The sequence below is a fragment of the Lethenteron reissneri genome, chromosome 19 (assembly GCF_015708825.2).
Source record: "Lethenteron reissneri isolate LAM-NWPU_2019-01 chromosome 19, ASM1570882v1, whole genome shotgun sequence".
Taxonomy (NCBI): Eukaryota; Metazoa; Chordata; class Hyperoartia; order Petromyzontiformes; family Petromyzontidae; genus Lethenteron; species Lethenteron reissneri.
The window spans coordinates 14,602,831-14,655,943 of NC_083797.1; the positions used below are offsets into that span (position 1 = coordinate 14,602,831).

Sequence of the window (53,113 nt, forward strand, 5' to 3'; positions counted from 1 at the left end):
CCGTACATTCAACCATCAACCGAACAATTGATTAATTCCACGGAGTAACGAGAGCATATACGGCGATAGGGAAAGTCCTTAAAACATGCATGCGACGATATTCATACGAAAGGCAATAAAAAGCAAATTATTATATCCCGAAGGCAAAAGTATACGTCAATGGATTCATCGGCAAGATTATATAATTAACGAAATTTCTTGGGACAATGTGTGCGTCCGTGTACGCCTGCTTATGCAAGATGCTTATCCTTTGGCTAAGCTTCAATTAATTCGTGGGCAAGATTCTGTGATCCAACAAAAGGTTTAACACAATATTCTCCCTGTGAGCGTGTAGATTCGTAACGAAGGTTTCAAACGTTTAGTTTACCTTGATGAATCTATTGGTAATTTTGATGCGATTAAAAGAAAAGTAACGACTAATGTACTTATAGACGACCATGTTCATATCACTCGATGAGCAGTGATGCTTTCATGACCAGCTAATGGTTCATGTGTGTGTGTATATTGTCTCCTTGATAAATGATTTGTATTAAGCAGACGCCGGGCGCTGCGTCGTGGGCTTGTGAGGGTGGGGGAGGGGCATACAAACAGCTGCTTGCTCTTTCTCTCGCTCGTGTCCGCTGCTGGATGACGAGTCGGCACGACACTCGCCATCGGCGGTGCGCGATGATTCCGTCGTCAGATAGCGCGCATAGCTCGTCCGCTGCTGGATGTCTTAGTTCCCAGCTGGTGCCGGATGGTGTGTGTGGTCGAACACACGGCGTTCTCGCTGGCGCTGACACCCTTGCTCACAGGCGGCTGGAGCTGTGATGCTGGCTTGGTCGAGATTTGGCGCTTTCCGCCCTTTCTCGAGGAGGATTGCTGGAATTCTCGTCAGTTCAACTCGAACTACAGTGGCTCGCGGGAGTGGGCACTCAGGGCAGAATGGCTTTCGAGCGATACTTCAGTCAGCGCTGAATTCGCACTGGATAGCACATCGCTACTCAACGAGCCTCACCATCCTGGTTGATTGCTGGCCCTTCTTCTGTTGCTGGAGTCTTCTTCTGCTGGCAAGCTTCTTCTCTCTCAAGACTTCTGTGTTGGTGGTGTGTGTGGTCGAACCCACGGTGCTCTCGCTGGCGCTGCTTGTGTGCTGGCACTCAATCTCAAAATTTGTGAATTGTATTCGCACATCTCTTAAACAACTGTGAAAGCTTAGTACAATACAACTTGTCGCAATCCTTGACTTTGCGAGCGACTCAACACATCAGGATAAATGTAGAATAAAACTTTCAGCGATACTCTGTCGGCTAATGCCGAACTCAGCTCTTAACAACACATCGGCCCTTCTCTCTGCGAGACACGACACCCATGGTTGATGTTGGGGCCTGCTCCCTCGCAAGCCTCCCTCGCAAGCCTCCATAGCAAGAATACTGCCCCTGCTCCCTCGCGAGACTGAGTCCGCACGATCTGTGTTCGTGCTTAAAAATGTATAATTCCCTCCCCTCTTTCTTTCTCTTCTCACAAAGGACCCGAATATCCTTTGATGTCGCTTCGCTGTGGGGGGGGTGGGGGGGTTGGACGTGTGTCCGTGTGTGTGTGTGTTCTGATTCATTAAGCCATCTGTTAAGTCTCCATCCCCAAGTCATCTTTTCATCCGTGTGTAATGCGAGCGTATGCTGGGTTTCGCCACCCCAGCCCCTAAGCCAACCAGGCGCCACGCGGAGCCCACGGGCGTTAGGGGGTGGTATTATCTGGAAAGTTCTTAAGGGGTGTGGCGAAGGGTGGAGTCTGGGTGACGTGGGAAGAGGATATAAGTGGAAGGGGCTCGGGGTCAGTTGGTGGAAGCTGGAAGCTGGGCCACATCAAGGGTCTCCGCGAGCCATCGGCCACGTGGCGACGCGGAGACGGCTCCCAGCGCGCCGTCTGCCAGCGGTGCACGGGAGCGGGGAAGCGAGAGAGCGGCACGTGAGCGGGACGTCAGTTCCCGCGATGTGCCGCAGAATGACCGGGAGAGCGGAACGTGAGCTATCCAAATAACGAAAAAATAAAGAGACGGAGACACAGTCGCTTGTCGTCGACCTGCTTTATTATAATTGGGGTCAGAAGTGATTCTTGACATATCCAAGCATCTCAGGAAAAAAATTGCATCGTTGGGCGCAGATGGCCGCTTGGACGGGTGACCCTGCCATGGACGGCAACCCTACGGGACCGGCGACCTCGCGGCCGCTGCGGGCCACTGGATTCCGAGGAAGGGGACCGTGGCGCGTTCGGGCGCTTCGTCGGCGCCGCTCCGGGACGTCGGGGGGGCCGACCGGCGAGCCGGAATGGCGTGCTTTCGATGTGGCCGGCTGGGCCACTTCGCGCGGGACTGCGGCCGGCAACGGTCCTGGCTCATGCCACTACCGTGTTTATGGTCCACGATGAGGATTGGCAGCAAGGGTTGGCGGCGGCGGTTGAGCCTCGGGGAACGGCCGACGATCGCTGGATCGCCGAGTTGTGTCCTTGGACCACGCAGCAAAGGAGCGCGCTTCGGGCGCTTTTGTCCAATTACTCCGATGTTTTTAGCAAAAGCGATTTCGACCTGGGGCGCACTTCACTGTTGTCCCATCACATTGATACTGGGGGGGCGAGCCCTATACGGATGAATCCACACCGGCTGAGTCCCTCAGAGAGGGACCATGTGCGCGGCGCGGTGGATGACATGCTAGCCGCTGACATCATCTCCCCGTCGAATAGCCCATGGGGTGCTCCCATTGTCCTTGTAAAGAAAAAGGATGGCAGCCTCTGCGTTGATTTCCGAAAGCTTAATAAGGTTTCGGTGGCGGACGCGTACACTCTGCCGCAAATGGATGACTCCCTTGATGCCTTGTCGGGAGCGCAATACTTTTCTACTCTCGATCTCTCCTCTGGGTTTTGGCAACTTCCCCTCGACGAGTTGTTGAGGGAAAAGACAGCGTTTCGTACGCCTCAGGGGCCGTTCCAATTTAACTGTCTTCCCATGGGACTGAACGCCGCTCCCGCCACGTTCCAGCGGTTGATGAAGCTGGTGTTGACCGGGTTACAATGGGACGCGTGCCTGATATACTTAGACGATGTCATTGTGTTCAGTCGTACGTTTGAGGAACACCTTCGGAGATTGAGGGCTGTTTTCGGCCGGATGCGTTCCGTGATTCTCAAATTCAAACCTAAAAAGTGCCACCTCTTGCAACGCTCCGTGCACTATTTGGGACATATTGTCAGCTCGGACGGTGTAGCCACGGACCCGGACAAGACGTTGTGCGTCCGGGACTGGCCGACCCACACCTCAGTGGGGGAGGTACGTCGGTTTGTCGGGTTTGCGTCCTACTACCGTCGATTCGTACCTAATTTCGCCACTATCGCGAGACCGCTGCACCTCCTCACGGCGAAAAATCAGAGGTTCAAGTGGGGACCGGAGGAGAAGGCGTTCCGTGACCTTCGCGATCGATTGGCGACCGCGCCGACACTTGATTACCCCGATTTCTCATTGCCCTTTATTCTGGACACGGACGCCAGTGATACGGGTATTGGCGCCGTCCTGTCCCAGTGTAAAAATGGCGTCGAGCACGTGGTGGCGAATGGGAGCCGCGTTCTCTCGTCGGCGGAAACCCGCTATTGTGTAACCCGTCGGGAATTATTGGCGATTGTTCATTTCGTTTGCCAATATCGGCCGTACTTATAGGGCAAGAAATTCCTGGTGCGCACGGACCATGCCGCCTAGCAATATTCCTTGAAAATCGAACAGCCTTCTGGCCAGCTGTCGCGGTGGTTGGAGACGCTGCAGAAATTCTCGTTTGACATACAGTACCTACAAAGGTTCTCGTCATGGTAACGCGGACGCCCTCTCCCGCTTACCGCAGGGATCCTCTTACGCGTGCACCTCGGGCACTAATCGGTGCACGCGCCCCCCTCAGCCCCTTCGGCCAGTCATGTCCGCGATGGCGGATCCCACGGACCCGACCTGTCCGGAGTTTGACAAACGTAATCATTGAGGGTTAAATGTACGGATCAATGAGGAGAACATCTCCAGGAGTACTGTGTTGAAATATACATACACCTCCATAATTAGTGTACATTATGTGCACAATTACATAAATTAACATAAATTCGGATAATTACACATTTTTCCATTTTCATTTCTTTCTATTTTTAATACCCGACAAATACAACATACCTACCCACACTAACCAACCCACTCACTCACCCACCCACCTAATCATGCACTCAGCCACTCACTCACTCACCCACCCTCCCACCCACCCAATCACCTACTCACTCAATTACCGACTCACAGACACTCACCCGTCCACTCACTCACCTGCCCACTCACCAACCCAGACACCCACTCACCAAAAGTACAAAAAACAACCCAGAGCCCTGGCATATTGACGATATCATAGGCCTTGATCAGGTCAATAAAGTAGAGATGTAGGTCCTTTTGGAATTTCCTGCTGTAGCAGACGTACAAAGGCTATGGCGTCTGTGCAGGACTGCCCTGGCCTGAAAACCCCATTGGGGCTCCGCAAGCCTCTCCTCAGCATGCTTGGCAAGACAATGTTGAATAATCCTTGCCAGGACCTTTCCCAGCTCACTGAGGAGGATGCCCTGTAGTTAGTCTGTGCGGTTCACCTTCAAGATGGGGACCACCAGGACATCCTTCTATTCTTGTAAAACTCGTCCAGTAGTTCGGACAGTTGTGATGATGTCGTATAAAAGTCCACACAGACGTTACCCTCCCTCTGCATTTCACTTGGGAGATCGTCTCTGACCAGCACTTTTCCTGTTCTCAGACTCTGGATCACCTATGAAACTTTCTCAACAGATAACACAATACCGCAGCCTCAGCAGGGTCATCCCCACCTCACCTCTCCCAAGACCTGACAGAAATGCTCAGCACATTAGCAAACCTGTTCCAGCAGGTGAGAGATCGGATCACCGTTCTTTACCCGAAGGATAGTAATAGGTGTGGTTCTGCAGGTAAAGTTTTTTTTAACGTAATTAATGAGTGAATTGTGATCACGGGATACTTTGGCAGATTCCATCTCTTCAGCAACCCGGTACCACCACTCATCCTTGCAGCACCGCACAGCTCTCCAAACCTCCGAGCGAAGGCTGCGGTAAGCCTCATTTCCCAGCGTGGGATGCAACTTAGCACCAACACCATCAAATGGCCAAAAATACCTGGATATTGATGTGCTATTGATGCCGTTTCTAAAACCAGTTGCTTATCTCTGCAACACAACATATGAAGAATTGACGAATGTGTTGAGCCTTTTGAAAACATCGTAACCACAAATAGGAATTGTCACTTGCTCTTTATTCGTAACAATACATTTTTTAACTGCACAGTTCGAGTTGGTTTTACTTTACATTTTTCAAAAATAACTATTGTGCACTCGCAACGACAAAAAGCTATTGTGCACTAGCAAAAACAAAGCCAGCTGCTCGATTTCATTTTCAGAACAAGTCCCTGTTCTAAGCACTGATCGAATAAAGTAAATGGTCCCACGGTCTATGTACAAAATAAAATGATAGTCTTTGTGGCAACTGTTCCACCGAAAAAGGTGTGGCTATAGAAATCGAGGGGGGGGGGTAGATAAGAGAGGAGAGGGCCTAATGATAGAAAGGGAGGGCGATATGAAAAGGCCCTCAAGAAGCATCGGCTGGCGCTTGTGTTAGAACCACACAATATAAACTGTTAAACTGTATTCAAGTATTTTCAAATATTAAATAATTTATGTTTACCAGTCAAACGTGCCAGTTTTGTATTCATGGTCCTTTGTTCAAATACATTTACAGATTGATATCCGTATACACTCTGCACCAACAGCACGCTGGCATTGCAGCAATCGCCTGCTTTCGCGTGTGCTCTCTACACCACGATGAACAAGCAGCAGGGCGCTGTGCAAATGCTCACTGGGACCCGCGTGCCTATTGGTAGGAATAGGAATAAACTGCTCAGAAAAATACCTGATCAGCACAGAGGGCTGACCTCCAAATCAAACGGCCGACACTTGCTTCTCAGTACAAATACCAAACGAAGCAAAGGAACGTGAGCATTGCTTTTCTCTGTGGCCTGGGAATTATTGTTGTTATGATTATTGTTATATCGTAGATATTGTATCCAGTAATTTAGGATTTATGGAATAATTCATGTGTTATCTTTAAAATATCTATGACTTTTTTGAAACCTTGAACACATCCTATTTTAAGGCTGTCTATGTTTCCAACATAAGAACATTGTAACAATTTCAAGATATACAATTATTCTAAAGATGTAAACCTGCGTGTATTTTGTACACACCAAAATGAAAACTCCCGAAACGCCAAAACATAAAAAACACCTTGTTCTATTTTTGCTCTTTGTATCAAGTAGGAAGTAGCTGTATGTTGATACACTGACCTAAGCCCACTCCAGCGGTTTTCTTCTGGTGGTGGAAAATGCTTACAATAAATAAAATAAATAAAAAGGGAATATTTTGTTATGCTCATCTGCATTGTGGATGTGCAAAATATAACAAGGTCATATTACTCGTTATGTTTGGGTTTGGCCACAAACATCTGGCCAAATTTCTGCTGCTAGAGCCTCCACCACCCGACATAGCCAAACGAATTAAATTATATAAAGCGTTTACGTGTTTAACAATAAGCCAATTCTTCACGTTTCAGTTCGCCAGTGGAAACAATTCTTACAATTGCACCATATCAAATCATTTGCTGCAAAAACCTACAGGCCAAGGTATTTTAAATTTTTAATTCCATTGCCTTGATTAAAATTGAAATTTTATTCGGGTGTGCATTAGCTCTGCACTCAACTGGTAACATTTACGATCTCAGTGAATTCCCACTCCTAATTCGCCAATTTAATTTCTGGTCTACGAAGGAGGTGACTTAAGCAACAACCGGTGACGCTGTCGAGGTGTCGTTGGCATCTTTGTCGTCGTTGTGAATCGGCGAGAGGGCGGCATGGCACCAGCTAGAGCACGGACTCACGGCTGGGCTCCACGATATCGCCATTGCCTGGCATGAGTGGCCGGTCTTCGTGCCACGTCTTCCCATTGGGCACTGGCTCGCACTTCACCTCCTGCAGCTCCTCTTCTCTGCCACGTTTCTTCTGGTCGCGTTGGCTCAGCACGTGCAGGATCCCCGCCCCGATCGCGTCGCCCTCCACGTTAATCACGGTGCACGTCCGGTCCCTGGCACAACCAACAATGGCCTCGTTAGTGTGAACCCCCTCGCAATGGAGGATATGTTACCAGGGAGAAAACGTACCATTTTTATTTATAAACTCAATGCAATAAAACAACAAATCATTATCACCAGACTTGCTCAATACACTTCTGGGTAAAGGTCTCCCCAAGCCATCTCGCACAGTTTTGCGATGTAACAATCTGTCCGGCACCTGCAAACGAGCCAATCTCATCCCTCTGGACGTCCTCTCGAGCGTGTTCACTCAGTGGGCTGCCATTCCATCGTTAGTCTCAACCACTGGCCAAAACCCTTTCTAGTGCTGTGGATTTACCCAAGACCATTTACTTTTATCAAGCTTTTTCCATTCCGATGACATAAGGGTATGTCATCAGTTTTTCAATTCCGTTCTTGAATCAGAAGGCGATGCGGGAGGGTGTGTGGCACAGTTTGGTGCCAGCTATCATAGAGTGTGTTCGTGTGGCTACAGTTCTCTGCGGCGAGTACAGTACGTCTCTAAAAACTACGGCATTATGCCTCAAAATAAAATGTACGCAAACTACTTGCGCGTTCCGAGATTCAGCAGTGAACGGGACCCACCCTGCAACTTGCAGACGTCTCGGAACAGGAAAGGGTTAATCAGACAATGATGTCACTAACAGGACATAATTAACATTCAAAATATAAATTCAGAAGTCTAATTGTTTTCGTGCACATTCTTATGACCCAGAAGGTGATACTCATTTTATTGAGCTCAAAGGGATGAAACGCTGAGTCGACTTCCAACCAGGATTTGAATTCTCAACCTCTGGATTGCGAGCCACTCGCTTGAGGGCTGAGCCACCTCGCTGGATAGATGCAACACAGAGATGTACTGTGACCACAATAGGCAAATAACAACGTCTAGATTTATAGCATGTTTAACCTTTCAGGGCGTCCTAAATTCGAGTGACAACCAGTTTGAATTGTCTATGCCAGCGGTTGCCAGCCTGTGCTCCATGGAACTGTTGCAGACACAACTTATGTCATCAAACATCACAATTTGGATGGGTGGGTGGGTTGGTAATTGAGCGAGTGGTTGAGTTGGTTAGTGAGCGAGTTTGTGAGTGAGTGGATTGGTTAGTTGGTGAGTGGGTGGGTGGGTGTACTGGTGTGTTAGTGGTAGAGCCCAACCGATGCCAGATTATCGGGTCCAATGCTGATACTGATTTTGGAGTACTAGTTCACCGACTGCCGATATAGACCGATATCGTAAAAAAATGCTACATTTTCTAATACATTTTTTAATCTTCTACTTTATTAACTTTAAATATTTGAGAACATTGAACTGAAATTATACTATGAACAAGCAAACAAAAAAAAACACACATCAATACGTTTTTTAATGGATTCAACATAAAACTAATAGTAAAAAATACTTTCAAATTTAACGTCAGCTATTTTGGCCAAGTCTGGCAGTGCTCGCACATCAGAGTTCATGTCTCTAGTCATGCCACTCGAGCAGTTGCAGATTGTAGTGAAGATAACAGCACCTTTGCATTCTCACCACTGCATGTTGAAGTGCACATTAATCAACACCTTTTTTTGTAGCAAAATTGAAGAGGCCACGTGCAGAGACTGATGGCGGAGAGAAGAGTCGGTGAGGTAATGATGGGTCATGCACTGCAAGCATCGTACGACCCCGAATATGCTAGCGACTTAAGTGCACGCCTCAGCTGCGCCACCTCACGCTTGTAGTATCAGAGCTCCCTCTACCAGATCATTTAACAAATAGCAATACCAACTGCCAAACGTAACATTTACAGGTACAAGAATCGATTTATTTTTGGTTCATTATATATGTAATCGTGGCACATCAGACTGTCGACCGATACCTCGGTTAAGCCAATAACATCGGTTAAATCTATGTATCAGTCGGGCTCTAATTCGTGGGCGAGTGGGGACTATGATAGGTCAGACACCACAGGCACAGGTGTGGGGAATGCAAGTGCACTGGAGAACTCACACGAGCCAGTCGACTGCCAGGATGAGGGAAATGTCGTTGGTGGGCAGGCTCACTGCTTCCAAAATGATGGCCAGTGTAAGTACGCCACCTGCCGGAATCCCAGCAGCTCCCACACTCGACGCCGTTGCTGTAACGCTGTCAGTAAGACACACAGCACAGCTTGTGTTAACACAGGGGACGGGGGGGGGGGGGGGGGGCAACACCACGCCTGGCCGCCTTTATCTCCCCAGTGGAGATGTTTACACGTCACACCAGGTACTCATTTAAGGCGGAGTCGACCTAGGGGAAACCCATGACCAGTGCAGATAATTGTTACTGGTGTTTGCCATTAGCAGGAATCTAACTCGGGTCGCTGGGTTCGTAGCGCAGGGTGCTAACCGCTACACTACCACTCCCTACACTCCAACACAAACAGCTGTCAAAATTCAGGCATTGGCTCCATATTGCATTCGCCGCTTGTTGCAGGAGATGAGTGGTTCAAATCCGGCAGGCCGTCCTGGTTAATACTGAAGTGCATGTTGCGAGTTACTCTGGCAGCAACATCACGAGGAAGAGATGGTGTAATAAGAACAGCTCATATGCGGGAGAAAGATGGATAATGGATTCTAGATTTGAAGCTTTCGTGACTGCAAGGATTCATACTCTTAGTTCTTTCGGTAAAGTCACGTAGGTAAAAAATGAAAGTAATATTATTTTTTATTTTATTTTTATTAATTTTAATTTCATTTTTTACGTACGTCACTTTACCGAATGAACTAAGAATATGGATAATGACATCGTAGGGCTAAAGGATGACAATGGCATGAGGAGGTCTTCATGCAATAGTGGTTAAATAATGGTTGACAATGATGGCACACAATCCAAAGCATTATTTTGTTGGGTGGAGTTAAAACTTAATTAAACCGGTTTTACTTTATCGAGACCATAAACCCACGTACAGGTTCCTGCGAGTGACTCTGGGTCATTGTCCCCCCCGCTGATGGCACAGCATCGTGATGAGTGGAGGCATTCAACTGTTCAATGCGTCAGCACCACGGACTACTCCTCACCACTGTACAGGCAACAGGCGACTCACAGGATGGTGAAGATCTGTCCGGCGTCCAGCGTCACGTTGTTCATGTACGCGATGAAGACGGCCGCCACGCACTGGAAGAGGGCTGCTCCGTCCATGTTCACCGTGGCGCCAATCGGGAGGATGAAGCGGCTGATCTTCTTGTCCACGCCATTGTTCTCCTCGATGCATTTGATCATCAGCGGCAACGTTGCCGAGCTGCACCCCAATGGCGAGTGAAGAAACCGAACCTCCTTTTAGCACGGTTGGCTACGTACGATGTGAAAGAAATTCAACTTACATGTACGTGGAAGAAGATAAATACACCCCCCCCCTCCTATACCCGTCCCTCCACGTGGGAGAGAAAATGGCAGCATGGTTACGTCTCTTCAAACATCTGGAGGCAACACAGGTCGCCCTTGCTCTTAAAGAGAGGCAATGGTGGCACAAAGGAGAGCGGCCGATGTGCGGTGCGCCATGTAGACCGTTTAACATGTACACGGTGACGGCGTTGTGTAATACGTAGTGGTAATGTCCTGTTGCCTTGTATGTTGTGGGTACAGTGTACGATATTGCATTTGGTTCTTTCGGTAAAGTCACGTAGAAGGGAAATAATAAAAATTTAACATAATAAAATGAAATTCTCACGACGTTTCGGCCACAACGCAAGCAGCCGTCCTCCAGTGAAGAAACAGAGCTGTCGGAAAGACAGCGTCTTAATGACCACTGCTAAGCTTGGCAGCATATTTTAAGCTGGGTGGGAGGAGGAGAGAGCATTGACAAAGGAGTTTACATATCAACAGAGGAATTTAGCATATTGATGACAAATGCAGATATGGGGTTAGTCACTCCTTGTGGAATGTGTAGGCGGTGGGGGGTTTCTAAGTCATTATGCTCGTGTATTATGTAGGATTAGCAGTAATAAAGGGAGGGAAATTTTAATAATAAATAACTGCAGCAGTCAAACCACCGCGTATCAAGCTAGTGCATTATGTGAAAAACGAAAAAGGAGTTTCTAAAGAACTACAAATTCCTACCATACAATAAACCGATGTGAAAAAACTAAATATAAACTACATCAATATAATCAATGTACTCAATATACTCTCCAATAAGCTGAACTATTAACATTAAGTAACTGGGTATACACTACACTATTGAGTACATTGATTATATTCATGTAGTTTATATTTAGTTTTTTCACATCGGTTTATTGTATGGTAGTAGGGTATTTGTAGTTCTTTAGAAACTCCTTTTCTGTTTTCCACATGATGCACTAGCTTGATACGCAGTAGTTTGGCTGCTGCAGTTCTTTATTATTAAAATTTCCCTCCCTTTATTACTGCTAATCCTACATAATACACTACTAGCATAATATGACTTTGAGACCCCCCCACCGCCTACACATTCCACAAGGAGTGACTAACCCCATATCTGCATTTGTCATCAATATGCTAAATTTCTCCATTTATATGTAAACTCCTTTGTCAAGCCTCTCTCCTCCCACCCAGCTTAAAATACGCTGCCAAGCTTAGCAGTGTTCATTAAGACGCTGTCTTTCTGACAGCTCTGTTTCTTCACCGGAGGACGGCTGCTTGCGTTGTGGCCGAAACGTCGTGAGAATTTCATTTTATTATGTTTTATTCTTTTATTATTTCCCTTCTACGTGACTTTACCGAAAGAACCAATAATATGAATCCCTGCAGTCACGAAAGCTTTAAATGGAAAGGTATTGCATGTATGCTTAAGTGTTTGCCATGCTGTGTACGCAGCATTCATTGTGAAACATCCCGCACCTCCGATTAACACGGTTGGCTACGTACGGTGCGAAAAAAAGTTGGACACGCATACATGCATAGCGAGTATTGTTGGCGTAATACGCCATCACCACTACCGACCTGGTGTAGCGCCAGCCATGGGTCAAGAGGGGGCAACAGCGAGTCCGGCCTGCATGAAGTAACGCCGTTAGGCCAGGGAACCCAGAGGGTGGTTGGGAACCGGAGGTACACACCCCCAGTGGGGGCTGGGGGATTACGCAATAATCCAGGTACCTCCAGAAGGTTCTAGAGAGTAGGTGTGGCCAGGGGCGGAGTGATCCTGGGCACCGTAAATAAGTCGGACCTCTGAATGGGTTTTCCAGTTGTCGTCAAGCAGAAGACCAAAGAGCCAGCCCAGAATAGAACCCTGGGAACCCCCGGACCCGAAGTCCTTGTCAGGGCCGGGACCGAGTGGGCCAGTGGTCGGGACCCGAGGACCTTGGCTAGGTCGGGTCAGGCTAACCTCCCCTGGGTTCCCCCGAGCCGGAGGGCTGTGATATAGAGAGTGATTAGGGCATGTTAGCCCGGAGGCTATACCTCCTGTTGTATATGAGCCTTTTTCCAAAATTCATACTAAGAATAATTCGGCCAATATATATATTTTTTAATAATATATAATGAAACCAAAACATTTAACCCCGCAGCGCACTCTCAAGCACCAAGCATCTGGAGGTCGTAAAATGTCATTAAATAATAAACTCGGGGCAAAGGAAGTGGCTCTCACAAAGGGTTTTATTGCAGTTTGGCATCTGTTTTCCGGATGAAAAGATGGCTCGAGGAAGCAAATTATCACCCCCAATAAACTAGAACAAACACACACACGGACACACATACCACTCCCCCCTCCCCAACAGCAAAGCGACATCAAAGGAAATTCGGGTCCTTTGTGAGAAGACGCGCGAAGAGGGGAGGGAATTTCACGTTTTTTGTTGTTTAAGCCCGAACACAGAGGGTGCACTCTCAGTATCCTCGCGACGGAGGCTTGTGAGGGAGGCTTGCGAGGAAGCAGGCACCGACATCAACCATGGGTGTTGTGGCTCGCAGAGAGAAGGGGCGATGCGTTGTTAAGAGCCGAATTCGGCATGAGCCGACAGAGTATCGCTGAAAGTTTTATTCTAAATTTATCCTGATGTGTTGAGTCGCTTGCAAAGTCAAGGATTGCGACAAGTTGTATTGTACTAAGCTTTCCGCAGTTGTTTAAGAGGTGTGCGAATATAATTCACAAATTTTGAGAGTGCCAGCGAACAAGCAGCGCCAGCGAGAGCACCGTGGGCTCGACCACACACACCACCAACACAGAAGCCTTGAGAGAGAATAAACTTGCCAGCAGAAGAAGACTCCAGCAACAGGAGAAGGGCCAGCAACCAACCAGGATGGCGAGCCTCGCCGAGTAGCGATGTGCTACCCAGTGTGAATTCAGCGCTGACTGAAGTATCGCTCGAAAGCCATTCTGCCCTGAGTGCCCGCTCCCACGAGCCACTGCAGTTCGAGTTGAGCTGACGAGAATTCCAGCAATCATCCTCGAGAAAGGGCGGAAAGCGCCAAACATCGACCAAGCCAGCATCACAGCGCCAGCCGCGCCATCGAACAAGGGGTCAGCTGCCAGCGGACGAGCGACAAGAGCGACCAAGCATCTTCAAGGACAAGCATCGTGCCGACGCAGCTCATTCAGCTGCGGAGAGAGAAGGCAGCTAACAGCAAACACAACCCAAGCGAGAGAGAGGGCTCTCCGAAGCCGTTCGTATGACACGCCCGCATTCACACGCCAACACGCATCACCGGCATCTGCCTGACGCAAAGAATTGATACGTAATCAACCAGGCTATGCGTTAATTGTGTGTTGCGAGGTTATTTAATTTTAGTGTGCCTTTCTCCTAATTTGCAAGCTTGCGTGCCGTGCCACGTCGTCATCTTACTAGAGTAGCAGCAGCACTTTGCCACTCATTGATATGCTAATTTTCTCTGCCCCCTCCCTCTCTCCGTCCCTGCCCCCCTCTCTATATTTAAGGGACCGTCACAGAAACGACCCCTCTCTTTGTGCCGATATGTGTCCTCTCTCTGTGTGTCCGTGTGATGTCTGTCTGCTTGTATGTCTGTCTATAGTTTTCTAGTTAGATTTTTTGTTGCTATTTCTTTTTTTGCCTGATGATGATTGCTTGTGTTGCAATCGAAACGTCGTAATATGCTTTTATTTTAATTTATTATTTTATCTTTAGACGTGACTTAACCGAAAGAACCAAAGAATAATTCCTGCAGTCACGAAAGCTCCATAATTAATTTTGAAACCTTTGTTACGAATCTACACGCTCACAGAGAGAATATTGTGTTAAACCTTTTGTTGGATCACAGAATCTTGCCCACGAATTAATTGAGGCTTAGCCAAAAGATAAGCATCTGCGTCAGCAGACACACACCGCCGCACACCATCGTCCCAAGAAATTTTGTTAATTATATAATCTTGCCGATGAATCAATTGACGTAAACTTTTGCCTTCGGGATATAATAATTAGCTTTTTATTGCCTTTCGTATGAATATCGTCGCATGCATGTTTTAAGGACTTTCCCTATCGCCGTATATGCTCGCGTTACTCGGTGGAATTAATAAATTGTTCGGTTGCCCAGTTTAACAATGCAATCATTGATGGTTAAATGTACGGATCAATGAGGGATATTTCCCCGGTGATACTGTGGATAATTCCAAGCATGAGAGTTCGCATATTAGAGTGTTATGTTTTTGTTTAGAATAAAAATTGCTTAAAAAGTCTGAGTGGTTCCTTCCGGAGTTCATGCATAATAATCTTATTTATAAGAACTGTATCCTGCATTGAGATTTGAATTTGTAGACCTGACATAATCACACTAAGACATAATCAGTAAATGTTAAAGCAACTCATTGTATTGTCCCGATTGATAATACGACCCTAGACAACGAAGCAAAGCCTAATTATCATAACTACCCACATTAGCATAATCGCAAACAATCACATAAATTAATAAGATTAGCTTTCAAAACCCGACATATACAACACTCCCCAGGGTATCGGGTGAAGGGGGCCATTGCCCCCTTGTGTTAGGGACCTTGTATTCCCGTTATTATTGTTATAAATAAACGTGTTGCCTTCAGAGAAGACCGAGTCTCCATCTGTATCCAATACACATGCATACAAAATTGACACATTATGCTGTAGGTACAGTGGCTGGCATGCATCGTGTATTTTGAAGTGTTGGTATATATCGTTTGTACAGATGACGTTTCGTTTGCATTGCGTATATTGCCCACAGTATCTACCATGTGGCTTTAGAATAAGTGCCATTATGAACACAGTCTCATCCGCCCCATTCAACCTGCCCCAAGTCAGATGGCAACAAAGGAAGCAGCTGTGCTGGAGTCCAAAATCCTCGATATTTGCGTAGGGGCTTAAAACATTACGGCTATGTCATTCAAGTTGGTTAATGGAGTGAAACCCTCCCACGCCGTGGCACCCGTAGGGTTTCCAGGATGAAGCAGTAACACGGCACTTGGTGCAAGATCATACAAGCAATGCGCAAATTCAACAACCATGAAAAGAACCAGGGTCGCGTTGACATTGCAAAGTTAATGAACCCCATCGAACCCATGATCAACTAGTTGACCACGTAACTCACATATTTCTCAGGAAACAGGTCTGTTTTGAAAACTGTACAATCGACTGCAATAAAACTGTGCAATCGACTGCAAGATCAGTACCAGCTCTCGGTACAAATCAATTCGTAAATATCGGTAACCATGTGAACATTGACGCCAATTCCTCTGCTGTCCGGGTCAAACCTGGAGAGGTGGGGACCCTAGCAGAGCTGTCTGACAAGGGCCTAACCATCACCTACGCGGTGCAGCAGACAAGACCGTCTTGTGCACAGATCTGTCCCTCCACATAAAACATACAAGTATTTATTTGCACATACAATCGGTATTATTATGATGCACTTACAACTGGTAGTGGATCATTTCAGCAGTATTGGTCCAACACAAGAAAACTCTGAACAGTTTTCAACATCGTCTCGTAACAGCAGAGTCCCAGCTTATTTTGACCAATGTTGGTGAATTGCCAAATTTTAAGGCAAGGACCCCCTCTCTGTTAAATATTGGGTCTTAGCTTGACGCAAAACTAAATACACAACACAAAATAATCAATGGCTAACAAATATTTTTACTCTGTGGGTCTCTGTGCGAGTCTACGGATCTGTGCGCAATTCCAACGATTGCATAATATATTCTCCAATAACAACAGAATACGTGTCTTGTGGTCTCGACGACAACATCAAACAGAAGAAGCGAGCTCGAGGACACGACAATTACATTCACCTGGACGCAGTGCCGAATGCCGTTGTGAGGGGGGTGATGATGCCCAGGAGGAAGCGGTACGGGTTCTGCCTCGTGCACACAAAGTAGATGAGAGGTAGGATGATGCCGCCATGCATGGCATGTCCCAGAATGCAGCACAGGATGTACTTCCCCAGGCTGGTGATGAGCTGCACCAAATCGTCCATCTCCACAATCTTGCTGGCCACCAGAAACATGATACCTAGGGGCGCATACCTGAGGGGAAGGGAACACAGGACATAATTATTAGTGCGGTTCAGCAACCGACTAGGCGGCTCAGCGGTGGAGCAAGCGGTTCGCCAGCCCGAAGTGTTGAAAGTTCAAACCCTGGTTGGGGGTTGACAGCCCATCATCCTTCCAGGGTAGAAACAATACAACTTTTTTATGGAAGTCAACAGTCCTATGGACAGACTCATACCCTCCTTGTAGATGAGTAATTTTCACCACTGGCCCAGGGCTATCATCAGCAGTGCTTGCGAAGTAGACAGCAGAATGGTTTGTTTATTCTACCCCCCATAGTCATTTTGCTCAAGCGGCAGGCCCTTGGCGGCCATCTTCCCCATCCTTCTCCGTTTCTGCAGTCTTCTTCATTCTCACAAACGCCACTTCTTTCAGCTCCCCCAACATCCCAACCCTTGGTTTTTCTCTCGAACTTTTCCATCTATAACCTCCATCTTCATCAAACTGTGCCCTCCTAGCATGGGATCAATCCAGTTCTGCCCTTTCCTTCGAATGACTTCCATTAGCGTTATTATTTCATTGATGCCATTCAAGATTACTTTCTTGATCTTCTCGGTCCAGCTCACTCCAATTCCTTCTCCACACTATTCTAACCGTCTCAGTTGGCTCTTTCTCAAGGTCCACATTTCCACTCCATTTAAAATGGAATCTTTGTATGGATAAGAAACTAGTGGTTTATTTAATGCAAAACTATGTTTTGTGTTGGATCAAAGCCTTGGCTGATTGACAGAACAAGTTCACCGCACTTTACAAGGCAGTGTGAAGATAAGTATCGGTGTTATTAAGGTCAGTCCCTGATTTATCGCATGCCATGAAACTTCAATAGCTTGCAAGGTATAACTATTTTTCAGAAGCGACCTGGCCATAAATGATAGCTCAAGAAAGTGGCTTATCATGTGGAAATTTATAGCAGCCAAATACTCTAAAAGCATGTTTCTAAATGTGGAGGGAAAAACCGGAGGACCCTGAGAAAAATCCACGTGACCACGGGGAGAACATGCAGGCGTCAGGGTCGGAATCAAACCCACGACCTCCTGTATACCTGACAAAGTAGTTAACACCTCGTCACCGTTTGCACCCTTAAATAATGCACAATACCTATTTGATGCACGATATGTGCCGAATACACACAGGCAGAGCGAAGGACACACACATACCACATGATCCAGGACACCAGTACCATCGTGGCCTCGTTGAAGCTGTTAAAGAACACGATCAGAGCTTCTCCCTCAGGGCCCAATTTGCGCAGAGCGATTCCAAAGCAAATAGCGAACATCACGAGACCCAAGATGTTCATTCCATCAGCATCAGAACCCACGGGCACCTGCAAATAACAAAAAGACAACGATCAACACTGAACAGTTGTCTTCAGTAACTAGCTTCGCATAAAACGAGTGGGAAAAAAAAACACAATTACAGTGAGCAACTTAAAGATAACATCACGGAAATTACTCCAAGAGGACAATACAGTAAGAAAACTTCCGTAACTTCTTTGTCAGAGACTGCGAGCAGCTGCTCTAGTTTCCTGCATTATTCTTGACTTAAAGCTTTCGTGACTGCAGGAATTCATACTCTTTGGGTCTTTCGGTAACTCTTTGGGTCTTTTGGAAAAGACCCAAAGAGTATGAATTGCTGCATTATTAACTTCCAAACGTTCACAATAGCTAATTAGTAGCTCGTTGGCCAGATAGCTGTGGTAGAGCAAACCTTCTGGTTCTTTCACACAAATGAACTAGTCAGTCTATCTGACGACATCCATCTCACTGCATCTTTAAACTTGACTAAATCTCCATCCAAAAACATTACCATTCGGCTTCAATTAAAATCCAGCCTGGTTTCCAAATTCAGTGTTTGGCACAAAACTTAGAGCTAATGGCACCCACAAATATAATTTGAAATAGTTCCATTACAGTTAAGTTAAAAGTCAATGTTTATGAGAACTAGATGTGCTTTAGTATAACTGCTGAAGACACTGTGGAACTATGTCACTCACCTTTTCTTGTTTGATTATTTCCATCGTTCCATTATCGGTGGTCAAATTAATCTTAATGAACACCGTCTCGTATTTTGTTGCGTACTGAAAAAATATTAAACATCGCAAACTTAGAGCTAATGGCATACATCGAAAGCAACAGTCATTTATAATACGTCATCTCCCATATAATTGGATGTTATTTTACAACTTGGTGATAAAATTGTTAAGTCGTCATGTCCTGTAAACTAGGACAAATGGCACAGTTATGTATGTACATAGTCAACCGTGATAATCGGAGGTTCATGAGAATATTCCACAGAAAAAGTCTTGTTTTGCAAAATTCTTACCGACTGGAATGCTGCAGAGACCAGATTTGCAGGAAATATGTTTCTGTTGAAAGAAAAACCAAACGGTGACGATCATGGAAAACAAAGATTAAGACTGCAACTGTGAACCACGTCGAGTCATATGCGAGCGAGTGACGTAAAAGTATGAGGCTCGAGAAGAGAAAAAGAGTTGAAAACATTGCAAAAACGTTGCCCCCCCCCCCCCCCCCACAAAAAATGTAACGACAAAACATTTTAAACGTATTGACTTCGGACTGGCAAGTTTTCACGTTGTTTTGAAAGGTGAGCAAACCATAATTTTCAAAGTATCAACCATTGTTATTACAAAGGGACAGTTAAGATGATTGTAATTATGGAGAAGGATTCTTAATCTCTCCATGAACCAGATAAAGTTTTAAAGTTCATCTGAGAGAGTTTCCCAGCTAACACTGGCACTGTGGCTTGACTTGTATTTTCCAAGTATCCAGTTGATGTTCTGATGCGGTTGACAGTTACACCACCGGTGTCTTCGAACAATGTCAAAGCCAGCCGATGCCATGTTTGGGTCTCAAGGAGGTGTTTATTCTGGGAAGTCTGCGTTCTTCAACTCTGTTCGCCAACGTTCTTCCAGATCTAGGCGAGATTTTTTTGGACAGTGAAACAGCAGCACGATCCCAGAAGGGGGATCTGGACTAGTCAGCGACGAGGTACATTGTTGAGGTCTTGATTGATGGCTAGGTGGTTGCCATAGGCAAGAAAACGTGGAAGATCCCTTGCAGTTTGCGTAACGTCTCTGCGAATATTTGCTGGCAGAATGTTCACCAGTCACTTCCAGTGTTTTGGTTGGTATGTACATCGCATTATTCCATTGCGCATCTAGCAGTTTTGTCTACAACTTCCCCGACCAGGCTGGAGTGCAGGGACTGCCACTGAGTAAATCAGTGAGGGGTCGGCAGTTCGCAGCACATCACCTGAGACACCCCTAGGTCGTTCGTGCAAGTTTCTATAGCAGGGCAATTCTTGATTTTTTTTTTTTCACAGATCTGTCTTTTGTGGATCTTGAAAGTCTGTTCATGATAACACAGATATCTGGAAGTGGGGTTATAGTGCAGTGGGCTACCAACAAAAGGGCGCATTAAATGTTGCACCTGTTGAATTATAGCTGAACTCCTGTAAATTTGTAAAAAAAATAACTTTATAGTTCATTGGATTCCTCCAGTATAAATAAACATTCTGATCAGATTCTGATTGTTTAGGTGGACGGATTATATGCCTCCAATAAAGCGAGATCCGCTGCTAGAGTATTGGCAATGTTCGACGTTTGTGGCCTGTGCAGCAAGGCCCATGCCACCTGCATAAATTAACTTGCAAAACGCTGAGCCTAGAGGGAGACCATTGCGGCCGAGCTCACCAGTTGCTGAGCATCTCGTCGAGTAGGGTTCATAAAGTAAACATCTCAAACACTAAAAGAACAAATTCCAAAAATATATATATATAAAATCAAAACAATTGGTCGTGACGTCCAACGCCGAAGGCACACACCACACCCGTAGTTTGCATGGGCGGTGCAGCCATGTCGACAAACACGTTTACACTCCATCGCTGACGCGTTTCAACATTCCAGCACTCACTGACATTTATCTTGTTTCAGTGAGAGGGTCTTCGTCTATAATTGCCAACATTGCTTTGCGCAAGAATGACTACTGACGAGACACTGAAATATCAAAACGGGTCCAGAGTTTGTATTAAATAAATGCTGCTGAAATTACACACTCCCAGATGGCCGCGTGGTTGACGGGGAGTGTAACAATACCTTTATGTTGTATGTGGAGGGGCAGTTTTGTGAAGGAGTTATAGGTTTCTAATGGAGGCCGAGCGATCTACACGTGGCAGCACTTTTTGGTATGGATTCCAGCTGAAGCAGTCACTTCCTGTAGGCCACTGCAAGTCGCCCAGGTCACACGAGACCGTGGTTTAAGGCAATAATAAAAGACTAACGCTCCTTGTGTAAGATCCTGCTTCCTGCACAACCACTCGCTATGGTGCGATTCCCATGTTTCAAAGAGAGACTTCATTGTCTCGCGTGTTTGCATTTTCTAAATGTGGTTTTGATTGCCGTCAATATTAAGACTAATTAATGGGAAATTAAGGGTGACTGTGCATACTGTTGTATATATAGGCCTTTTTTCAAAAAATAATATTAAGAATAATTCGGCCAATATATATTTTTTTCTTAAATAATAAATAAGTAAACCCAACACTCTCAATCTGCTACCCCTCACAAACCGCACCAAGCATCTGGAGGTCGTAAAAGGCCATTAATATACTCCCGGGGCAAAGAGGGGTTAACGACGATCTGCGAAATCTCTAGGTTGTCAGACGACCATATGCCATGACCTCCCTAAACGTTTTGGACAGTTCACAAACAAATCTCCAGAGCCACAAATGGACATGATAACTGGAATATTTTTTTTAATATGGTAAAAGTTCGAAGCTTGATGAGAAGAATAAGTCGATATTATAGACTGCAGTCTACATTCGTGGCTGTATTATCAATTCCCTTATTTTACTCTTATTCACCGCATATATATACATTTTGTATCTTTCTATCTACGTGACTTTACCAAATGAACCAAAGTACATGAGCTCCTGCAATCACGAATACTTCAGTCTAAACTAAAGCTATCTCTCCAACCTCCAGATATCAAAATATAACTCGAGAATAAACACACCGACAAGCATCAGCTGGGAACCAATGCAAGAGTGAGGAGCGGCGACCAGCAGACGAGCTGCACGTGCTATCTGACGACGGAATCGTCGTGCCGACTCGTCATCCAGCAGCAGACAAACAGCTGCAGACGACGCTCTGAGCGAGACAGGGAGCAACGAAGCCGTTTGTATGATACGCCCAACCTCACACACTCACCGCTCTGCAGGGAACAAACTAAATTTTGGTAGAAGGAATGCCCAACCTCGGCATCTGCTTTACGCAGATAATTGATCAATGAAGACACACACACAACACGCATATCGGGACGAATAAGATTGTTCCAAAAATTCACTTTGTGTTTCAAGAAGGGTTGCCATTCCAAGGTGGTGCGTTAAATATCAACTGATCGTGAAAAGAATTGCTGCCGTCGAGTTACATGAATACGATTGTTAGAAGTATTTTAGTCATTCGTTTCGTTAATTGCATAATCTTGCCAATGAATTAATTGATAACTACTTTTGCCTTCGGGATATGTTTCTCTATTGCCGTTCGTATGAATATCGTCGCATGCATGTTTAAGGACTTTTTCCTATCGCCGTATATGCTAGCGTTACTTCGAGGAATTAATAGATTGTTCTGATTACCCAGTTTGACAACATAATCATTGAGGGTTAAATGTACGGATCAATGAGGAGAACATCTCCAGGGAGTACTGTGTTAACAATTCCAAGCATAAGAGTTCGCATATTAGAGTGTATGTTTTTGTTTAGAATTAAAGTTGCTTAACACAGAAGTGTCTGAGTAGTGCCTTCCTAAGTACATGCATAATAACCTTAATTATATGAACTGTATCCTGCGGTGAGATTTGAATTTGGAGACCTAACATAAACACACTAAGAAATAATAAGTAAATGTTAAAGCGAGAATAATTGTATTATCCCGATTGATAATACGACCCTAGACAACGAAGCTAAGCATACTTATCATAACTGCATACATTATCATAATTGAATACATTTACATCACTTAATATGATAATTACATTAAATTGCATAATTTCGGATAATTACGCATTTTTCCAATCTTCAATTAATATTTATTATTTTTATTAATTTTCAAGACCCAACATATACAACAATACCTCTCCTGCCATGCCGATCTATTTTAATTACTTTTGATCAAATGTGTCTCAGCTGGTTTAGACTTGACTTGTGGTGCTTCGGCGTGGGAACACAAAATCTGAATATTTATTTAGACTTGAGAAATCCGAAGAGCTAGAAAACTCTTATTTCACAGATGTCCAGTAGGGGTGGGTCAGAAAATTACTACAACAACAACCAATACAAAAACACGATCAGAGTGCAAAGTATAGGAAAGGAAACAAATCACAAAAAATACGTAAAATAGATCAAGTATGGAAGTTAAAACTCCCAAGCTTGAGCAAAGACAGCACAACAGCAAGAAACAGTCCCAGACCACACCAAGACAACACACAGTCCCTTGATAAAATTTCACATTACAATTGAACGACTGAACACGCACACACATCGTTACCGCTTTATTATTTCAATGCTGACATCTCGTTCTGATCGGACTGTTGGAAACATTACCGAATTGTGGTGAAGTGCTTGCATTGTCTTTATATATAGACTACCACCTCGTATACCTAAATTATTGGCTTAAGGTTTTCAAATACTGTATGTAATAGCCGAATAGTATATATCGTGGCTGCACCGGGGGTGCCCTTCAGCTGCTACGACTGTGCTACAGCAATAACAGCAACTCAACGAGTACTACAGCATTAATTACAGCTACTTTAGCAACAGCAATAACTACAGCAGTAATAGAAACAACCGCTTACAGCATAAACAACCACCACCAACGACTGCAACAGCAGCAACGACAACAACTGGCAACTACAGCAACAAAAACAAGTATTACACCAGCAACTAAAACAATAACAGCAACTAACTACGGCACAAACGGGAACAACTACTACAGAAAGCAACCACTACAAAAACAGCAGCAACTACACACAGTTATTGCAGTAGCTACTACCGCAAAACCATTGCCAATTACTGCTGCATAATCTCCAACTAGAGCCAATGAAGCAGTAACTTTAACAACCACTACAGCAGTAACGACCACTATAGCAACTACTCCCACGGAAATAACTACAACTATTAAAAACTATAAACTATTTTTATTTTACTCTATAAGGCCCATTCAACTTTCAGGCTCGTTTTCAGAAGCGACCTGGCCACAAATGATGACCCCAACAAAGTGGTTTATTAAGTGGAAATGTATAGCAGCCAAATACTCTAAACGCATGTTGATTCTAAATGCAGAGGGAAAACACGGTGGACCCGGAGTAAAAACCAAACGACAACGGAGAGAGAGACATGCAAACTAAACATATACAGCAGGCGTCAGGGTCGGCATCGAACCCACGACCTCCTGCATACCAGGCGAGGGAGTTAACACATCGCGACCGTGGCGCCCAACGACAGTTAACAGAAAATCAACAACTTACTACAGCAGCAACTGCGACGACAGCAATATCTGCTGCGACAACGGTGTTGTGAACACACATTGATCGTCTGCCTCGCACGCCTGGAATACCCACTTGTAAGTCTTTCAGTCGCTGGTCTTAAGTACAGACTATTACAATCAGCCGTAGCGGTGCCGATGCCAACCTACTACTACACACGCGTGAGCAGTTCCTGCGCAACTGCCCAGATGTCTCCCCACTGAGAAGGGCACGCAAGGGCAAGGCTGCCATCTTTCGGCTCTGCCTATAGTTGCCACTGGATCGGCGTGCACATCATACAGAGAACGTGGCCGTGGTGTCCGATTCCATCTCCATCTCGTGTTTTAGCCCCACCGGATCCACTGCCTTATAGCGAAACTGCCGCATTACCTGCGACGGCTGGGCGACTGCTGGGCAATCGGCCGTGCTATCACCCACCGTCATGGAGATAGAAACAATAAAATAACACTTTACAACTATGAACTATTTTTATTTTACCAGATAAGGCCCACAGTGCTTTATAGTTGTTTTTTCAGAAGCAACCTGGCTATCACAAATGATAGCTCAAGGTAGTGGCTTATCGTGTAGAAGTGTAGAGCAATCATATACTCTAAACGCATGTTTATAAATATGGACAGAAAAACCGGAGGACCCGGATAAAAATCCACACGACCATGAAGAAAACATGCAAACTCCAAATATACAACAGGCGTCAGGGTCGGGATCGAACCTATGTGCACTGGCATACGAGGCAAGGGAATTAACATCTCACTACCACGGACAGCTACCACCGGTCCAGACCATAAATCACTCTGCCAGTGCTGCTGCCCCCTTTGGCCTGTGTAATTCGGTCTCCTAAATACACGGTCCATTGGAAACAAGTCATCGTTAAAAAGATAGCTACAACGTGTTCCTAGTCACCGAGACGTGGCATACACGAGCGAAGATACGGCACTACATCGGTGCACACCACCGGGCTACGTCTGGACGTACCACGCCCATCACAATGCGATGCCAGGACAAACCATGGTGGAGTGGCAGCCATCGCGTCCAAGAAGCTGGCGTGGAAGATCATCCCTCCACCATTTGCACCCGAAGACGTTCCGGGTCCCTGTGCTTCTCGGTCACCGCGTCCTCTAGCACAGCAGTCCCCAAACTTTTTGGCACCAGGGACCGGTTTCGTGGAAGACAATTTTTTAACGGACCGGATCTTTCCCCATTTTCAAAGAAGCTCTCCAGCGATGTTTGTTTTTTTACTCATTTTGGATCGGGTTAGCTTGTAGGCTTACCAAAACTGTGACTGAGACAAGTGCGCAGTGCGGGAAAGAGGCGTGGTTGGAAGTGGTAAATAAAATAATGGGGCGGGCCACGCGCGGACTCGCCATTCACCTCCTGCTGTGCGGCCCAGTTCCTAACAGGCCACAGACCGGTACCAGTCCGTGGCCCGGGGGTTGGGGACCCCTGCTCTAGCACTATCGTCCAGCTGCTTCTCTATCGCCCAAGGGTCATCGCTCATTCCCCGACACGTTCTTCGTCGAGCTGTTGAGGTACCTTGAAGCCATCGCGCTGTACAAGTGGCAGATCGTATCGGTCGGTGACTTGAATATTCACATTGAAAGAGCTCATGAGCCACACGCCATCCACATAAACTACATGCTCACTCATGTGCAACACGTGCCACAACGTGCCCACACACCGTGATGGTGGAACACTGGACCTTGCGATTATGTAGGTCGGAACTCTGGAGGAAATATTGGTTGAGCCACCAAACGTTATCTCAGACCACAGTCGAGTTCGCCGATACCTTTAATTTCCCCACCAATCATTGACGACAGTGTGGCGAGAGGTTAGCTGGGGAGTGCTAGATAAGGAAACATTCCGGACTGCTATCATCAACTCAAAGCTCTTCAGTGCTCACGAGCCAGATAGCGCAGACATTTTATTTTTTATCTGTGCTAGAGTACTCTCCAGTCCCTGGTTGATGAATTTTCACCAGTGGGGAAAGTGTCATTGGCCAGCAACTTCTGGCTCGGGGTAACTCCCAAGTGCTGCCAACTTCGATGACACTCACGCATGCAAGAGCAACGCTTCTGTTGAACAGACTTATCTTCGGATAGGCAGGTGGGCCGAAACGTGAACGGCACCGTGTCTCCCGTGGGAAGGAGCCGTCGTATTGGAACCGCAGATTCACGGAGCGGTCTGCTCAGCCGAGTAAGCCGTTGAGCTCTAAGGCGAATCTTCTGGGAACAAACATGGTGGTTAAACCAGGAATGAACTGTCCATCAGCGCAGAACCTAATGACTTCTCCCACTGAAAAGTTTGCTGAAGTCCGTAGAGAAACAGAAGGCAATACCCCAGAGTAATTCCTGTCACCAGTCCCAGCCATTCTGGATATGTTCATGCCATGTTCAGCCAAGAAGATCCAGAGGATCATAATGATTGCTCCAACGAAGTTCTGTGGGCTGGACCCACTGCCGAATCAAGTCATGAAAGGAGTTCCTTTCAGAGCTTCTGCCGTTCATTAGGCACACGTGAAATACTTCAATTGTTCAAGGTTGTCTACCAACTTGCCATGTCGTCACTGAATGGTTGAAGAAGGCTAAAGAAAACCCTTCTGACATTAATAACGCCAGGCAAATTTCGAATTTAACATTCATGTCGAAGATAATTGAGAAAGTAGTGAATCGTCAGCTTGTGGATTTTCTTAAGCAAAACAGCCCCATCCCAAGCCTGCAGTCAGAATACCGACGCAGTTGCTCAACAGAAACGGCAAACCTGAAGATCATCCGTGATGCATTTATGGCAACTGACCGTGGTGAAGTCACATTGCTCTGCCTACTGGACCTGTCTGCTGCGTTTGATACGGTTGATCACAGCATTTCAGTCAATCGTCTTCGGAGTACCTATGGCATTCAAGGTAATGTACTCTTATGGATTGAGTCCTTAATTACAGGTCAGACACAAAGAGGTCAGCTTTGCTGGTAGCCAGTGAGGAAGGTCACCGGTGCCATGCGGTGTGCCACAAGGTGGTGTACTTGGTCCGGTGCTCTTCCTACTCCACACCGCTGACGTCATCGGCATCTTCATAATATCTGCGTGCATTCATATGCCAAGGATATACAGCTCTACTTTCACTAAAAAGTCAATGTGTGTGTCTCATCGTGCATTAACGACATAAACAGCTGGATGATGTCAAACTGTCTGAAGTTGAACTGGAGCAAAAACGTAATACATTACACTTGGGACCCATCATCAGCTGGCAAGAGTAAATTGAGAGTACATCCACATAAATGGCTGGGATATTCAAGTGTCAGATAAGGCACTTGAATATGCGATGACTGTCGAGACAGCCAAGAGGCTTGTCCACGCATTTAACATCTGCCGTGCAGACTACTGCAACAGCATCTTCGGTTATGCCAGCACTGCGCACCTTCGTCCGCTCCAGACGGTGCAAAACTCCGCAGCTTGCCTGATAGCTCAGAAGCGGAAATTTGATTTCATCATGACTTCGATACGAGACGAGCTACATTGGCTACCTATTAAACACAGGATTTCTTACAAACTGCGCCTACTCATCTACACGAGTCTGCATGAATCCACTCAGTCCTATCTCGACGATTAGTGTGTACCGGTCTCAACATACTTAAATCGACGGCGTCTACGATCCGCAGCCCATGATAATCTACTGTACCCCGCGTGAACCTTGTGCAATAAGGTCAGCGCAGTTTCGGAGTCTCCGGCCCAACGACCTCGAATGAGTTACCAGCTCACGTTTGGGATCCTTCCCTGAGCTTGAGCCAGTTTTGCAAGAGACTTAAACAGTGTTGTTCCAAAGAGCTCACATGTGCGATCAGTGCTCATTCGTGATGGACTGGATTCATAAGTACTCGACAATAAATGCTCACTTATTTATTTAAATATTGCCTGTAATCCAGATCAATTGTTGGCGCAGGATCACCACCTGGCCGCCTTCCAGTGCCTGTGGTTCCTACTTAGCAGCGGTGAGATACAACGAAGCTATAAATGAAATCATTAAATTTTTTGCTGTTTATATTTGCTCATTTCCTCATTGAGCACAATGGATGCATGCAGTTGCTACGAGTGTGATCTCTCCCAGGCACACAGTGGCTTGACTGGAAGCATGACAACACCAAGGCGATGAACACATCTCCATCTTTCCCAATACGATTTATAAATGCACTGGAGATGTGGCCAGAGACGTTAATCCCGTGGGAGAGAACTACAGGGTGTTTAAAAAGATAGACCCGATTTGAAATCGCTATATCTCTGCAACAGCGAACGGCCCATGAATGAAACTCTTACCACTTGAAAGGGCGAGGCACAAAGTTTCAAATGATTACCGATAGATGCCTCTCCCAGCGCACAAACAGCCCCTAGCCTCAGTCATTCGCAAGTTGGTGACCCTGCAATACAAGGCGTTTTGCGTTCCGCAGTTCAGCAAGACTGAATCCGTAATTGCGGTGCAGCGTGCGTTTCAACGGCGTTTTGGCATTGATCCGCCAATGTAAAAGAGCATTCGTCGTTGGTACCGACAATTTGGGGAAACGGGCTGTTTATGTAAGGGGAAGAGCACAGGGCGACCACGCACCTCAGAGGAAAACGTGAGAAGAGAGGCGTTTGGAACGAATTTAACTATCGTCTCGATGTTGTCCGTACAGCAGGTGGAGGGCACAGCATTTATAAAATGGTTAGTAAAACTTGATAACTCATTAAACCATTTGTAACTTTGTGTAATTATAACATGTTGCCATCGTGAAATATACTGCTTTGAAATTGGGTTCATATTTTTGAAACACCCTGTATAAATGACAATACAGACTTTCAGGGCAGAATTTGAAGGTGATTTGAATTAATTTTATCACATGCCAAATGTTGCATTATGCACCTCTCATATCTGGCCCTCCATATATACACACACAAGATATGTGGAGCAGGAAAATGTCCTGCGTGTTTAATTACTTGTATTGCCCACAACGATGGCAATGGTTATTTTGTATTGCCATTCTATGTTTGTGTATGGCAATATGGTTCAGGAGCCAGATGCCAATGTCGAGGTCTGCTGGTCACGAGGGGGCTTCAGGAGAGCGAGTTGGTGGACATTTGCTCTTCCTCCTCCACTGATGGAGTGCCGACTACTATGTGGGCCCATAGATTGCCACTTGTTTACTTTTTCACTTATCCATGTGCAATACTCACTTTTGAAAGCGTAAACATTGCGTAATGAATGCCTCCAGACTGGACATACAGCATGACTTGGATAAATATCAATAGGCTGAGTCAGCCTCAGTATTTGTGTTTGATAAGGGCTGCCTCGCGTCCAGCCAGACTTTGAAAAGCCTGCGAGTCATTTCCCCATCCCACGCATCCATAGAGGGATCTATCCACAACTAGATTACACACCATGTGCCACGTCAGCACTTGTATCCAGGACTGAAGTGCGATACAAACCAGCAGGGGGCAACGACACATCAACCCATCGATTAATATCGTTAGCCAATATTCTTCCTTCATATACTTGTCCCTCCACATAAAACATATATACCTATATATACTTTACACATACCATTGGGCACAGCCTAATGGTATGTGGAAGTGCATAATTCCAGCAGCATTCAGTCAATACAAAAAACTATGATCCGTTTTCAAGTCTCAACAGCAAGTCAGGGCTTTCTTGAAGCAATATTAGTGAACTGCCAGATGTCTATAGGCAGGGGTCCCTTTCTCTTACAGATGGGTCCTCATGTCGATTATTGTTGTGTGCAACACAAGGAACTGGAATCCTAGATCCTTCTTGCCAGATCCCCATTAACTTGAGTGTAACACTTCCAGTCACCTCATAGCTAAGTTATCCATAAAGCGATGCAGTCTTTAGGATCAGGCTCCTTTCCAATCCTCCAGACTCACGCTCTCGTAGTCCTGGGTTTAGGTGAAAGTGTATACAATTATCTCTAATTTTTAGGCCAGAATATAAAGCGTGTGCTTTTAGATTTTGACGTGCTCGCTAACAGCACTTGGCACAAGTCTGTTAAGACTATAGGGGGATGTTTGTCTTTTGTGTTCGTGAGAGATGCAAGTGAGAGTGAGTAGAGGTGAGTACGAGAGCCAAACGAGAGGGACGTGAGTGAGAGTGATATGCAAGTGAGTAGACGTGTTTGTAAGATGAAAGTGAGAGCGTAGACGTGTGAGATGCAAGCGAGAGAGTAGACGTGAGTGTGAGAGATGCAAGTGAGAGTGAGTACACCGTGTAATAGATGCAAGTGAGAGAGTATACTGTGTGTGAGAGATTCAAGTGAGAGTGAGTAGACAAACGTGAGTGTGTGTGTGAGATGCAAGCGAGAGAGTAGACGTGAGTGTGAGAGATGCAAGTGAGAGTGAGTACACCGTGTAAGAGATGCAAGTGAGAGAGTATACTGTGTGTGAGAGATTCAAGTGAGAGTGAGTAGACAAACGTGAGTGTGTGTGTGTGATGCAAGCGAGAGAGTAGACGTGAGTGTGAGAGATGCAAGCGAGAGTGAGTACACCATGTAAGAGATGCAAGTGAGAGAGTATACTGTGTGAGAGATTCAAGTGAGTAGACAAACGTGAGTGTGTGTGAGATGCAAGTGAGAGCGAGTTAAGACTGTGCGCGAGTGGGTTGAGTGCATCACGGAGCGCGCGTGAGTCACTCAGCCGGGGAAGTCGCAACCATCGAACCCATCAACGCACGTGGCGGCGGAGGCGGATGATGTTGGCGGTGCCGGGAGCGACTCGCTCACGGCTCCCTCCCTCTTCGGGGTCGAGCGCCCTGGGGCCTCTTACCTGGCGAGGTCCAGGAAGGAGTCCACTGCCTCCTTCGACTGCGGCAGGACGACCGCGCCCGTGTACACCACGGGCTTCACGCCGCCCGCGCCGGGCTTGAGCATGAAGGCGAAGGCGACCCCCACGGAGGAGGCGATGAGAGTGGTGACGAGGAAGAAGAGGATGGCCAACCCACCGAGGCGTCCGAGCGAGCGCGGGTCGAGGCTAGCGGCTCCGGACACGAGGCTGCAGACCACGAGCGGGATGATGATCATCTTGAGCATGCGGATGAGCAGCTCACCGGGAAAGGAGAAGTACGTCTTGGAGGCGAGGCTCAGGTCGGCGTTGCGCACCGCCATGCCGATGCCAATGCCCAGCAGCACGCCGGCGACCGTGAGCAGCACGAGCAGGTTGCCGCGCACGAACGCGCGCAGCCGCGAGCTCCACGATCGCCTCTTCTCCTTGGCGGGTGCCATTCTTTCTCGTCGTCCCAACGGGGTTTTACCTCTCGAGGCAGGGGGGGTGGTGGTGAGCAGGCCGGGTTTGCGAGCACAGAGAGGGGTGGGGTGGGGTGGATAGACTGGTCCCTGGACAGCGGCGAGGAGAAGCGGCCGAGTGGATGAGCGCTCGGGGCGAGGAGAGTCGGGAGGGATTGTTGGTTGACAGAGAGGGGGGTCGGACAGTGAGTGAGGCGAGCAGCTGCAGGGAGAGAGGGCGAGCGAGTGGCGAGAGAGAGTGTTACTTCAGCTACTTAAGGAAGGCGGAATGACGCAACCATTGCGATATCCTGCATCGAGTGACGGTGGGGGGTGTGGTGGGGGGAGCGGTGGGACAGCAGTTAGCGCTGCGCTTGCGCCCCGAGTTCGATTCCCGCTCACTGTGTGTGAATGTCGCCTCCTGGGGAGACAAAGGCGGCCGGGCGTGGTGTTGCCCATCCACACCCTCGTGTGCCGTGCCGGCCCTTCAGAGACGCTCGCTAACAGCTCTTGCCCCAACAGTCTGTTAATAAGGCTATACGGGGGATCTTTGTCTTTGTGTGGTGATGGTAGGTGGTGTGTGGTGATGATGGTGTTGTTTTGGTGATGATGGTGAGGGGGGATTGGTGATGGTGTGATGATGGTGAGGGGGGATTGGTGATGATGATGGTGTTGTTGTCTTGGTGATGCTGGTGAGGGGGGATTGATGATGATGTTGTGGTTAATGGTGATGTTGTTCGTAGCGGGGCGTGTGCGTCGACGTCACATTTGTTCACATTCCAGGACCCACACACACCATGACGCCGTGAGACTGCCGTGAAATATCATCCACTCCCAGTATTGTGTTGGAGGGCGAGGCTCCGTTGATGGGGCAGAGTCCAGCCTACTTAAAGTTATCCTGCCTGGGGAGTTATCTCAGCCCATCATCCCTTCAGGATCGATATATATATATAAATGAGTACCACCTTGCGTGGGAAAGTCAACAGTGGCGGTCCCATGTAGAGACTCGTCCCCGCCATAGGAATGTTGAATTTCCACCACTGGCTTAAGGCCTCGACTTGGCCATTCCATCAGCCACACACACGGAAGTCTGTGAGTGCATTGATTTAAGCAATCTCTGGACGAGTATCGCCAATGTAGTGTCCCATCAGCAGTCATGTTTGACTGAAACAATGCTGAACTACCGGATAAGCCAGCCCTGGAAGCTACAGCCTGCATGTGGCGCGGTAGTTGACACAATGGATCACTTTAATTGTTCCCCCTTAGCGCGAGGGTGCACCACAAGTATCGTTTGGCGAGGTAAAGCGTGGGTACCCCTGCCAAGACGTCAGGCCGGTGTGCCAGAGGAGGCCAAATAGCGTCAGTTTAAGTGGTGTCATCACAACTACGCCTCTAAGGAACGAAACAAGTAGACTTCACAAATCTGGCTGTCGCCTGCCTGATGAAGCTAGTTGTAATTTCACTGGTCTACAGCCAAAATGCTTCCGAAATAAATGTAGTCAAACTTTAATTCTGGGTCACTGAGAATGAAAATGATGCTTACAATTGTTGATTGGCTCTAGTTTTCAAGATATGCTACTGGGTCAGTATATACAACCCTTAACTTGGTAATGGCGGAGGATAAGTGAGTTATAAAGGGAAGGGGTCTCAATTTACACCAGAAATTACTAAAATACATCTTTGACTGGATCTATGAATACATCTATGACTGGTTTTGGACAGTAATTTATTTTTGAGCAAAACAATGAATGATGCAATCTGAACCTGGTATTGCTTCATACATGATATGAATTGCATCATGTTATACTGGTAGGAACCTCCTGGTTACACCAGCCCACAAGGGATTATTGTGTCCGTCCGTCGTGCAGGAGGGGGTGGGTGGGGAGGGAGGGGCTGGGTGGAGAGGGGCTGGGTGGGGCTGGGTGGGGAGGAGCTGGGTGGGGAGGGTGGGGCTGGGTGGGGGGTGGGAGGGGTGGAGCTGGGCTGGGTGGGGAGGGGATGGGTGGGAGGGGTGGGGCTGGGTGGGGAGGGGCTGGTCACCCCGTGGTGCCCTTAAACTCAACGTCGGCTTGTGCCCACCCTCACAGTCGGGCATATTTGCGGAATACACCACGCCGCCGTTTACCCTGGCCATTGACCGAGCAACCCAACGTTCCTACCAGCTCCCTCCGCAGGAATGTGTTTAATTCAACTCGACCTTCCTCTGCGTTCGTGTAAAAATCCACCCACTCATGAATATTAATGAGGGGGTGGGCCTCATGTGGAGTGACGTCACGCGGGGGAGCCTCATGTGGAGTGACATCACGTGGGGGGGGAGGGTGAGCCTCATGTGGAGTGACGTCACGTGGGGGAGCCTCATGTGGAGTGACATCACGCGGAGGAGCCTCATGTGGAGTGACATTACGTGGGGGGGGGAGGGTGAGCCTCATGTGGAGTGACGTCACGTGGGGGAGCCTCATGTGGAGTGACGTCACGTGGGGGAGCCTCATGTGGAGTGACATCACGCGGGAGTGACGTCACGTGGGGGAGCCTCATGTGGAGTGACATCACGCGGGGGAGCCTCATGTGTAGTGACATCACGTGGGGGGGGGGGGGTGAGCCTCATGTGGAGTGACATCACGCGCGGGACACATTCTTGGCTCATTATAGTAGTGTAGGGGTGTCAGGGGAAGGATTCCCACCAATAGATGGGTTAGTGGGAGGGGTGATCGAAGAGATATAAGGAGAGAACGGGCGGGAAGAAGGGGCCTTTGGCGGGAACGAGATTGGGACGGCTGGGGGACAGGTGTGGATGGAAGGAAAAGAATAAAGGACGAGACCCCTGCAATCTGGTGTCGGCTCCTACTTTACATCTGGTGGCAGCGGTGGGATCTCATGGCTACAAAGAAAAATCCCCGCGGGAAAGAGCCAAGGGAGGAGGAAGCAGGGGCCGGGGATCCTTCCCATCCCGGGCAACAAGGGGGCCTGCTATCAGAAGCAGCAGCAGGGGGCCCGGATCGCCTGGAGGACACCATGGAGGACCGCATGGCCCGCGTGGAGAGGGCACTCCAGGAGCTCCTACAGAGGCTCCCTATGGGGGACCCGCCAGCACCGGGACCCCCACCCCCACGCGTACTACGGGAGGAGAGGCCACGGGACCCGGAGGCCGACCAGCCGGCCGGGCAACCAACCTCGTCACGCCAGCCGCCGCCGGTCCCGCCAAAACCCCCAGGGCTAACCACCCAACAGGGAGAGCAGGTGGCCGGACGGCCGCGTCGGCTGGGGCCCGTCGACAAGTTCGTGGCTGAGGAAGAAGACTGGGAGGAGTTTGTCCGCCGATTCGAGGCTGCCTTCCACGCTCTCGAGTGGACAGACGAAGAGGCACTACGAGCGCTGCCATCCGTTCTGGGCAAGGAAGCACTCGCCTCTTACACCTCCCTTCCCTCGCACAGCAAGACCACGCTACAGGCGGCCTACGAGGCTTTGGGGGAGATCTATTGCCCGGCGGAAGGGGCCTTTAAACGGTTCCAGGATCGCCAGCGAGGGGCTAAAGAATCCCCTTTATCCTACAGGGGTGCACTGCTCGTGTTGGCGAGGAGAGCTTTCCCTCGCCTGGCTGAAGAAGCGCTCGAGGATCTCGTGGTCGAGCACCTCATCGCCTACGCTTGCCGCGCCGGCGTTGTAATGCCCGTGGTGACGCCGGGGGAACGCACCTCGCTGTGGGCTGCCCGGACCATCCAAGCCCACGAGCAGGTCATGGGCCGGGCGCCACCCGTGGGCCCGGTAGCTGGCGCGGCGGGGGGGAACAGCCGAGCCGTTGCCGCGGCACTACTGGGTCCAGCGACACCAACCGCCGAACCTGCACCGTCGCCACAGGCTGCCTGTGGAGCAGCTGGGGACGGACCCCCGACGTCTGAGACGGAGCCATCGCTACGGGAGGTGTACGCGGCGATCCGGGGACTGGCGGAGCAGAGGGACCAGGGGCGCGACCAACCGCCGCGTCGCTGGCAGCCGCCTCTACAACATCGCGCCGAGCCCCCCCGACGGAACGCCCCGTGGGTCTGCCACCGTTGTGGTCGAGAGGGGCATGTGGCGAGGGGGTGCCGCACAGAGCCGGAGGCCGCCAACGTTACCTGGAACCCGCCGGGGCCGAACGCCGACAGGATCCAGGCGAGTGACGCCGTCCTGCCCGGCCTCTCGGTCGGGCCGAGCAATTATAATTCCGACGCCGCGAACTTACCGGGAGTCTCCTCGGGGTGGGCGCCGTCGGTGTCGTTCCCCGGTCCCCATTGTCCGGGTCGGGGGAAGGGAATCGCGCCGGGGATAGCGCCGGGGCCTGGGATTGCGTCGCGACCAGGGGTGGCGTCGCGACCCGGAGTGGCGTCGCGAACGGACGTGACGTTGCATCCGGGAGTGACGTCGCGGCCAGGAGTGGTGTCGCGGATCACGTCGGGGATCGCGCCGAGGCCGGAGACCGCGTCGGGAGTCGCGCCGGGGCCGGAGACCGCGTCGGGAGTCGCGCCGGGGCCGGAAGGGACGTCGCGGGCGGACGTGACGTCGCGGGCGGAGGTGACGTCGCGGGCGGAGGTGACGTCGCGGGCGGAGGTGACGTCGCGGGCGGGCGTGGTTTCACCGGCGGGCGTGACGTCGCGGGCGGGCGTGACGTCCCGGGCGGGCGTGACGTCGCGGGCGGGCGTGACGTCGCGGGCGGGCGTGACGTCCCGGGCGGGCGTGACGTCGCGGGCGGGCGTGACGTCGCGGGCGAGCGTGACGTCGCCGGCGGGCGTGACGTCACCAATTGCCTGCGACGCCGGCGAGTTGCCAGGGGCAACGGCCCGGGGGCGGAGGCAGCCCACAAGATTGACAGTGCGCCCTGAAGCAGTTCCACGGGCCGCCTCACCACCGCTTTGCGGCAGATTGAGACGGAACCAGGGGGACCATGCCCCCGTGACAAAGGGAAGGGAGGGGAGAAGGGAGGGGCTCACGGGAAGGCCCACCCCCCAGTCCCCACTGCCCCCTACAATGGGGGGGGCCCCCCACACCACAAGGGGGGCCCATCCTACGTCACCAAAGGGGGGCAATTTGCACCACACAGAGAGCCCAGCCCGCAACCCAGGGGTAAGCCCACACTATGTAACAAGGGCGCGTTCACCCTGCTGCGACGCACTCCAAAGGGAGGAACCCCATCTTCAGTCCATTCACATCCATCCCCCATCATTTCACCATGCACCACAGGATAACGAGACGCCGCCTGGTCAGTGGCCGGACTCAGCCACACAATGGAGGAAGCTGGCAAGGCGGGTGGTAGCGGCCACGTCAGGAACCTCGGTCCTGGTCGGTGAAATCGCGGGAGTGTCGGCACGTATCTTGGTTGATACGGGGGCATCAGCCACGATCATCTCGAGCACCATGCACGAGATGCTGCCGGATAAAATCCGACCTTTAGTCCCCGTCAAGACAACGTTCATTGCAGCAAATGGAGGCAGCATGGGCTTCCTGGGCCAGGTTGAAGCCCCGATACAGATTGGGCAGCTTTCGGTAGCAGGACCCATCCTTGTCTCCGCAACATTGCCCGTACCCTGCCTGTTGGGGACGGACTTTCTGAGGCGGATGCCAATGAAAATCGATCTGGCCAATGGGCGGGTGGAAGTCCAGGGAACGCATCTCCATTTCCTAAAGGCGGAGGGAGCCAGCCGGGGAGTACCCTACGTGCAGGCTCTGGTCAGTAAGTCTGTCTCCATTCCCCCGGCAGCCCAGATGCTGATTCCGCTGCAATATCGGTCTCCCCTCGTGACAGCCCGACCAGACTCACCCATCCTGGTGTCTCCGGCATCAGCTGCCATGGATCGCCATGCGCTGGTGGGGGCCGAAACTATTGTACAGAGGAACCAGCATCTGTTCATTCAGGTGCTGAACATCTCCGATAGAACAGCGACGGTGCAGGAGGGAACAGTTCTGGCCCACGTTAGTCCCTTGTCACAAGGAGCCCCAGGGACAAAGCCCGAGCTTGTAGGCAGCATCAGCCAGTCCGAGGACAGAGGGGCCGAATCGTGGATGGACCAGCTGGCGGGGCCTGAGCCGGGATTGCCGCCCGACCAGAAACAGCAGCTGCACTCATTATTGCATGAGTTCTCGGACGTGTTCAGCCGGGGACCGTTCGACCTAGGGCGCACAAATCTGTCGCAGCACCACATTAACACGGGAGATGCCGCACCCCTGCGCCAAAACACATATAGAATGAGCCCAATGGAAAAAGGGCACATTCAACAAGCGGTGCAGGAGATGCTGCGGGCCGACATAATTTCTCCATCCTCGAGTCCCTGGGGGGCACCGGTGGTCCTAGTCAAGAAGTCAGACGGGTCACTGAGATTCTGTGTGGACTTCCGACGCCTCAATGCCGTCACGCTGGCCGACGCATATCCCCTACCACGTATTGACGACTCATTGGATGCACTGGCGGGAGCAAAATTTTTCAGTACGCTGGATTTATTGTCCGGGTTCTGGCAGGTCCCACTAGACGCGGACTCCCGGCCTAAAACAGCGTTCCGGACACCACAGGGCCTGTTCGAGTTCAACTGCCTGCCTATGGGCCTCCAGACTGCGCCGGCGACGTTCCAACGCATAATGGAGTTGGCCTTAGCAGGCCTCCAATGGGAAACGTGCCTCATCTACCTGGATGACGTCATTGTCTTCAGCCGATCATTCGAGGAACACATTGACCGATTACGTCAGGTATTCCTGCGGTTCCGGAACGCGAACTTGAAGCTCAAGCCGTCGAAGTGCCACCTTATGCAGTCGTCGGTACGCTACTTGGGCCACGTCGTCAGTGAGTCTGGAGTGGCTACAGACCCGGAAAAGACGGCCTGCGTGAGGGCCTGGGCTGTTCCCACAACGGTTCCAGAGGTACGCCGGTTTGTGGGTTTCGTTTCTTATTACCGCCGGTTCGTACCCAACTTCGCAACCATTGCCAAGCCCTTGCACGTGTTGACGGCGAAGAACCAGAGGTTTTATTGGGGCCCTCTGGAGGAAGAGGCATTCCAGCAGCTGCGCTCACGTCTGACAGATGCACCACCATTGGCTTTTCCGGATTTTGGCCTCCCCTTTATCCTGGACACGGACGCCAGCGATGTGGGCATCGGCAGTGTTTTGTCGCAAGTCCAGCAGGGTCGCGAGGTGGTTATCGCCTATGGTAGTCGCGTGCTTTCATCAGCGGAGCAGCGCTACTGCGTCACACGTAGGGAACTCCTGGCAGTCGTTCACTTCGTGCAGCAATTTCGACCCTACCTGTATGGTCGCAAATTTACGGTCCGCACTGACCACGCGGCCTTGCAGTATTCGCTCCGCATCGACCAGCCTTCGGGCCAGCTGGCCAGATGGATAGAGCGCCTGCAGGAGTACAGGTACCAAGTAGTGCATCGCAAAGGGACCAGACATGCCAACGCAGACGCATTGTCCCGACTGGCGCCCCAGGGCCCTTGTGCATGCACCACAGGCGGGGCACGCTGCAAGGAGGCGAGGCCGGAGGGGACAGTCATCGCTCCCGTACGCACGGCGGAGGACGCACAGGGTGAGGTCCAGCTGACCGACCACGACCTGGGGCTGACCTTGGACGATTGGCGACGGCTACAGCTGGAGGAAGCCCCACTGCGAACGCTACGCGCCTCAGCAGAGGCAGGGGGGGAGGAGTACATCGTATGGGAGGACCTCCTCATGCGATGGGACCCGACAGGGCGCCGACGATGCCTGGTAGTTCCGGAGTCGCTGCGTCAACAATTGGTTATGGACGTACACGGCCGCCAGCTGCTGCACCTGGCGGGGCGGAAGACACTGTACACATTACAGAGTCGGTACTTTTGGCCAGGTATGACCGCTGATGTGCATCGATGGGTCGCTACCTGCGTCGAATGTGCGCGGCGAAAGCCGCCACCCCGGGTAAGCCGGGCGCCCCTACAGCCCATCACGGTGACCAGGGTCAACGAATTGGTTGCGTTGGACATCCTGGGACCACTGCCGGTCACGCCACGGGGAAATAAATACCTGTTGGTCGGAGTCGAGTACTGCACGAGGTGGCCGATGGCGTGGGCCCTCCCGGACCAAACGGCACAGACCATCGCCGATGCCTTCGTGGGAGGCTATGTCCTTGATAAGGGGGCACCGGAGCGGTTGCTCACGGATCAGGGCAGGAATTTCTCCTCACAGCTATTGAAGGACGTCTGCTCTATCCTGGGCACTAAAAAGGTCCGAACATCTCCGTATCATCCCCAGACCGATGGGATGGTAGAGCGGCTTAACCGCACCATAGCGGCCATGCTGTCCCAAGTGGTGGACGAAAACCATTCCGACTGGGACCTCCACATTCCATCTGTCTTAGCGGCGTACAGGGTGGCCCCACACGCGGCGACGGGGTTCTCGCCGTTTTTCCTGATGTACGGACGGGATCCCGTTCCGCCTATTGAGGTGCAGTTGACGGACATTCCCGCAAGAGCCGACGCATGGCCGAAGGCACTAAAGACCTCCCTCATTTATTTGAGAGAGGCCCGCCAAGCAGCCGAGGCCGCATCGGCCACGAGCCAAGAGAGTAATGTACGGATACGGGAGAGGACAGTGACAGCCAAGCCCTTCAAAGTCGGGGACCAGGCATGGCTACACTGTCCTCAGGTGCCGGTTGGCCTCTCACCAAAGCTGCACCGACCCTGGAAAGGGCCGGTCGAGGTCATTAAAGCACTCCGACCGCAGTGCGTCCAGGTCCAACTGGGTAAGCGACGATGGTTTGTACACCCCACCCGCCTTAAGCCATACATCTCTCCACCGTCATCTTCACCAACATCACCACCAACATCACTGCCAACATCATCATCATCCCTACCCAGGCCAAGGTCGCCGACCACCACGCACCGACCGGCAGGGGGTTCGGTGCCCTGTGTTCCCTTGTCACCTACAGCACCCCATGTGAGGCCTGACGGAGCGGCGGCACGAGCGGGGGCCGGAGAGACAGCGGCGCCGGGCAAGGCGACACCAGCACCACCGAACCAGGGACCGCGACGAGAGGGCCTTCGAAGGAGGGGGCCGCCACGGTCATCTGCTGCCTGTGGATGTCCGGGCTGTTACGGGATGCTGGCTGGAGACCTGGGCAGGCCGCGCAATTGATTTCGTTGTGTTATGTTGCATTGTATGGTTGTGGGGGGGGTAAGGGCTGTCGTCACTGTCAGTGGGGGGAGGCATGGGGAGATTTAAATGGTCCATGGGGGAGGCAGAACCGAGGACGGTTATTTTTTTCTCCGGGGGGGGGGGTGATGTAGGGGTGTCAGGGGAAGGATTCCCACCAATAGATGGGTTAGTGGGAGGGGTGATCGAAGAGATATAAGGAGAGAACGGGCGGGAAGAAGGGGCCTTTGGCGGGAACGAGATTGGGACGGCTGGGGGACAGGTGTGGATGGAAGGAAAAGAATAAAGGACGAGACCCCTGCAATCTGGTGTCGGCTCCTACTTTACAGTAGTAATAAGTGACTGGCTTACCTTTCATATACTTTGCACCCCTATCGTGTTTTTTAATTGTTTATTAATGTAACTTTCTGAGCCGCCCCAACTGGATGTCTATGATAAAGAGCTTCATAGCTCATCAGATTCCTCACGATGGCGAGATGTTAACTCAAGCCCGTAGCCATGGAGTCAACATTGGGGGAGACCAAATATTCCAGGGGGTCTAGGGGTCGTCTTCCCAAAAAAAAATTAATTTGAAAACTAATTTCCTGACATTTCCTGCCTAAATATAAAAAAATCACTAACACATGGGATGGACTTTTTATTTATTTTTTACAATGTAATACAATACACTATTGTGTATTGTATTACATTGCTCCTTTTTTTCTTTTTTTACCTTTTCTTGTTTCATTGTATGTAATGGCAGAGATTAGGGATTAATATAGTACAACCATAACCACATTCATATGAACAGAAACCTATGCATTGTTATATGAAGACAAGTCCAGATATTGTGGCCAAGGTTTGGCAAATTGTTATTTTTATTTACATAGCATAGCAATTTTATTTTTTTAATATTGTTTATAGCAATATATTGAGCATAGTTTAACACGTAGGCTTTCGCGACCAATATTATTCATAATCAACGTTTTTGGGTTTAGATCGCGTTATTTATAAATGTGTCGTAACCCTCCACCACCCGATACGGCCAATCAGTAAAAAAGTGTCACGTTGACAAAAGACAAATTAGTTCACTGCTTTAGCCCACCGGTGTGTTGAAGCGCGAAACCACAACATTTACAATTTGAGTACGACGTTTCGCTGGTAATTGATGCTGGATGCAATTACCAGCGAAACGTCGTACTCAAATTGCAAATGTTGTGGTTTCGCGCTTCAACACACCGGTGGGCTAAAGCAGTGAACTAATTTGTCTTTTGGATGCAATTACCAGCGAAACGTCGTACTCAAATTGCAAATGTTGTGGTTTCGCGCTTCAACACACCGGTGGGCTAAAGCAGTGAACTAATTTGTCTTTTGTCAACGTGACACTTTTTTACTGATTGGCCGTGTCAGGTGGTGGAGGGTTACGACACATTTATAAATAACGCAATCTAAACCCAAAAACGTTGATTATGAATATTGAGCATATTTTAATAATAGACACATCCTTCCCCCCTCCCCCCCCCCCAATATATTATAATTACAGCCTTGTGTTAACTACCTCGCCTGGTATACAGGAGGTCGTGGATTCGATCCCAATCTTGACGCCTGTTGTATGCTGTATTTGGAGTTTGCGTCTCTCTCCCCGTGGTCACGTGGATTTTTCTCCCGGTCCTCCGGTTTTTCCTCTCCACATTCATAATCAACACGCGTTTAGAGTATTTGGCTGCTTTTATACACACGATCAGCCACTTTGTTGAGGTATCATTTGTGATAGCCAGGTCGCTTTTGAAAAAGAGTTACAGTATATAGCTCAGTGGGCTATACCTGGTCAAATGAAAATAGTTTTAAGGGGTTGTTTGAATAAAGATTCTAATTCCGATCCAATCTACTCTAAATAAAGCACTCAACTGCTGTCGGGCGTCTCTGTTTAATCAAGGTCGTGGGCCATCTCCATTGATTGCCCTGGGGGTATTTAGTCTCACGGGTTTCCAGATGCGTCCCTCCTCCACATTTTAGTGTTTCAATTGTGTTGTGCATTATACTTTTGTTTTTCTCGCATTTTATACTTCGTATTCTTTTTTTTCGATTTAAAGCTTTCGTGACTGCAAGGATTCATCTTCTTGGTTCTTTCGGTAAAGTCACGTAGAAGGGAAGTAATAAAATAATAAAAAATAAAACATAATGAAATAATTCTCACGACGTTTCGGCCACAACGTATGCAGCCGTCACCTGAGGACGGCTGCTTCTTTGTGGAGCTCTTCAATAATTTCCTGTTCATTGTTATTGGTTATGACAGCAGGATGTCAGTGAATCTGCGCTGATTATTGCTTTCTCTGTTTATATTTGTACATTTATTTCTCCAAATTTGTGTTTAAATATATCATGTTCTGTTGTTATGAATCGCCAATGACAATCACCCAGAATGCGGTCGCCTATATCTCGTCGGATCTTGGAAGCCACGCCGGGTTGAGCCAGAATCGGGTTTACTGCTCCGAGATAGAGGCTCCCCACTCATGAATAAATGAAGTGTTTAGTTTGTTATCCTCCCCCCCGCACCTCCGATTAGCACGGTTGGCTACGTACGGTGCGAAAGAAGTTCAACATACAGATACAGACATACAAATACATTCCTCAGCAACTAAAAGTGCCTTACATGGCATCTCATGTCAACCATTCGAAGGGGGCCCCCAGTGGCCGCCCTGTGTGAAGCAGATGAGCCCATAGTATTTACGGTTAATATACCCACCATACAGTATTAACCAGGGCAGCCTGTGGCTAACGCGCTCAGGCTAGGCCACGTCTCACCGCCCACCTTGACGTTTGTGTTTCGGTGCATACATGGGCAGCAGCAGAAAGAGCAGCATTCAAACATTGTTTAGCTGAAGATGACAAACAAAAGCGGGCTAGTGCCGTGGGCGGCGCGTTCTGAACGAAGCAGCGAGAATCAGGTTTTGTCAGGTGAAGGCTGTGGTTCTCCCACGTCGCGTTGCCCACGTGGAGCCACGTGCTCAGTATTCAGTTTCCTCTCCAGGCTTTCACATCGCATTGTTGCGGGCGCGCCTGAATGAGTTGACGAGAGAGAAGACGGCCGCCGCACCTCAGTGGTGGAGGCGCTCAACAAGCGCAGCAGCCTGACCCCGGAACACCACGCGTGGATTTACTAAGCGGCTGCGAAACCTCGTGTGTTTAAAAATAAAAATCCCCACACAGACGGGAGATGCCCGTGGATTTGGAGGCAGGTCCGCGAATCTAAACAGATGTTTAACAGAGAGAGGCAATCCAAATAGCTGTGAATTTAATAATAATTAAGTGCATCGTTCGTCAAAAAACAACAGTTACATAACACACTAACCTTGAGCATTGCTGTGCAGTATATGCTTAGCAACATAATATGCAGGCAGTTTGCCTCCTGCACATAGTCGCCTCTCCACACAAATTAGCAGTGTCTTTTTACACGCATCCTGTCAACCAACACAACCTTATGAGTGCATAATTTCAGCAGCATTAAATTAATACAAGCCAACTGTGGACTTGTATTAATTCTAGATTTGAAGCTTTCGTGACTGCAAGGATTCATATTCTTGGGGGTTTTTTTTCACACGCTGGTTTCCTGCTTTAAGTTTTACCCACCAAGCAACATAGCAGGAGGCTGTTTCTTCCTGACCGGCTTTTTTGCTTTTACTATCTAAATAGCAGTGGCTCAGTCGCATTAGCAACAGCCGCACTTTAACAACTCTGGTACCCCCCCTCTCAGCCAGTCTACATAACAAAGGCGCAGTCCTTTGTTATGTAGACTAGCCGTAGCTTCAGCCGCACCAACCTTACCATAAAAACTCCTATCCAGGGGTGTGCCCTAGCTCCTCCCCCCTCAACCAGTATATATACGGGGTCGGATCTCTTGGAATTTTGGAATTTCTCATTTACTTGATACAGCAAGCGTGCTGTGACGGTTCCACCTGAAGACGGAAGCTTGTGTTGCCTCCGAAACGTCGTGATGTTTTATTTATTTTACTTTTATTAATTTTAATTACATTTTTTTACCTACGTGACTTTACCGAAAACACCCCAGAATATGAAGACTTGTATTAATATTCAGTGTCTCTACAGCAATCAGGCTTGCGTGAACTAATGATAGTGAACCGCCAGATGCTTATAGGCAAGGACCCTCTCTTAGATGGGAGTCCTGGTTCAAAGCAGACTAATGGATAACACGAAGTAATAAAGCCCTGTGGCCAATCAGTTGTGTAAGAAAATACCCTCAGTATGTGGGGAGACAGAGACGGGAAAGCGGTATGGTCTGGTTATCCACATTGCAGTGAGACGCGTCCTTCATGTGTCTTTTGCACTTCACTGCCAACGGTGGAAAACCACCCAGGGTCTAAAGACAGTGCATTCCACCAGTAACCATACACGCAATAATAATTAACCACACTCAGATTGGGGTTGTTTTTTACAAAGAAGCCACATTGAAGCCTGTCGTAAGACTAGAATTAGACTTGTGACTCAAGCACTTATGAAACGCGGTTCAATTCGTTTTGGAGAAAAATTGACAAGAGCCCGGTCACGCTGCAACTACATTGGCAGTGGTGCACAAATAAAAAACATCACATTCCTCAACAACACTGCCTCATGTGCTATGTAGGAGGAGGGTCATTGTCCCAAACGTCACCAATCGCGATGGTGTTCCTCTTCACGGCCACATATTTATCACCAGACTGGTTAGCACGGCTGGTAAGGAGATAAAAGTTCACGAAGTTCCACCCTCGAGGTGTGGTGATTTTTCCCCAAAGTGGGAGATGTTCATCCCCTGCCTCTCCCTGTCCCCTCATTGAGCCACCGCAGCGCCCTTATTGGGGCAGGAGATTACACCCGACGCCTGTATGATCGTATCGTTCGTATGTGCACTGTACAGGACTGGTACAGGACTGGTTGTTTTGAAACGCGTGATTAAAATGTGGATACGATTGAGAGCACCGCGGTGATGAGATGGTATCTCCCTCGCCGGGTATGCAGGAGGTCGTGGGGTGGATGCTGAACCTGACGCCTGTTGTATATGTTGAGTTTGCGTGTTCTCCCCGTGGTCGCGTGGATTTTTTTTCCGGGTCCTCCGGGTTTTCCCTCCACATTTAGAAACATGTGTTTAGATTACTCGGCTGCTATACATTTCCACATTATATCATTTGTGGCCAGGTCGCTTCTTAAAAAGTGCTACATAGTTCAGTGCGCTTTACCTGGTAAATAAAATACTATTAGTTTAAAATATAGTTGAGGCGACTTGTGCACGAAGATTGTTGCTGCTGCTTCTCCCAAGAATCTGCTTAGCCTCCCCACTCGACTTTTTGAAGGTGTTTTCACCATTACTGGTCACCACGTGAAAATAATTGCTTAAAAACATGGTCACAAAGTTTGCTATAAATGTCTAGAGCAATAAACACGATAGCTTCACCTATTTAACTCAGAAACCAAGGGACCTGCCGCGGTGGCGTAACCGTCATTGGACTTGCAATCTAGAGTCTCAGGTTCGATTCCATCTTCTGGGGCGGCATCTTTAATTTTTATCAAGTTTCTTAACTCCCCCGCCCCCACCGTCTCTATCCACCCAGCAGTGCACGGTCGTTCGGCAGGTCGCGAGTGGTGGGATTCTATTCTCGCGACTGGCACTACGTTATAAAGGCTCGATGCCAATGTCGAGGTCTGCTGGCACCGGGAGGGCTTCGGGAGAGAGAACGCGCAGTTTTTATATTGTTGGGGTAAAGTGTGGGTACACCCACCTTTTCCAAGACATCGAGTCAGCGTGGAGGAGCTGACGATGGTCAAGAAAAATTAACTGCGGTGCCCAAAGGAATGGAACACAGCTGGGAGGATGTCGACCCTAGGAGATGGAGCGATTAAATAATTTCAGGTGCTGGATGGTTTGTTGTATCGCTGGATCTGGAGAGGTGGCAGCAGCTTGGGGAGGCATTCATCCAGCAGTAGATTGACCGTCGCTGATGATGATCTGTCACAGACAGTATCGTGTGGAAGAGTTTATGGTTGGATGCTAGTTCCATTACTTTAATGCTGATGCCAGATTTCGCTTGCCGCGAATCCAAGTTTTGCTGACTCAGAATGACGTGTTTAAACACTAAGCAAACAAATTACTCAGCGGGGTGTTGAACAAGCTGCAATTTGTGATTAGTCACGTTAGGATGACTATGCCAACGGCATTGGAAGATACACATATCAGAAGTCATGCGACCACTGCAGCTTGAGCTTTCTTTTGGTCACTTTATCATGGCGTGACGTAACTTGCGCAATGTAACGAAACGCCACAACACGTCATTTGTTTTATTTGCCGTCAAAGCTCCCCACCCCCCCTTGAAATGCATAATCCATGACAGTGCTTTTTATCGTAAGGTTTAGTGTTGTGACATCAATTTCATTATTTATCTCACCTAGGCATATAAAGGTGTTGCTTAGAGTCATCAAATACTTAGGTATTTGATTTTAACTACACTGTATATTGTTTTCCTGTCAAAAGAATGTGCGCTCTTTGGCCAACAGGTTGCAGATCGATCATCAGAATTTGCTGAGGACAGAGACGTCTCTATCCACAGAGACATGCAAACTGCAAGGGAGTTTCCACGTTTTCTTGCCAAAGACGACCACATACCCATCAACGAAGACCTCAAACATGTACCTCGCCGCCGACTCAAGTCCAGATCGCCGACTCAAGTCCAGATCGCACCCCTTCTGGGATCGCACTACTGCTGCTGCTGTCACCATCCCAGAATCTCTTCCAGATCCGGAAGAACGCTGCTGGCAAACAAAATGGAACCCGGAGGTCCAGAACAAACTCCTCCTGGCTTTGACATTCCTCCTCAAAGACCCATGTGTAACCATCAACAGCATTAGACCGTTAACAGTTCGATGCTAATGTAATACGAGAGCTCACCGACGGTCCCCGATCGGTGGGATTGGCTCCGCCGCTTTAGCCATTAGCCAATCAGATGGATGCGATCAATTGGGCCAAAGTTCAAGGGCGGAGCTCAAGGGTACTTGTGGGTAAACACCAGTGGCGGCTCCTGCAAAATCTCTCAGGGAGGGCAAATGTCTGGATGATTGATAAGGATAAGGTCCACCCATGCAATGGATAAATTAACAGCTTAAGCATGTAAAGGCAACTTCACTACTTTAATATTAATGCAAAATAAAGTGACTCTTACAATACATCTCCTTGTTTGTTTCTATACTCACTATTATTACAATCCACTCGGTTTACTTTATTAAAGATTCCACTAGGTGGCGACAAATAATATTGTTGACTGAAACGTGCTTACGTATGATGACGTGAGCACGTTAGTGCGAGCCCTCCCGGAAGCCATAGAGAATGCATTGGAGCGCCCGCCGTTCGAAAAAAACATCGTTGAATGTAAGTCTATGGGAACACTCTGGGCGATTCTCAGCCAGAGTGAAATCGCCCAAAAAGAGGCGGTACTTCACAGAACGTGACATGACGCTGATTGGACTATATCCAGAGGCACAGTGACGCCTCGCGTAACTCTGGTTGAATGAGATTTTGAATGTGATTGAAAAAGTCCCTTTCACACTTTGGTGGTGCGTTGCCCAATCGCCCTAATGAAGAAACCGCCCCTGGTAAACACCGAGAAGGTTCGTAAGGGGGCATGGCTATAGGCGGGGCTTTTTGACGTAGGTGAGGGGTTATAAGGCGAAGCAGGAAGGGGCTCGGGGTCAGTGTGTGGAGTCTGGAAGTGGGACCACGTCTCGCGCCTCCGGAACGCCAGCGGCCACGTGGCGGGCCGGTGGCTGTCTCCTCGCACGCCGTCTGCCAGCGACGCGCAGGAGCGGCGAGCGTGAGCGAGCCGTGCGCGGAACAACAACTTACGCCGCGGGGCGAGGTGGAGCGGTGTTACTGTGAAGAGAACGCGGAGCTGTCCAGCCGTCGAGAAATAAATAATAAAGACACGAACTACAGATCATCGTCGAAGTGATTTATTACAAGTGGTGTAAGTGACTCTTGAAATCGGACGAAGCATGCGCTGCGACAATGTCCAAGCATCTCAAGAAAAAAAACCCACCTGCACCGTCTTTGGACGACGATGACGACTCGCTCAACCAAGACCTACTGACCCCGGGTGCTGCGGACCCGGTTATTGTAACCGCGGCTGGTGCGGCTGGCGCGGCCGGCCAAGGACGTCAGAGCGGAGCCGTCTTCGCCTCCGGCTGTGGACGATGGCTGGCGCGGCTGGCGCGGCCGGCCAAGGACGTCGGAGCAGAGCCGTCTTCGCCTCTGGCTGCGGACGACGGCTGGCAGCGGGTGGCGGAGCAGATCGATTCTCTCCTCGCAGTTCTACTTAACCTCGTGACGCTGGTCACCTCATCCACGGCACCTGGACGTCCGCAGGAAACGCTGCCGAGGGGTGACGAGTGGGGCTCCCGTTGGGGGATCTCGGAGGGTCCCCTCGTGCAAGAATCGGCCGCCATGGCGCTTTTGGAGGGACCATCCGCCGTCACAGTCATGGCGGCCGCCACGTGGCGCAAAGCCACCATCTTGGGCGTGGCTGCGGGGGCGCAGTCAGAGCCCGCCATTTTGCCAGAGCCGCGTGGCGTGCGGACGGCGGGGGCAGCTTCGCCTAAGGATAGCGGTGCGGGATGCAGCCATCGCCTTCCGAATATAAAGGAATTTGTCACGGGCGGCGACTGGAGTGCTTTTAATTGGCGGTTCGAATCCGCTTTCCGTTCAGTGCGGTGGATGGAGGAGGCGTTGGACGCCTTGCTTACTCTTCTCGACGACGTATCGTTGGCGGTGTTCCGCTCTATTCCCTCGGAAAAGAAAAAGACGTTGAAGGCCGCGTTCGCCGAGATGGCGGAAGTTTATGAACCACCGTCCGACGCTCAGAGGAAATTCATGCACCATCAACAGGGGTCCAACGAGTCTCCCCTTGCCTACCGGGGGGCCCTGTTAGCGCTCGCAATGGCCGCTTACCCCGATGCCACGCCTGACGTGCTTGACCCTCTGATCCTGGCGAGGATGTTGGAGTTGTCCAATGAAATGGGTATCTCGCTGCTGGTGTGCGGCCACGAGCCGTTAACATCTCGGTGGGCCGCTAGATGCCTCGATGCCAAGGATAACTTGCATTGTTGGGCGCAGATGGCCGCCTGGACGGGGGACCCTGCCAAGGATGGTGAGCCAATTGGATGGGTGCCATCTCACGTTGTCCACGTTCCGCATGACGCAGGAGTCGAGGACCAAGCCGCCGCTGCGCCCCGCTAGTTGCCGCGGTGGAGACTGGTGGGACGTCGGGATGGGGCCTCGACGCTGCGCAGGGATGGTGATGGGGCCGCCCGGCGGGCTGGGACGACGTGCTTCAACTGTGGCCGGATGGGCCACTTCGCGCGTGACTGTCAGAGTCGTCTCCATCCCCCATCGTCTCCTGTGACTTCGTCTTTGGCGTCGCCTCCTTGGACGGACCGTGACCCCGGCCAGGCAAGTCGGCACGCATCAGACACCCGGCATGTATTGACACCTCATACATCGTCCCAAGCGTGTAATGTTCCATCGGTTCGCGATTCACACGGTGCCGTTAAGGGATCGCCGCGTACGATCACTCAATGGAGAAAATTGGCACTTCGCGTTATGGCAGCTGCGGCGGCATCCTCCAGGGTGCCGGGTACTATACAGGGGGTGGACGTTCGGATTTTGGTAGACATCGGCGAATCTCATATACGACGTCATCTTCCACCTCCTGTCTATTCCTGCTTCATATGTGCGGCCGGCTTTCGATGCATGCATTGCCGCCAATGGGGGGGAGTATGGGCATCATCGGACAGGTAGAGGTCCATGTCGCCATTGGTAATGTAGCTGCGTCGGGGACGGTTTTGATTTCGAGGTCCTTGGCGGTGCCCTGCTTGTTGGGCACTGACTTTCTTCATAGAATGTCAATTAAAATTCTTGTTAACCAGGGCTGTCTGGAGTTGCCAGAGGGGTGGAAAATGTATTTTTTGCCATCCCCGTTGAATCGTCCATTGCCGTGTGTTGCTATGCAGGCGCTCGCAGATTTCACAGTGAAGATTCCTCCGGGCACCCAAATGCTCATTCCATTACGATATCGGAAACGTTTCAATGAAAGTGACGCGGCGGCAGGGGTTCTGCTGTCCCCGTCCAACACCGCCACCAACAATTTTTCTCTTGCGGCTGCTCAGACGAATGTCGGGGCCGGTCAGGCCCCATTTTTGCAAGTTTTGAACGGGGGTCCGGAAGGCATTTTGGTCCCGGCCGGTACAGTTTTGGCTCATGCCACTACCGCATTTACGGATCACGAGGATGGCCGACCGCACATATTGGCTGGGGGAGTGGATTACGGTGCTAATTCCGACGATCGGTGGATCGGATGGATGCCATCAATTGGGCAAAATTTAAAGAGCGGAGCTCAAGGGTACTTGTGGGTAAACACCGAGAAGGTTCGTAAGGGGGCGTGGCTATAGGCGGGGCTTGGTGACGTAGGTGAGGGGTTATAAGGGGAAGCAGGAAGGGGCTCGGGGTCAGTGTGTGGAGTCTGGAAGCGGGACCACGTCTCGCGCCTCCGGAACACCAGCAGACACGTGGCGGGCCGGAGGATGTCTCCTCGCGCGCCGTCTGCCAGCGGCGCGCACGAGCGGCGAGCGTGAGTGAACCATGCGCAGAACAACAACTTACGCCGCGGAGTGAGGTGGAGCGGTGTTACTGTGAAGAGAATGTGGAGCTCTCCAGCCGTCGAGAAATAAATAATAAAATAGACACGAACTACAGATCGTCGTCGAAGTGATTTATTACACTAACATCTCCTTCATGAATTAAAGCAAAGCCTCAGTAGTGTGATTGTGGCCATGCAACCCAAACTATGGACCATGTAGCTAACCCACTATAGTCTGCGCTCCCTCAATGGAGGAGGTACAGCAAACTGGCACGAACGAACTCTCTCTGATTTAAAGCTTTCGTGACTGCAGGGATTCATCTTCTTGGTTCTTTTGGTAAAGTCACGTAAAAGGGAAATAATAAAATAATAAAAATATAACATTATAAAATGTAAGAGAAAAAGTTTAGCTGGAAGCATATTATATTTTTTGCGACATAGAATTGTAATGTATTACTTACTGTTGGTAGCTCAGCTTATTGGAGAGTATATTTAGTATACTGATGATACTATGTAGTGGTTTAGTTACTGCAGCTACATACTATTAACATTCCTTCCATTTATTAATGCTACCCCTATCCCCTCCCTTTGATGCTGCTAATCCTGCATAATGCACGGGCATAATGACTTTGAAACCCCCCGCCCACCTCCTACGCATTTAACAAGTAGTGACTAATCCCATATCTGCATTTCCCATAAATATGCTAAATTCCTCTTGATATGCAAATTATTTTGTCAAGGCGCTCTTCCCCCTCCGACCCAGCTTAAATATACGCTCCAAGCCTGGTGGTGTTTCATTCAGACGCTGTCTTCCTGACAGACCTGTTCTTCACCTGAGGACGGCTGCTTGCGTTGTGGCCGAAACGTCGTGAGAATGATTTTATTATGTTTTATTTTTATTATTTTATTTGTTCCCTTCTACGTGACTTTACCGAAAGAACCAAGAAGATGAACTCTCTCTGCTGAAGCCCTCTGGTCGTGGCGAGCAGCAGCATGACATTGGCATCTCGCTCCTGAACACATTGCTTGCCAACATCACCAAGCGAGAACAAAATGTAATTGCTGTTGGAACGCATACCTGAATCATATCAAACGTTTAGTTGTTTGACAGCCTTAACCATGCTGACGAAGAGAAATCATGCAAAACATGTTTTTATACTGTGTTCAAATATTTCACGTGGAAAATCCCTTTAGATAGAACTCATTTGCAAGGTTGACCAAGATGTCAAACGAAACATGCATAGCACGCACACGACAAACTTAGATGCACCTCCGATTCGCGCGGTTGACTACGTACAGTGCGAAAGCAGTTCAACATACATCATACATAGGTGCTGTGGTATTGTCTGAATCAAATTGCATGGTTTATCGGTGCAATGTGGCTTTAAACGAAAGGCAGAAACTGGGATTAAATCTGTTCTCTTTGATGTTTGCTAAAAATGTGGGATTAAAATCGGGTGATAATTAGTGATGGAGCTCTAGGCCAAGTGACGATTTAGGCAAGACATATCGGTCTTGACATTGAATCCCAAACGAAATGGTGATTCGGGGTAAAGAGCGGGGGATGAATGCTTCTGCTTTGTTCACACGGTCGCTCCGTCACATTTCCCAGCACGTGGTCACTCGGATTCTCGGCAGAACAGTCTGAGCCCTCAGGAGTTGCACAGTTAATTTGGTTTGGGCTGGATTCTTTAAATTTTAGCTTGTTTTTATATTTCACTGTAACCGATTATAAACTTTGCACAGCAAAGCAATGCGTTGTGCTGCGATGTTTGAGAGTGGATTTCATTTTTGTTGATGTTTTCTTAGAAAACATTTTCTTTTTGTTCATCAGTATTTAT

The 53,113-nt window shown here is 49.2% G+C and overlaps 2 protein-coding genes across 2 annotated transcripts; one reads left to right on the top strand and one right to left on the bottom strand.

Annotated features, from left to right (window-relative positions):
- Positions 1–5,300: 5,300 nt before the first annotated feature.
- On the bottom strand, positions 5,301–31,745 carry LOC133344318 (neutral amino acid transporter A-like). Its single transcript, XM_061554420.1, has 8 exons — positions 31,022–31,745; positions 18,984–19,026; positions 18,655–18,738; positions 17,819–17,985; positions 16,404–16,637; positions 10,269–10,463; positions 9,194–9,328; positions 5,301–7,196 (listed from the first exon to the last, which is right to left on the bottom strand). The coding sequence occupies exons 1-8, from the start codon at positions 31,474–31,476 to the stop codon at positions 6,977–6,979; spliced, it is 1,533 nt and encodes a 510-aa protein (XP_061410404.1). The 5' UTR covers positions 31,477–31,745; the 3' UTR covers positions 5,301–6,976.
- A 2,450-nt stretch (positions 31,746–34,195) lies between these two features.
- Positions 34,196–40,658, top strand: LOC133344319 (uncharacterized). Its single transcript, XM_061554421.1, has 2 exons — positions 34,196–35,625; positions 40,397–40,658. Exons 1-2 carry the CDS (start codon positions 34,351–34,353, stop codon positions 40,406–40,408), a joined length of 1,287 nt encoding a protein of 428 aa, XP_061410405.1. The 5' UTR covers positions 34,196–34,350; the 3' UTR covers positions 40,409–40,658.
- The last annotated feature ends 12,455 nt before the right edge of the window (positions 40,659–53,113 follow it).

Bases quoted from the DNA above. Each gene is read 5' to 3' on its own strand.
- LOC133344319 (XM_061554421.1), top strand. From the start codon at position 34,351: ATGGCTACAAAGAAAAATCCCCGCGGGAAAGAGCCAAGGGAGGAGGAA.
- LOC133344318 (XM_061554420.1), bottom strand. From the start codon at position 31,476: ATGGCACCCGCCAAGGAGAAGAGGCGATCGTGGAGCTCGCGGCTGCGC. The intron at 19,027-31,021 runs GTAAGAGGCCCC...TTCTTTCAACAG, and splicing joins TCCTTCCTGGACCTCGCCAG to AAACATATTTCCTGCAAATC. The intron at 10,464-16,403 runs GTGAATGTAATT...ATTGGGGTGCAG, and splicing joins GCATTCGGCACTGCGTCCAG to CTCGGCAACGTTGCCGCTGA.